Below are 68,825 nucleotides of genomic sequence, written 5' to 3'. Positions count from 1 at the left end.
TGGCTTCCTTTTCTGGCCAATGGGAACAATATCCCCAGCCTGTATCACAGGGCTCTGTCAGGGCCACTTGAGGTCCTGTATGCAGACGTGGAAAGCATGAATCACAGGTAAGAGATGAGTATGGAGATGAGTTCTTAGTCATGGGAGGTGAGCAGCTACTTCAGCATGAACTTGTTCTTGAGACATCACGCTGTCTGCTCTCAGCCTCGTCTGAGTCTCTAGTTACTGAGGAGGCCAGAAACTAAAACTAAGGCCCATGTTCTCCTTGCTGGGTTGCATTTCACAGGGTGGGAGAGGAGGGGGCAGTAATGGAAAGTTTCCTTTTTGGCTTCTGCTGCTGGACTCAGCTCAAATTGGCTTAACTAATAGGGAAATTTTCAAGTTGGATACTGAAATATCCAAATATACAGTATAGGTGGTCATTATACTATTTCTCCATATTTTTATTGTCATTTTTGTAATGTTGTTTAAAAATTGTGGTAAAATACACAACATAAAATTTAACACCTTAACCATTTTTAAGTGTACAGTTCAGTATTAAGTATATTCACATTGTTGTGCAATCTCTGTTCCATATTTTTGATCATCTGAAATATTAAAAACAAAAAGAAAACTCTAACAAGAAGTCCAGAGATAGGGCAGACTTCAGGGTTGATTTAATTCGGTGGGTCTGGATTTCTTTACCCTGCAGTTCTCCCTGCCAAGCCTCCTCCAAGCTGCTTTGGAGGCAAGATGGCACACAACCACCTTCGTAGGAAGGCAGAGAATCTCACAGAAGAGAAAGAACAGTTTTCCCAGAAATCCTGGCGAATCTTTTCTCACATTTCACAGGCGTGAATTGGATAACATGCTAGTTCCTTAACTGGCAAAGAAATTTTAAGCCTCATCAGATTATTGCCTTAGAAAGGTCACTTTGGTATCAGTATGGACAACAGTTAGAGGGCACAAGACTGGAGACAGAGAGATCAGGTGGGGACCTGTTGCAATCATTTAGGTAAGAAATAACAGTAACCTGGAACAAGGTAGTGACTGGTGGTCCTGGAGATGGAGAGCCTGGAGAAGACTCCAGAGATGTTTATGTGGTAGATTAACCTGATTGAGATCTTAACTCATTTTCTTCTGTTGAAAGGATAAAAATACTTTTCCCTCCACCCTCCCTCAAGACAGCAGTTAAAAGCTTTGTGTCCTGGAGGGCTGGATTTTCCTTGCCTCCCAGGAAATTAATAAGCCTTTGCTTTAAACAACCAAGAAATAATAAACCAAACAACCAACCAACCAACCAACCAACCAGCCAACCAGCCTACCACCACCACCAACAGCATAACTGACAAACAAACCTAGCTCACAGGGGCTGGGGAGCTCCGTTGAGGTATTGAGGGGTGAGGAATGGAAGTATACCTCCAAAATCCCCTTTTGTTCTTCTTGGACCTGGACATTCAGCTCCTGCCCTGAACTGAATTGGGAGCCTTTGCCTCCTGCTCTGTGTATCCTGGCTTCCCTTTCATTCCTTGCACACTTGCTAGCAGCTGATAAGGTCTTCACACCCTTATTCTTCAATTTTCTGCCTGGTGACACTAAGTAGTAGCGGGGACAGTCCATACCAGGACACCCTGGAGTGTGCCCCCTCTTGGCTGCAGGCAGGCCCTAATTCACTGTCCCTTTGGAGTTGAGGTGTCTTTCTTTTTTCAGTTCTTATATTCTAAGCATTAGTACAAATAAACATTTTTACACAGGAAAAAAATGTAAATTTCATGAGGTCAGAGACTATTTCATGTACAACATATCCCCAGGGCTTAAGACAGGAGACTAGTAGTTTGATTCCTGAAGCCTGTGTTGATGGAGGGATTGCTCCAAGATGTAGGGCCAAGAAGCAGGGAACTTCAGCTCCCATATAGCATTCCTAGACGGGGCAGGACCTCTGATGGGGTGGCACATGCATATCGGGGACTGATCCTTGAGGCTACAGTCTTGGGGGGCCAAGTTGGTCATGAGGAAGATGGGTGTGATGAGCAGAGAGCAGCTTACTCTGCAGTGAGCTCAGGCCATGACCATTCCAGCAATGACCACAGTGGACTGGAGGCCCCTTTCCAGGGCACAGGGACTCTTCCCTGAGTCTAGGGAGTGGGAAGGACCCTCAATAATGACTGACACTGGACATCTCATCAGCTTTGCTGAGTGGAAGCTTGGAGTTAGTTTTAATTTAGCAATATCTATTACTATAATTATTCACATAAATTATAATACAGTTGAGAATAAATATAATGTACACCCATGCTCCACGACCCTGCTTTGTAATGGCTGAATCCTCTGCCTGGAATGCTCACTCTCCAGATCTCCACATGCCTTGCTTCCTCATCATCTTCAGGTGTTTGCTTAAATATCACAATCTCATTGAGTGTTTCCTGATTTCCCTTAAAAAAATTCAAACTCTTCTCCTTCCACAATTATTATTATCCTTCCTTGTTTTATTTTTCTTCATGGAACTGACCACCAAATATTGTACCATGTTTTACTTTTTTATTTGTTTACTGTCTATCTATCTACCTAGAATGTAAATTTCATGAGGTCAGAGAATGTTTAGTATATATCACATACCTGCAGGACTTACACAGTGACCTCCACACAGAAGACCAGCAATAAATATTTGTTGAACTAAGTGAATTAATTAATAAATTGTGGAGCAACTCATAACTACCATATCTTAGTATGGTAGGGGCTCAGACAGGATTGCTGAGAATCCTTACTCAAAATACTTTCTATGCCACTTAATGTCAACCCTAATAGCTGTAGCCAAATGATTCTTTTGAAGCTGGTTTTGAAAACAAGTGGAACTTATGACCAGGAGAGCTGGAGGGCTGTAGGAAAGCAAGACTCCACTTTTAAAGGGATCACATATAAACTCACTCAATCCAAGTCCCAGTACAGAGGCAGCAGATTGAAAAGCACCTGGCTCTCTGCTGGCCTGTCAAGAATACACCAGCTTCTCCTGCAGCCTGCACTTGGCTCCAGCTCCAACATCTCCACCTCAACTGTCAAGGCAGTGGCCCCTGGCATGCACCAGGAGAAGCCCCAGCCTTTGCAGGGCTCTGGCCCCAGCCCCCTGCCCTCTGCCCCCTGCCAAGGTTGCAGCTTCCAGCACACCCCAGAGAAAGCCCTGGCCCATACCTGCTTCAGTTCCAGCCCTCCCACCAAAGTCACCAGTCACACACAGTCTGCAAAGGGATGCTCCTACACAAAGACATGCCTTCAAGACTGGTAGAGGTAACTGTTTCACCTAACTCATAGAGATAAAAACACAGAAAGTTAAACAAAATGAGAAGACAGAGATATATGTTCTAAATGGAAAGACAAGATAAAACCCCAGGAAAAAATCCTAATAAATAGAGGTAAGTAGTTTACCTGATAAAGAGTTCAAAGCAATGGTCATAAAAATGCTCACTGAACTCAGGAAAAGAACAGAGGAACACAGTGAGAACTTCAACAAAGAATTAGAAAATACAAAAAAGAACCAAATCAGAGGTGAAAAATACAGTAACTGAAATGAAAAATACACTAGGGGGAATCAACAGCAGATTAGGTGATACAGAAGAATGCATAAGGACCCTGGAAGACAGAATGGTGGAAATTACCTGATCAGAACAGCATAAATAAATAAACAAATGTGTTTTTTTTTTAATGAGGATAGCTTAAAGGACATCAAGAAAATTAACACTTACATTATAGCAGTACCAAAAGGAGAGGAGAGACAGAGAAGGGGGCAGGAAATGTATTTGATGAAATAATGGCTGTAAATTTCCTTAACTTGGAAACAGATACTTATTTCCAGTAATCATAGAGAGTCTCACACAAGATGAACCCAAAGAGATACACACCAAGACATATCATAATTAAAATACCAAAAGTTAAAGATAAAGAGAGAATTTTAAAGGCAGAAAGAGAAAAACAAAGAGTCACATTCAAGGGAACCCTCATAAGGGTATCAACTGATTTTTCAGTGAAAAGTTTGCAGGTCAGAAGGGAGTGGCATGATATATTTAAAGTGTTGAAAGGAAAAAACCTACAACCAAGGGTACTCTACCCAGTAAGGTTATCATTCAGAATTGAAGGAGAGGTAGTTTCCCAGACAAGCAAAAACTAAAGAGTTCATCTACCAAACTGGCCTTAAAAGAAATGTTAAATTGTCTTCTTTAAGTGAAAAAGAAAAGGCAATAACAAGAAATAAGAAAATACATGAAGAAAAAAAATCTCACTGGTAAAGGGAAATATATATAAAGGCAGTGGATTAACCACTTAAAAACCTAGGATGAAGATTAAAACACAAAAGTCATAAAATCAACTATTTCTACAATATGTAGTTAAGGGATACACAAAAAAATGTAAAATATGACCTCAAAACATAAAACGTAGAGGGCGGAATAAAAAATATAGATCTTTTAGAATGTATTCAAACTTAAACAACTATCAACTAAAACAAACAGATACATGTAGAAGTCAATATACATGAAACTCATGGTAACCAGAAACCAAAAACTTTCAATAAATGCCAAAGAACCCCCAACAACAACAAAGAGGAGCCCAAACATAACACTAAAAAAAAAAAAAATCATCAAATCACAAGAGAAGAGACTAAAAGAAGAAGAAAAAAAACAGAGAACTACAAAAACAACCAGAAAACAAGTAACAAAATAGCAATAAGTACATACCTATCAATAATCACTCTAAATGTAAATGGACTAAATACCCCAATCAAAAGACAGAGTGGCTGAATGGGTAAAAAAAAAAAGCAAGACCCATCTATATGCTGCCTATAAGAGACTCACTTCAGAGCTAAAGACACACACAGACTGAAAGAGAAGGGATGGAAAAAAGATGTTCCATGCAAATAGAAATGAAAAAAACAAAAACCAAAACCCGGGGTAGCAATATTCATATCAGACAAAGTAAACTTTAAAACAAAGACTATAAGAAAATACAAAGAGGTGCATTACATACTGAATAAGGTGTCAATAGAAGAAGAGGAGATAACATTTGTAAACATATATACACATAGGGGCACCTAAATATATTAAGCAAATATTAACAGGTATAAAGGGAGACATTGACAGTAATACAATAATAATAGAGAACTTTAATGCCCTATTTACATCAATGGATGTATCATGCAGACAGAAAATCAATAAAGAAACATTGGCCTTGGGACTTCCCTGGTGGCACAGTGGTTAAGAATCTGCCTGCCAATGCAGGGGACGTGGGTTGGATCCCTGGTCCGGGAAGATCCCACATGCCATGGAGCAACTAAGCCTGGGAGCCACAACTAGTGAGCCTGTGTGCCACAACTACTGAAGCCCGCAAGCCTAGAGCCTGTGCTCTGCAACAAGAGAAGCCACTCAATGAGAAGCCTGCACACCGCAACGAAGAGTAGTCTCCAGTCGCCACAAGAAGAGAAAGCCCGCACGCAGCAACAAAGACCCAACACAGCCATAAATAAATAAGTAAGTAAATAAATAATAAATAAATAAAATAAAAAAGAAACATTGGCCTTAAACAATAAATTAAACCAGATGGACTTAATAGACATTGATAGAACATTCCATCCACAAACAGCAGAATACACATTCTTTTCAAGTGCACATGAAACATTCTCCAGGATAGATCACGTGCTAGGCCACAAAACAAGTCTCAATATATTTAAGAAGATTGGAATCCTATCAGTCATATCTTCCAACCACAATGGTATGAAACTAGAAATCAGTTACAGGAAGAAAACTGGAAAAAATAGAGACAGATGGAAACTAAACCACATGCTACTAAAAAGCCAATGGATCACTGAAGAAATTAAAGATGAAATTTTAAAAATTCTGTGAGATGAATGAAAATAGAAACACAACTTTCCGAAATCTATGGGACACAGCAAAAGCTGTTCTAAGAGGGAAGTTCATAGCAATTCAGGCCTACCTCAAGAAACAAGAAAAATCTCAAATAAAGAACCCAACTTTATACCTAAAGGAATTAGAAAAAGAACAAACAAAGACCAAAGTTAGTAGAATGAAAGAAATAATAGAGATCAGAGCAGAAATAAATGAAAGAGACTGAAAAAACAAAACAATAGAAAAATTCAGCAAATCTAAGAGCTCTCTTTTGAAAAGATAAACAAAATTGATAAACCTTTAGCCAGACTCATTGAGAAAAATAGAGAGCCCAAGTAAAATCAGAAATGAAGAAAAAGAAGTTATAATCAATAACACAGAAATACAAACAATCATAAGACAATATTATGAACAACTATATGCCAACAAATTGGACAACCTAGAAGAAATGGATAAATTTCTGGAAACATATAGTCTTCCAAGAAGAAGGAATGCTTTCAAATGCATTCTATGAAGCCAGCATTACACTGATATCAAAACCAAAGACACTACCAAAAAAAAAATTATGGGCCAATATCCCTGATGAACACAGTCACAAAAATCCTCAACAAAGTATTAGCAAACCAAATTCAATGATACATTAAAAGAATCATACATCATGATCAAGTGAGATTTATTCCAGGGACAATAGGATGATTCAATATCCACAAATCAATCAATGGGGAAAAGATAGTCTCTCCAGTAAGTGGTGTTGGGAAAACTGAACAGCTACATGTAAAAGAATGAAACTAGACCATTTTCTCACACCATATACAAAAATAAGCTCAAATTGGATTAAAGACATAAATATAAGACCTGAAACCATAAAACTCCCATGAAAACATAGGCAGTACATTCTTTGACATTGGTCTTAACAATATTTTTTTGGATCTGATTTCTCAGGCCAGGGCAACAAAAGCAAAAATAAACAAATGAGACCACATCAAACTGAAAACCTTTTGCACAGTGAAGGAAATCATCAACAAAATGAAAAGACAGCATATTGAATGGGAGAATATATTTGCAAATGATACGTCTAAAAAGAGGTTAACAGTAAATATCCAAAATATATAAAGAATTCATACAACTCAATATATAAAAAAAAATCTGATTTAAAAATGGGCAAAGGACCTGAATTGGCAGTTTTCCAAAGAAAACATGCAAATTGTCAACAGACACATGAAAAGATACTTAACATCACTAATCATCAGGGAAATGCAAATCAAATCCACAATGAAACATCACCTAACACCTTTCAGAATGGCTATTATCAAAAAGAGAACAAATAACAAGTGTTGGTGAGGATGTGGTAAAAAGGGAACCCTAATGCACTTTTGGTGGGAATGTAAATTGGTATAGCTGGTGTGGAAAATAATATGGAGGGTCCTCAAAAAATTAAATATAGAACTACCGTATGATTCAGCAATTCCACTCCTGGGTATTTATCTGAAGAAAATGAAAACACTAATTCAAAAAGATATATGCACTGCAATGTTCATTGCAGCATTATTTACAATAGCCAAGGTATGGAAGCAACCTAAGCGTTCACTGATAGATGAATGGATAAAGAAGATGTGGTATATTATACACAATGGAATATTAGCCATAAAAAGAATGAAATCTTGCCATATGCAACAGCATGCATGGACTTGCAGGGTATTATGCTAAGTGAAATAAGTTAGAGAAAGTCAAATACTGAACATTTTCACTTATATGTGGGACCTAAAAAACAAACAAAAAAGTATAATAAAAAAGAAAAAAACAGAAACAGACTCACAGATACAGAGAACAAACTTGTGGCTGCCAGAAGGGAGGAGTGTGCAGGGATGGGCAAAATAGGTGAAGGGGATTAAGAGGTACAAACTACCACTTAAAAAATAAAAGTCACAGGGATAAATGTCCAACACAAGTAGTATGGTCAATAATATTGTAATAACTTTGTATGGTGTATAATCTATAAAAATATTGAGTCACTATGTTGTACACCTGAAGTTAATATAATATTGTAGTATTATTTTTAAAAAAGAAAATAAATAAATGCTTGTATTACAAACAAAAAGAAAAAAGAAAAAGTGTTGATATCTCCAACTATAATTGTGGATTTCTTTCATTTCTACCAATTTTTCCTTTATGTATTTTGAAGTTCTGTTATTAACTGCATAAATATTTAGGTTTCTTATGTCCTCTTGATGAATTGATGCATTTATCATTACAAAATATACCTCTTTATTCTTGATAATATCCCTTGTTTTGAAGTCTATTTTGTCTGTTATTAATATAGCCACTCTAGCTTTCTTTTGATTAGTGTTTGTTTGGTATATCTTCTTCCATCCTTTAACTTTTAAAAACATTTTTTTTCTTTTCCTGCTTTTTCTTTTTCTACTTTTGTTTTCTTCCAGTTTTATTGAGATATAATTGACATACAGCACTGTGTAAGTTTAAAGTGTATAGCATAATGATTTGACTTACGTATGTCATGAAATGATTATCACAATAAGTTTAGTGAACATCCATAATCTCATACAAAATTACAGAATACAAAAATACGCATACAAAATTAAAGAAATAGAAAAACATGATTTTCCTTGCGATGAGAATGCTTAGGATTTACCTTCTTAATAACTTTCACGTGTAACATACAGCAGTGTTAATTATATATATCATGTTGTACCTTACATACCTAGTACTTATTTTTATTATAACTGGAAATTTGCACCTTTTGACTGTCTTCGTCCAATTCCCTCTGCCCCCACCCCCCACTTCTGGTAACCACAAATCTGATCTTTTTTCTATGAGTTTGTTTTTGGAGTATAACTGACCTACAACATTATGTTAGTTCCTGTTATACAACATAGTGATGTGATATTTCTATACATTTCAAAATGATCACCATGGTAAGTCTAGTTTTGATCTGTCACCATACGATGATATTACAAAATTATTTACTATATTCTCCACAAAGTACATTTCATACCCATGACATTTATTTTGCAACTAGAAGTTTGTACTTCTTAATCTCCCTCATCTATTTCTTTCCTCTCCCCACCTCCCTCCCCTCTGGCAACCTCCTATTTGTTCTCTGTATCTATATCTCTGTTTCGTTGTTTGTTCACTTGTTTTATTTTTTAGATTTCACATATAAATGAAATCATGAAGTATTTGTCTTTCTCTGACTTTTTTCACTTAGCATAATACACTCTATATCCATCCTGTTGTCACAAATGGCAAGATTTCATTCCATTTTTTTAACTTTTAAAGTATCAATGTCTTTATATTTAAAGTGAGCTTCTTGTGGACAGCATATAGTTGGATCTTGCTTTTTATCCAATCTGACAATTTCTGCTTTATGGTGTATTTATGGCCCCTTCTTCCATCTTCAAAGTCAGGGAGAGAGAGAGAAAAGCAAGAGTCAAGTCTATTATTCCTCATAAGATTGTTCCATTTCAGTAGGATCTCTTCTCTGGACCAAGGTGAGTTCAAGGGATAGTTATTAGGCATAAAGCATAGACACTGTGGGACCCAGAAGAATTTTTGAAGAACTGTAGTGATATTCTTCTGCTTTCCTAAAGTCTTGTAGTGGGGAGAGCCCAAGTAAGTTATAAAATACCAACTGGAGAGGGGAAAGAGAGAGCGATTGGACTGTTCTGATATAGCTCAGATGTGGCTGGTTTAAGAAAGAAAAAATTGGGGTTGGGGGTGGGAGTAGATGTAAGGAGGCAGCACAGTTCAAAGGAGAGCCCATAGGTTTGAGTCAAAATATCCTGAACATAAGACCAGGCTCTATACTACTTGGTCATAAGACTGAGAAATACAATTAATGTCTTGGTTTATAAATATGTGAAATGGAGGCAATATCTACCCTTTGTGATGGTTTGTGTAAGTGTTTTCTAGCCAAAAAAACAAAAAGCCTCCAAATAATGGTTCTATTTTAGGGAGAACACATTAAATGTCAACTCTGAACCTTCCTGACTGGGGATGGGGGAGAAAGGGTTGCTGGGGGTGGTACGAGGGATTTTGGCCTTTATGCTATATAATCCAAACTTTTGATGTTTAACAAGATGTCAGTATATAAATGTAGTGGGGATCAGGCTACTCTTGATATCAGGGTACAAACTCCTTCCAGAATCTGATAAAAGCCATGAACTCTTTCCAGAAAATGGCCCCCACAAAAATCTAGGGAGGTTTTTTTAAATTGACGTAGAGTTGATTTAGAACATATTAGTTCAGGTGTACAACATAGGCATTCAATATTTTTTATAGATACTCCATTTAAAGTTATTACAAAATAATGGCTATATTTCCCTGTGCTGTAAAATATATCTCTGCTGCTTATTTATTTTATACATAGTAGATTGTATCTCTTACTCTCATATTGGTATCCCCTACTGGTAAGGGAAAGAGTCAATAGACCCTTTGAACTCTGTTCATGGATCCCAATTTTAAGAATACTGACTTATACCAGTAAATATAAGGAGAATAAAAATCTAGTTTACCTGTATAAAAATAATTCACCTATGGTTAGACAAATAACTTATATTTCCATACCATGTGGTACAGTACCTATTTTGTCTATAATTATGTCAGATTGACTTTGCTATAAGTTTGATTTCGTATAAAACTAAACTGTTGGTACAGGCTCCACCTTTATCATTTGTTGTTCATGTGGCACAGTGTTGCCTATTCACAACTTAAAAAGAAAAAATTAGAGTGGCTTTTCTCTTAAAAGCTAATATTCTGCCTCCGTGGTTTCACCTGTTGAAATAATTATTTCCCAGATTGGCAACTGTGTGCTTTTATAGAATAAATTGGTAGGTAAGAGGTCGTGAAGCAGAGTGGAAGGTGTTCAGGCTTCAAAAGACAGACCTGGGCTGGAATCTCAGCTCCTTCACCACTTACTAGAGTTCAACCTTCAAGCTCTGGCCTTCAATAACTTCATTGATTAAATGAGAATAACAAATACCTACTTAAGGGGTTTCTAGGAGGATTAAGGACAATACAAACAAAGCGCCCAGGCTGTATCAGATCTTAAATAAATAGGGCTATTGTTACGGTGAGTCCTTAGTGTTACACAACAGCAGCTTTATTGCTTAGGGCTCCCAATGCCATATAATGAAACTGGCATGAGATTCTTGAGTTCAGGGGCCTATTGCCTACCCTGTTGAGGAAGCAGCAAATGTCAAAGGCTGAAAATTGTTGACATCCCCAAGGTGTCAGGGAGCTAGACTCAAGGTTATGGTGTGTCCTGCCTTTGGCAGTCCAGTGAAGCACGTCTTCATAATGGCATTTTGTTGACTTTTCCCAAGGCCAGTGAGGTATCTAAGGTGGCTTAAAAATCCGGAAATAACACACGCAGGGGAAAAACCAGTGCAATAATGACATCTTTTCCTTCCTTACTGTTAGCTTCCTTGTTTCTTCTTTCTCTGGTTCAGTGAATGCCAACACAAGGATTAATAAATCTTGCCACTTTTTTGCCTTCTTCCAAGAATATATTTTCATGTCTGAGTAACCGTCATCACCTCCCCTGACTCCTTTGGGAAGAATGGGTGCATTCTGTGAGTCACGTCCACCGATCAGGAGGCCAAAGTTTCCCAGGATTCAGTGGAAGGCTGTGTCGTGTGGTGGAAAAAGTAGTAGTTGAGAACTCAGGACGCTTGGGTTTGGTGTCCATCACCATTTCTGTCTGAATCTGTATAAAAGGGGCCTATAGCGCTGCTTTAGTTCCCTCATTTGTAAAGTGCATCAAGTCTGGCCTTGGCTGTGAGCGAGCTTTGTTCCCCCTCAGGATTAGCGGCAAACCCTCAGATCCCCCAGCCGAAGCGTGCGCTTGCACCAACTGGCCTGGGCCTGCAACGGGCGGGGCTCTGCAGCGCCGCGTAGGGAACCGGGTTCCCGCCTCCCTAACCCAGCGTTTCCGTTGCCAGGGGAACTGGGGCGGCGCGCTTTCCGGCGCAGTCGCGCGCAGCGCAGCTGTCATGGCGGAGACCGTCTGGAGCACTGACACCGGAGAGGCCGTGTATCGCTCTTGGGACCCCGTGCGCAACCTCCGCCTCCGGTAGTCGCATCACCCCAGAGCCCCGTGCTTTTATGCTGTCAGATAATTAGAGCCTGAACTTCACTTTTTGTTTTCTGGGACCCCCACTTGCGTTTGCAGTCCTGACCGCTGTCACCTCGTCTCCCCGCGTCTCCCTCACTACCCGGCACCCTCTTCACTCACAACTTCCAGACCCACCGTTTCAGGACCCTGCCCCTCCCAAGTTTCTCGAGGCCCTGTGTCTCCAGTACACTCTCCCATCGTCTTCTTCTTAGGGCCCCGTGCCCCACTCACATCCCCTCTGTCGCCTACACCCCGCCACATTCTTGGTAGCCGTACCCTCTTCTGAGTTTTGTTTCCCCATCTTTGCTCTGCGTTCATCTCCTGGTTGAGTGTTTTGTAACGAGTATTTTGGGCTTCTCTTTTCCTGGCAGAGTCCACCTGCAAAGAATCACATCAAGCAACTACCTCCATTACCAGCCTGCTGCCCAGCCCGGGAAGGACCTCATAGACTTGGCCACTTTCAGGCCTCACCCATCCGCCAGTGGGTGAATGGTGGTGATGTGGCCGCTTGGGGATCTGGGGAAGGACCTAGGGCGGAGGTTACCTCTTAAGACAGAGTAGACCCAGGTCTATAGTCTGAGAAAAGGTATAGAGAGGTTGGGTTTATTGTCCAAGGTCACAGGGCTGGTAAATGTTGAAGCCAGGATTTGATCCCAGGCAATTTTAACTACTACATTATGTTGTGTAAAATTGAATAAGGCTTGATTCCTGCCATCAAGATGCTGATCCGAATTGTGGTCAAATGTAGGGAAATAGCAAATACCATACTTTAGATATGTTATAAATTTGCCTGTCAACCTAAATACCATTTGTGGCATTTTTTTTCTGAGAGAAAATATCGCTCCAAGCTTGAAACATACAACTAAACACATTTTAAAACAGCTTAAAAATTGGGGTCTGCTTGGAAAATGTACATATTAACACCATCTGTGATCTAGCAGTTTTCCTTATCTGGGAAGCCAGAAAAGTGAGGAAGAGAGGACAGTGTGTTTGTGTTAGGTCACTGGTCTCTCTGCTTTTGTTGTTTCTGTTCAAAAATATTCCTGGGCAAGAGTGTGAGCTGGCAGGTTGTGAAGCATGTGTCTTTGAAAAAGACACACTCAGCTAGAAGTGTGTATATTAGATTTGGTTCTTTAAAAAGAAAAATCAGTTATATGTCTTTCCTTTTCTCTCCTGATACTTGGTCTCTTAAGGTTATAGTGTTTGTGATTCTAGATATATGGCTTCAGGAATAGTGAAGATAAAAATGCCACAGTTCCTGTCTAGCAAATGTAGGCAATTGGGATTGAGGAAGAGCTATTCAGCCTATATCTAATAACTTTCAGCTCTTGACACTGAATTAGATCAAATAATTCCTGGAAAGCATGACTTCCTTTTATTCAAATCAGAGTAGTGATGAAGACTTCTTGGGTCCTAATCTTGGCTTCTGCACATATCCACAGCCTCTATAGAGTAAGTCTAGAGTGAGTGCTTCATAGATCAGTGAACTCCAACTGGTTTTGTGGCAAATATAAGAGCAGGGACTTTGGTTATAACCAACCACAGAGCAAGAAGTGGTGCTAGTTTGGCTCAAACATTTGACTCACTCTGTTGTCTTTGGAGGTGGACACCGCCCAGAGGTAGATGAAGAGGAGGAGGTCGTGATTGGATGGCAAGAGAAGCTCTTCAGCCAGGTGAGCCAGTGTCCCTTGTCTGCTCAGTCTGCCTCCCCCCGGTCCACCTCCACCTGACTAGTCACAGAGAAGGATTCTTGATGCATATTGCTGAACTGATTTCCAGAAAGCTTATAACAGTTTATACTTTCCACGGTTGTGCTTATGGGGTCAATGGAATATAGTGCCTGCCACTACCCAGTTTTATAATCCTGGGTAAGACACTTTTCATCTCTGGGCCACATACCAAAACAGCAGAATTACTGTTTTGATATGTCAATTCTGTAATAGCAGAATTGAATTAGACTATCACTGTGGTTCCTTTCAGCTCTAACATTCGTTGGCTCTCCTGTCCTCCATTAGTTTAGATAAACGGCAGTTGGCTATGAGAACATGTCAAATTGCATCAGCTCTATAGAACTAATTTGACCAAACTGTTATAGGAACAAAATTTGACATATTCTCAGTAGAACTCTGTTTCCTTGTGACCTCAGTTTGAAGTAGATCTGTACCAAAATGAAGCAGCCTGTCAGAGCCCTTTGGATCATCAGTACCGCCAAGAGATTCTGAAGCTGGAGCATTTGGATGGCAGGAAGAACCGACGCATCTTTACCTACACTGACTCTGATAGATACACCAATTTGGAGGAGGTAGCATTCTTTCCCAAGCACCGTAGCTCCCTTCACCTTTGTCTCCCTTAGCTTTCTGGCCTCTCTGTGTGTTAACTCAGAAACCTGTTAAGGGGACACAGAGCTTCTGGCAGCCAAGCTGGGGTAGGTGGGCACAGTCTGCAGGGGGTGTGGCTGCTGTTCCCTGCTCCCTCTGCTGGAGGGCCTGGGGGAGCCGGCAGTGTCTCTAATGATAGGCTTGCAGACCACAAACTGGGAGAAGCAGCCACTGGGTTTGACTTCCTCCGTGCATCATGAGATCAGACAGGTGGATGGAGTCTAGAACCATCTAGATAAAATTCATCATGGATTCAGCCAAAACTGAATATATGGGTTTGAAGAAGAATTCAGTACTGCGTAGGGAATGGCTTATATCCTCAATTTGCCTCTGACAGCACACCCTCATGGACTTGTTTTACATTTTCTTCTGCATATTCTGTCTTCTTAGTGAGATTTTAAACTCCTTGAGGGAGGGGAGTGCCTATATTTTCTGATTTTTGTCTATGACCTTGTAGATCTCTGCAAGGAGCCAGGTGTTAAGTGAATGTTTTTGAAAGGTTGATGCTTATATCAGGAAAGCTGTGGGTTGGTAGCATATAAAATTTGGGTTGTCTGTTTTGGTAAAGAAAAGGAAATTACAGGTAGTGTTCAGTTACCCGTGGGAGGGTTTTCCACAGAATACTTATGTCACACTTCACACCTGCCAGCCACCTAGTGATGTCAACATCTGCCAGGCAGACTCACCAAACTTTTTGTTGGTATGTGTTTAGAGATGGCAGGCTCATTTTAAGATTAGCATAAATAAATTCATTTCTCAAGGATAATGTGCTGCTACAACCTTCGGGCAAACCAAGGCTTGGTTGGGCTCTTCTTTGGGCTGTTTGTGCCACTGTGCCCTCCGTCAGCGTGATTGTGAGGTTCAGGTTCTGTGTGAGGTTTCAGAAGGAAGACTTCCCTCCGGGTCCTTGGTCCCACATGGCCCTGAGCAGGCTTACACTGGGCTGCTCTGTTTTCCCAGCACTGTCAGAAAATGACCACCGCAGCCAGCGAAATGCCATCATTCTTGGTCGAGCGAATGGCAAATGTCAGGCGGCGACGGCAGGACAGGCGAGGGATGTGAGTGCAAGTGTGTACAGGGCCGTGGCGGCCTCTGTGGTCCGTCCATGCCTGTGTTCTCGGTATGCCCACCACCTCGAGCATCCCGTCCTGCAGCGGGCCTCCACCTTCGCGTGCTCCCCTGAGCTCCTCCTTCAGGCTCTTCGGGGGGTGCCAGGGAAGTGACCCTTCCTGTGGTGTCTCCCAGGGAGGGTGGCATCCTTAAGTCACGCATCGTCACCTGGGAACCCTCAGAAGAGTTCATCAGGAACAACCATGTCATCAACACCGCTCTTCAGACAATGTACATCATGGCGGACCTGGGGCCCTATGGAAAGTGAGTGAAGCTTCTTACTGCCCAGCTCAGACCTTCATTCTCTTCTCCTGTCACTAACCATCACTCTCCTGTTATAGTCATCCCAGGTATATGGGAGGGAGGGATTTTTTCCTTCTTCTTTTTCTTTGGAAGAGAGTATTTTACCGTGACAGTTCTCACTCCAGCCTCTGTCCTCTCCCCTGATGTGTCCTGAATACCTCTTCCTCCTTCCCTGGAGGTGGGGCAGCAATCTTGAACCCTGGTGTTAATTCCCTGGTTTCTAGGCTTGGCTATAAGAAGTATGAACATGTCCTCTGTACTCTGAAGGTGGACGGTAATGGTGTGATCACAGTAAAACCTGACTTCACTGGCTCCAGAGGACCCTACAGGTGAGAAGAGGAAGAAAGGGATGGCGGAGACTGGCATTCCTTTCCTTGGCTTCACTTCTTGCCCCAAGTTGAGGAGATTCTCTGAAAGCCCTTCATCTGTTCTAACTTTTAAATTCCCAGCCAGTGGTTCATATTCTGTTCCAGGTCATAGACCCTTAGGACACTGGGCATCCTGTTCTCAGAAAATATGCACCTACACTGATTTGAAAGTGATACCTCTATCAGTGTAGTTAAGTGAAAATAATGCTCTGTGCTGCTGCATGTAGGGACTAATCAAAACTGGGAGAGATGAACTAGCCAGGTCTTCTCCTCTGGGTTGATGTTCCTCCTCTTACGTCTTAGAATAACGGAACTGTAAATCGGCTCATCCCTGGGCTGGGGCTGGAGGGCCCATCTCCTATTTTCTGAGTTAGTCCCTTTGTGGCTTTGACCTTACAGAATCGAGACGGACGGGGAGAAGCAGGAGCTGTGGAAGTATACGATTGACAACGTGTCCTCCCTTGCACAGCCTGAGGAGGAGGAGCGGGAACAGCGTGTGTTCAAGGACGTAAGTGCTGGTTCATTCCGAGAACCAGAGAGCTGGGAGCTGAGGCCGCAGTCGAGGTTGGGTCAGCAGGTGCAAGGCCTTGCTCTTAGTGGCCTCCCCTGACTTGGGAAGCACTGCTGACATATCAGATATAAGGTTTCGATCCTATTATAAGATCATGATAATAATGGTCATTTATTTGAGCATTTACCATGCTCTGTGCTAGGCCCTGCACATACTTTATTTCATTTAGACTGTACCACAAGCCTTTGAGATGAATATTTTTATTATTACCACTTTATAAATGAGGAAATGGAGATCAAGAAGCTAAGCAGTCTGCCCAGGGTCACGTAAGTGCGAGAGCCAGGTTGGTCCCAGACCAGGGGACTCCAGAGCCTCTGTGCTTCACTGTCAGATGTCAGTGTCTGGGATGCTTAGGCCTCCAGCTTTCTGTGGCATTTCCCACTCCTGCTGCTTTTCTCCCTCCCGTGCAGATCTGAACCCTGGTCTGGCTGGGGTCGCACCTTGAGTTTCAGTGTGGTTTGTTTCCTCAGCTCTATGGCCGGCACAAGGAGTATCTCAACAGCCTCGTGGGCACTGACTTTGAGACGGTGAGTAGCTGGGTTTCTGTAGCCAGAGCGTTCTGACTGCAACTGAGTGACAGTTCTCTCCTCAAGGTCCCAAAGACATACTCTTCAGTGGACAAAAGTAACAAATAACATTTAGAGTATAGTCCTTGTTATGTTTTTGAAGCGTTGCATATTGATATAGAAGTGTTAATGCATAGGAAAAGGTCTCAAAGGGCACACACCCTATGGGTGGCTTTCTCTGGGGAGGGGGTGGGATTGGGAAATGGTAGATGGCTATTCGGTGGTGAGAGGGACATGTCAGGAATGTTTACTTTTTATTCTCTAAACTTAGGTGGTTTTGAATTTTTATCAGTGGGAGTGCATTCATGTATTACTTTGTAATTAATTTTAAATAAATATAAAGATGAAAAGTGTCTTCCTTACACTTCATGTAGATATTTCTCCTAATGCCCCATAGAGAGGGAGGGGTGTCATTTCTGTTTGTCAAATAGTTTGGCTCTTAAAACAAAACAAAAGAGTTTAAGTCTTTACGGACTTAACTTTGTCTTCTCTTATTCCAGGAGTTCCATTTCTAGATCTGGAAACAAGGAGAGAGTTACCTGGTGGTCTCCCTCTCTCTCTCTAAAAAATTAACTTTCACTATTTTTGTGCTGTGTTAGCAACAGATTTTCGGTGTTAAAAAGTTAGATAAGATAGATACACAAATAATTTAAAAAGGAAACTTCCTCGTTTCTTGACCTCCCTCTGGAGGGAGCAGGGCTCTCTAGCCTCTTGCTGCACGGCAGCAGGCAGCTGTGGAAGCTTCTCTTGGCCATTCTTGCAAATTCCCCACACTTTGTCGCCTTCCCCACCATTTAAATTAGGTGCTTTTCCCCTTACGTTACACACTTTTAGAAATGAAGGAAACAGATTTGTGCAGAAGTGGCAGGTGGGGAGGAAGCGGGATTAGTCACACACCTGGATCTGACGTCCAGCGTCAGGTCCTCTGGGGATTTACGGGCAGGCTGGAGGAGAGGGGTCGCTTCCCTCAAGACCTCCTGATCTGTCCCCCCTTCTCTCTACCTCAGACGGTACCAGGTGCCCTCCGGCTCTTTGTAAATGGAGAGGTAGGTAAGTGTCTTACCAGACAGAAGTCCCTTGATGCTTGGCAAGTGCCAGATTTAGCTGTGGAGTAATCCTCCCCGCCCTAGTAGAGGCCTTGGGTTGTCCGCAGCACTCGGGAGACTCAGGCATGTGTCTTTCCTGGAAACACAGAGAGTTCCTGGCCCGTGAGGGACTTGCTTCCACACGTGGGTGGGCCCTTCAGGACTGGGGCGGGTGTTAAGGGTGATAGGAGGATAAGCTGAAACAGTTTCCTGTTTTCTTAGTTTCAGCCCAAGGCTATGAGTTTGACAATCTTTACGTCCACTTCTTCGTGGAATTGCCGACTACTAGTAAGTAATATTCATTCATAAGTCTCTCTTTTTACCCATTCTGACAGTTTTCCAGAGGCATTCGGTCAGACTTCCTTCCCCACTCCTCCACTGAAATTGTTACTGTTCTTTTCAAGGTCATAGATCACTTCCAAGATGTGAAATCCTGTGGTGACGTCTCTGCCTTCACCCTACTTGGCCTCTCAGAAGCATTCACCACAGCTCACTTTCCTCACTGAAACTCTCCTCTTGGCTTCTGGCTCTGTGCTCCTCTCTTCTCTCTCATTGGTGGCTCAGCGGCCTTCTTGGCTGTTTCCTCATCTTCTGTTGATCTAAAACTATTAGAGTACCCAAGGCTGGGCCTGGCCTTCTGTGACTCTCTCTCCACAGTCTTTCTAGGTGGCCTCATACATCCTGTGGCTTCAGTACTGTTTGTATGTCTCAGACTCCCAGATTTCTCTCTCTAGCCTTAGCCTCTCCCCTGAACGCCACACTCATGTCCACTTACCTCTTTGTCGTTCCTGTTTAACGTGACCAAAAGCTTCTTGATTCCCCCTCTTGCCTCAAACCTGCCCTCACGGTCTTTCCCATCTTAGCAGAATGGCAACGTCATCTACTTAGTTTCTGATACCGGAAACCTAAGAGACATCCTTGATTCCTCACTTTCCCTAGCTCCCTACCGCCATTCATTCTATCAGCAGTTCTTGTCAGTTCTGTCTCCAAAAGATGTCTTGAATCCTCTATTCTCTCGAGGACCCTGGGCCAAGCCACCGTCATCTCTTGCTTAGGCCAAAGCATTAGGTTTCTAATTTATCCTCTCGCTTCCTTTCTTGCTCCCTCTTACGTTTCATTTGCCACGTACACCACAGCCTAACTGAGCCTTTAAAATGTAAACCAGTTGTGTCTCTTTTGAACTTAAAGCCCCAACAGCTTCCCTTCCCACTTAGAGCAAAATCCAAACTCCATTCCCTGAACGAGCTGGCCCCTGCCTTTCCGTCCCTTACAACATTGCAGTTGTAATTTCTGTTCTTGAACAGGCCAAGTTCATCCCCACCTCAGGGCCTTTTCAGGGCCATTTCCTTTGTCTGAAAGCTTTTGTGTCCTGTCTTTGCACGACTGGTTCTGCTTTAGTTTAGGTCTCAGCCTAAGTGTCACCTCTGAGTGGTGTTCCCTCACCACCCCGTCTAAATGAGCCTCCAAGCCACTCAGTGTCTTCACCCTGTTTTATTTTTACTTTAGCATTTATTACTACTTGATAGTGTTTTGTTGGTTGGTTTGTTGTCTATTCCCCCCTCCCACCCCCAACTGGAATGGTAGCCCCATGAGAGACAGGAAGCTTTTCTATCTGGTCACCAAGATGTCCCCAGTGATCGGTCATAGCACATAGCAGACACACAGTGAATGTGAAATGAATGATTGATTGCATGAATGAGTGAGTGAATGGAGAAAGGAACTTTGTCTTTTTCTCAACTGCTTGCCTTCCTCCCCGTTGACTTACTATATGTGGTCTTTGGTTTTCAGGCTGGTCAAGCCCAGCATTCCAGCAGCTCTCAGGAATAACACAGACCTGTGCCACCAAGTCCCTGGGAATGGTAGGGCAACGAGAAGGGGCACCTAGAAGGGAACAGGACTGCTCGGGGGAAGGCATCTGAAGATTATCAGGCTAACGTCCTGGGGAAGATTCCAGAGCTGGGTCCGGCCCTTCACTGTGGGCTCTGCAGGGATGCCTGGTCCAAGGGTTCTCTCTGCCTTTTTGAGAGTGGTAGCAGCTCGGGTTTGGGTGTCCCTTCACCTGTCAGCCTTTTATTTCCTACCTGGGGTGATAGTTTTTCTTTTTCCCTTGGGACGGTGACCTTGTCGTTGGCTACAGGGAAAACAGATTCCAAGTGGGCCCTTGTCCACCCCATGGCACTGAGTATAAAATAGCATTCCTCTTTTTTAGGATAATGTGGCTTACTTCTCCTACCCGTTCACGTTTGAGGCCTCCTTCCTCCACGAGGATGAATCTGCCGGTGAGTGGCCCAGCAGGTGCTCGGCCTTGGGGCTCCTCAGACAGGCCCTGTCCTGGTGAAGGCCCCCCGGACCTGGCCGCTTCTCCCCCTTGGTGCAGGTGCTCTCCCGGCATGGCCTGTGCTCTACTGCGAGGTCCTCTCGCTGGACTTCTGGCAGAGGTGCCGCGTGGAAGGCTACGGGGCTGTGGTGCTGCCTGCCACCCCAGGTGACCTCTCATCCCTGCCCTTCCTGTGGCCCATGTGCCCTAGCTCCTAGAAACAAGACTAACACTTCAGAAGATTGGACCACTTCCTGTGAGGAGTAGGGATGATGGGGAATTAGAAGCACTTAACTTGCAAGATTCCTTGCTCCTTTTGAGGAAATGTTCCCCCTCTGTTAGAGACGGCTGGGTGAAATGACAGCTAACTGGGAAGTTGAGCAGCTCTGGGCTCTGCTTCCGGCTCCTCTGATCTGACTCGTGGCCTTGAGGGAGCAGCCACGCGGCAAGACGGGCTCTCGGTGGGTGTGTATCGAGTGGATCAGCGTTCCTTTTGAAATAATAGCCGCTGTCTTCTATTGTGCGCCAGGCAGTGTGCTAAGTGCTTCTCATTTAATTCTCCCCACCACTCTGTGAGGCGTAGGTGTTGTTATTAGATGAGGAGAATGGGGCTCAGAGAGGTTGAGAAACTTGTCCTGGTGCCCGGGTAATAACTGGCAGAGCTGAGATCTGAATTTCCATGGGATTGATTTTCAAGTGGGTACCCTAAACCATGATGATGACCTTCACCAGAGGTCAGGCCATCACCAGACCAGGTGTTTTGGTGGTGGCGAGGCCCGTGTCATTGCCGGGCAGTCAGCAAGGGACCACGTGCCGCTTCCGGCCCCATTCTCCTCTTCCTGCGCAGGCTCACACACCCTGACGGTCTCTACGTGGAGGCCCCTGGAGCTGGGCCCGGTGGCTGAGCTGAGGAGGGTTTTCATCGGCGGCTCTCTGGAGCTGGAGGACCTCTCCTACGTGCGGGTACCAGCAACCTTCAAGGTGACTTTCGTCTTTGGGGAGACTTCATGCTGGGAACTTATGTCCCTATCTCTTCTGGAATACGTGGAATCTGGCTTAAGGCCTCTTAATTGTTCATTGCTTCATCATTGCTTAGTCCCTTCCTTCCTGTGGCTTAAGCGGGAAGTCTCGGCCACATCTTGCACCAGGTACAAACATCACTGCTATCCTAGGAGAGCTCTGGAAAATAGTACACTTAGAGGTCTCCCCTGGTCCCTGTCGGAATAACTGGCCCCTCCTTCCAGCCCATCGCTGAGTCCTCAGGAATCAGAGGATTGGCAGGCAGCTTATAAGACTGCTGATTCTCGAATGAGGTTGGAATGTTCCGTGATTTACAGTTGGGAGGTGATGGAATCTGGGTGTTGGGATGAAGTTTCCCCAAAGAACTGTTCTCCCCAAGAATGGGAATAAGAATGGGAGTGAGGCCACTGTGGCGCCTGGGGTCTAGGAACCAACAGAAGCCTGACGTTAACCGGATGCCGCAGGGGGAGCGTCTGAGCCGCTTTGGACTCCGCACGGAGACCACAGGCAGTGTCACCTTCCGCCTGCATTGTCTGCAGCAGTCCCGGTGAGTGGGCCTGGCCCCCCGCCTCGCGGCTCCTGACCCTGAGGGCTGCAAGAGCAGCCATGGCCATGTGGCGGGCTCCCCCGCAGGGCCTTCCTGGAGTCCAGTTCTCTCCGGAAGAGGCTGAGGAGCGTGTTGGACCGTCTGGAGGGATTCAGCCAGCAAAGTTCCATTCACGGTGTGCTAGGTAGGCTCCCCCCACCCAGGCCCAGCCACACCCCCCTCCAGCATCCGCGTGGGCCCCATTTGCCCCACACCATGGCAGCTGACTCCTGTGTCTGCTTCCCTCACAGAAGCCTTCCGTCGAGCCCGGCGCCGCATGCAGGAGGCCCGAGAAAGCCTTCCCCAGGACCTCGGGAGCCCCTCGGGGGCCACGGTCTCCTAGCTCGCTGCAGTCCTGGCCCGCCGTGCACGAGGACAAGACGAGTGATATCCAAGGCCTGGGCCCTCTTCGTCTTTCTGATTAGAGACCCCGCTGACCTGCTGAGAACCGGAAGAGCTGAGAATCCCGGGTTGGCCCCCCTGCCTGATCTTCAGCTGCTGGGTGGCAACAAAGCCAAAGACCCTGTGGCCCCCATATGGTCCCTGTCTTCATATGTCAGCCACTGCAAGTGACCATCGCAACAAGACAGGCTTTTTGGTTTGAGACCAGTTTTGGGGGGAAGCCCAAAGTTAGTTCTGTCCTCGACACAGCCTCCTTTCCAGCCTGTCTCACGGTCTCAGTGGCAGAGAGCAGCAGTACCTCCTGCTCCACACCTGCTTTACACATGGAGGCCTGAGAAAGAAGGCAGACAAGAGAGATCTTACATTCCTGGCCCAGGAACCCAGCCTCCTCTTCCCAGGGTGGCTTCCCCTTCCTGCTGGGGGCTTGTTTCTGTAGTAAATGAAGGCTGAAGGCAGTGCCCAGTCCTTTCTGCTAGCTAGCTGTCATCTTTTATTGTGTTTTTTGTACATAAAAACTTTTTATACTGACTGACGTTCTGTCGGCTGGTTTTCTGCTCGGGTCGCTTGCATGGCCAAGGGACCTCCTTGGTCATGGTATTCTCCTTAATGTTGGGGCCCCTAACGCTGCTGCCCTTCCCTGCCTTTTCCTACTCCACAGTGTCTCGATGCTCTAAACTCAGCCCCCAGGAGAGGCTTTAAGGTTAGTGCCAGCTGTGTCTTAGCAGCACTCCTCTTAAACATCTGGAGCAAAGAATGGGACTGAGGTCCAGCCCCCACCCCTGCCCCCCCCACCGAGCCCAATGCAGAAACCAGCTTCTGCCCTCATGGGTGCTTTATTGGTGGAAGCAGAGTGTGCTGTGCAGCCTGAAGGCTCCAGAGAAAGACCATGGGGCGGCTGGAGGCTGGGACTCTGGCCTTGCAGTCATAGGCAGGGGTCAGGGACAGGGTGGAAAATAGATGAAAGTGGCTGGAGACGAAGATGACTCTTCTTGCCTGGGCCTCAGGACCCCCTTGCTTGGCTCACGAGCCCTTGCACCTGGAGCTGACATGTGACCTAATACATAAGAGGCTCGCATGGCAGGAGGGTTCATTGCTGCTGGGAGCCCTGGCCGTCACTCCCAGCCAGAGAACCAGCTCTGAGCTATAACCAGCAAAAGCATCAGCAGGAAGCAGTTGCTCCAGGGGAGGAGGTAGCCTTGTGGTCTTCCCCAGGTTTCCTTGTCTCCAAGGTCTCCAAGGTCAGAGGCTTGGGATGGACTCCTGTGGAAGCAGCACAAGTGGGCAAGTGCGGAACTTGCTGGATGTCCAGAGATTGAGCTGTTCTTAGGGTGTTGATGACCAAGCTGAGGCTAGTTGGATACTTCCTAATTGCCCCTCAAAGTCCTGGGCCCTGGGATTAACTATCAACCCAGAGGCTAGCATACTGGGAAGCCACTGTGAGAGCATGATCTGTTGCTAGAGACAAGTTCTGTTGTTTCTGCTTAGGGGCTTGAGAGGACTCAGCGGTCCTGTCCAGGGAAGGAAGTGAGGGCCTGACCCAGCCCAGGGCTGTTGGAGGAGGTCCCCCTTACCTGCAGAAGCCTCATCTGCCTCTCCAGGCTGACAGGTTCAGGCTGGGGATGCAGGTGCAGGGCACAAAGCCCTGGGGGTAGATGTTGGCCCTGAAGATGTCCCTCGGAACGGTGGTGATACCAGTGTTGTCACACACAATTCGAGACAAGGAGATGCGGCTCAGGGCCCTGCGCTGTGTCTTGGTGAAAACACCCTGTTTCTGCCACCAGAAACTACCAAGACAGTGGAGAGATGTGGGTGAAGTTTGGCAGGGATGAACAGGAATGAGCACCTGCTGTGTGTGAGGTACTTTACATACATTATTTCATTCAATTCTCCAGAATCCATGCAAAATAGGTATGATTCCCATTTTATAAAGGAAGAAACAAGTTCAGCAGTCTAGTAAATTGCCCGGTATTAATTGCACAGTAATTTAAGTAGCCAGGACTGGATTTGAACCCAGGTAAATGCCAAATCCAAATAAGAAGTCAAGTCTTAAACCACAAGCTTATTGGAGGGAAACCAGATTTAGCTTTGGTGCCCATGTTTTCTGGGATCCTTAAGCCTGGAACAGTGAGGCTGAGAAGTCTCTCTCCTGAGTTAAAGGTGCCTCCAACTCGGGCAAGTGCTCTCTCTGCCTCTTACCAAGCTCTCCAGGGAGGAGCTCCTGGTCTCGGATCCTGTGTACTTGGAAGAGATGAAGCTAAAAAGAGTACTTTCTCTCATTTCTGAGTCTTGAAATTCTAGTGCTTTTCTGCCCTGCCTCTGGGGCTGGTCCCTTTTAGGGTAGGGGCACTTACCTGTCTCCATTTCGGGCTCTTCTGAACTGGTTCTCAAAAAGGCAAGCCAGAAGAGGCCCCACTCGGGCCCCTGGCAAAAGAGGCTCTGCGATGGCCCCAGTCCGGATGTCAATGTTGTCAGGTGTTCCATAGAGATTCAGGAACTTCCTTGCCAAACCCTGGTTTTTCAGAACCCGGCTAAGCTGTGCCAGATTCCGGGGCTGGGAGAGCCTGCAGAAGCGCCTCCAAGCATTGTACCCTGTAGGGAAAGGGGACAGGAGCAGTTTAGTCTTACCCCTGCAGATTCCCATTAACTTCTGCTCGCCGCGATTTCTCCTGATGGAGCTCTGTGGTCAGGCAATATTGGGCAGAACAAAATCCCTGCTGGCAGAAGAGGCCTTGAACCTTCCAAAGACCAAACCACTGCCCTCTTAATTTTCAGTGCGAGCGGACAGCCATGCTTTGTGCACACACTGAAGAGTGTCCTAATGTAAGAAGCTGTCGTAACCCAACACTCACAATCACAATGATATTATCGTGGCATTAATCAGGCACAAGTAAGACATTACCTAGAACAGAAAAGACTCTCAGATTTGTAGAATGCCCGAATGAATAAATGAGTGAATGAACCAAGAAATGAAAATCATGGATAAAATTTATCTACTCAGAAGAGGACCACATGCTGTATGATTCCATTTATATGAAAGGTCCAGAATAGGCAAATATGTAGAGATAGAAGATTAGTAATTGTCAGGGGCTGGAGTGGGGATGGGGAGTGACTATTATTACTAGGTTTCTTTTGTGAGTGATGAAAATGTTCTGATATTAGATATGATGCACAACTCTAAATATACTAAAATCATTGAATTATATACTTTACATTGGTAAATTGTGTGATATGTTAATTATATCTCAATATAATTTAAAATTAAAATTTTAACTAAAATTAAAAAATTTTTTTCACCTACTCAGAAACTAACAAAGACCACACTGATTTCTCAGCCATCAGGATCCCACACCAGGACAAGTCACGTGATATGATGGGGACCATTAAGATAGGAGGAAGATAGCTTTGCCATGACTCAAAGAAACACCAGCCCAACGTTGTCCATTGAACTACAACTCCCAAACACCATCCCCCAAGCTGAACAAAGGAAAACCATATAATGTTTCACCATTACTGAGCACTGCTGTGTGGATATCTCTCAGGATCCTCACATTTTTGTGAGGTACTTTGTAATCCCCATGTTATCAATGGATATTCGCTGAGCTTGAGCAACTGTGACTTTTCCAAGGTCACCCCACCGTTAAGTGGAGTTCAAACCAGGCCTTCCAATTCCAAATTTGGGAAGGGATTGGAGGAGACTGCAAGAGCTATGATCAGTACACTATTTCTGGGACAGTTTAGAGGGTACAGAAACTCACTGTGTGGCAACTTGGGCAGCTAGCAATATCAGATCTCCAGCAGGGGGCACCCACGACACTAGCTGTCAGGAGCACCCAAGCGTAGGGAAGGAAAGAAACTCAGGTTCTTGAGTGCCTGCTGTGTGCCAGCCAGGGGCTGTGTTAGGTGCAGTAGAAATTGCCCACCCTTTATTATTCACGGCCAAAAATTAGCAGAGGCAGATGGGGCTTCGGGTTGTATTTAGACAGGGAAGTAGGAGATGGGGAGAGGGAGAGATGAGCGAGGCTGTGGCCAAAGCCTTCCCCTAACATCGTGGATTGAACAGGGGGACGAAAGGAGAAATTTTGAAACTGATTCGAATTTTACTACTTCCTAGTTATGTGGGCTTGGGCCAATTACTAGATGTCTCTGAGTTTATTTCCTCATTTATAAAAATGTCTGTCACAGCTGCTTTTCAAGGTCATTGGGAGGACTAAAAGAGTTAATATCCATTAAAGATCCTAGCAAAGTGCCTAATTTTTCTTATTTCCTGGGATAAAGTCTTTCTGTGGCCTCACCAAACAACCAAGGCAGTCTTACCTTTACTCCACCTGTTCCCTGCCTCTCAGGCTCTTTGCCCAGTTAGAGCCAAGAGCCAGTTTCTATATCCCTGGAACTGCCTCCCTGGATCTTGCCAGGGTGGTGGGGCATGGAGCAGCTCTTCCCTGCCTTTTAAAGCCACTGTTTTTCTCTACTTGGAAAGTCCTGATCTCCTTTGTGTCCTGTGTCCTTCAGCTCCTGCGTCCAAGTCCTGGTCCTGTTGTGACCCTAAAGCTAGAGACCCTATGGAGGATGGAGAAGATGTGGCAGAACAGCAACAACGAGGTCCCAGGGATGCTTTGCTGCATCAGCCTCAGCACATCCTATAGACAGTCCCAGTCAGAAAGGAGGCGCCAAGGGTCTTCTCTGAACCCTCCCCCCGACCAACCATCACCAGCAACCCTGCTCTGGGGAAGCCTGGGAAGGGGCGGGCAGCCCCCTCACCTGGGAGGCCATGGTCCCGGCTGCGTTGCATGTTGAGAGCTGCCAGGTCCAGCCCGATCCTTCTCACTTGCTGAAACAGCCGTTCCCGGAGCTCATCCACTAACATGGAATCTTGACGGTTCAGCTTGGCAGGGGTGGCCATGAGGCCTCGGAGGATGGGGTCGATGCCACCTGGTGGCGGGGAATATGAGCAGCACAGATTGGACCAGCCTCCTGGAAGCCCCTAGGGTCATCACATGATGCCAAGCTAGCTCAGAGCTGGACAAGCCAGTCACTTACATTCTATAATGTTTGTGTCCGGAAACAGTGGCCTGGGTGGACATGAAGGGAGCTGGAGCCGGCAAGAAAAGCAATCACCCCCACTTCTCCGAGAAGGAGTGGAAGGCAAGCTCCTTTCAGGACCACAACCACCAGTCTCCTCCCCTTTTAGAAATCCTCTAATCGTGGAGGGGATGGGAGGCCCGTGACTGAGGGTCTTGGTGGCACCTGCCTTGTTTTCACTTGCTTGGGGAGATGATTAGCAGTAGCCTGAGCAGTAGCCTGGCCTCCGGCACTAAGCTGGGCCCCACCCCCTCGCCCTGTCTGCCTCTGGAAAACCTGGTCACCTTCGTGCACGATTCGCCAGCTGGCAAAGAAGGTGGAGCTGAGTGGGACCCGCGAGTTGGGTGCTGAGGCCTGGTACCGGCTGTCCAGGCGGAACATGATGGGCTGGATCATGGTGTGGCCGAAGCGGAAGGCCAGGGTGAAGACGTTGGCCACACGGGGGTCTACATTGGAAGAGTACCCCTGGTAGGGCCCCAGGGTTTTCCTAGCCCTGGCCTTGCCCAGAACCAAGGGCAGAAAGTCCCGGTAGGTGATGATCTGGAAGAAAAGATGGAGGAGGAACGTTACCTTAGTCGCCACCCACCCCACTCCCTTGCCTTTGGACAGACCTTTTGCTTTTCGAAGGGCTGCTCAGACATATTGATTCTTTATTGGCAGTATGTCAAATGTGGTGATGTTAATTTCCCATTGTCTGATGGAGATACTGAGGCCCAGAGAGGCTGGGTGACATGAACGGGGTCACAGAGAGAGTTAGTGGCAGTGTTGGGGATACAGGTCGGATCTCAGGACCACTCCCAATCACCCAGACCTAGCTGACTTGAGGCACATCCCCCAGGATGGCTTCTCACGCCAGATTGCCTTCTAAGGGATGCTGGGACCCAGGGCCCCCCACCTGGACCATGGCCCCCACGATCTTCCGAGCCTCCTGGTACAGCTTGTCACTGGTCCACTGAGGATTCAGGTGTCTCAGCTCAGTTGCCAGCCGGTTGTGCTCTCGCACAAAGAGGGTGTGCATGGCTGCCAGTTTCGGGGTTTCGGTTGACCGGCTGTCACCTTGAAAACCCCAAGTTCAGAGTCACCATAGTCCTTCCCAGAGCAATGTCTTTCTGCTAAGGCAGACAGAGCTCTGGGGACTAGAAAGAGGTGGTGGGATTTTGTGACCTGGGCCAAATTCCTGGCCCTCATGGACCTCCATCTCCTCAGCTGTGCTGTGAGGCTCCACTGACAAACACAATGGGCCAGGAGTGGGAGGACAGTGGAGTCTCGGGTCCCTAAGTTACTGGAATGAGCTTGCGTGAGGTGGCCCAGGGCAGCTGCTGGTCTTAGGCAGGAACCCTTTTGCCTAATGATTCTGCTCTGCAGGATTACCAGATCCACAGCTGGTGGAGGGTCCTGGGTGACTCTAGGAACCTGTCCTGTGGGTTGCATCCTTCTGCACATTCTCTTCCAGGGGCTGGACCTCTCCCCAGCTTTGGGCTTGGTGTCATGCTACCCTCCCCAGGGAGCCCCATGGAAGGAGAAAGAAGGAAGGTTGGGCAGAGCCTGTTCCTGTAGCCAGACCTTCTCCTAGAGGCCGGGAAGGAAAGTACATTCCTGAAGGTGGCCTTACACACAGTCATTTGCTGGCTTTGAACTAAGCCCTTGTATGTGGTCTTATTCAATCTACTCTTAAGTAAACCTCTGGTGAAGGTGCATGCCGCTCTTGCCAGGAGCAAAGAAACATACAATCCTTAGAAAAGGGGCTGGAGCTGACTCCCTGCAAAGGAGGTGGTGGAGCAGAGTGGAGAGAGCCCAGACCTGGCCACTACACTGACTTAAGTCCTCACCGTGGACTCTGCCATCTGACACTCTGCTCTGGAGCGCATTAGTTATCTTCCCTGAGTGTCTCATCTGCAAAACGAGGGCGCTAATAATGCTCTCCTTTCAGGGCTGCTGTAAGGATTAGAGATGGCACATTTAAATATATTAAATAACCAGAAGCAATGACCATCGTTATGATAACCAGCATGGGGGGGCAGGGGCAAAGACCCCCAGGAGAGTTCAGATTATGCATCCAGAAGAAGGTACCAGGTGACAGTGTCTAGCAAGAGCAGGGGGGAAACTGAAGATTCTAAGGGAATTTAGCCCAGAGAAGAAAAAAATATTTGGTGGAAGTGAAAGCTACTTTCAGGTAATTAAAGAGGCTATTACTGTGTGAAAGATAGAGCTTTTTCTCTGAGGTTCTAGAAGCATGATGAAGAGCCACAGATGGGCATTGGATCAAAATGGGGGGGGGGGAGGGGCTTTCTGCAGTCAGCGCCGCTCCAGATGAACAGCAGAGGGGGTGAGTCCCTTTTCACCGAAGAGAGTCAAGTGGTGATCTCCGGCCACACGCCGGGTTCACAAAGGGACTCCTTCCAACTTACTGATTCTGGGAAGACTGTGCACAGATCTGTGTGTCTAATATTGAGGTCTGAAGCCATGCACCCCCATCGAGTCCCACCAGGCTTTCCCAACCCAGAACCCAGGGACTGGGTGTTTCCTCCTTCCGACCCCCGAGTCTGACCTGCCAGGAAGCAGGGGATGTTCGCGGTGCGGTTGGTGAGCAGGCAGGGGTCTTCGTGCAGATTGTCGAAGGGCAGCAGTGCCCGGCCTTTGTCATGGAAGCAGGTGTTGACGGCCAGCAGCCCCAGCTGGTTGGTCTGGTTGCGGAGCCGCAGCGCGAGGGCGTCCTCGCTGCCGTACACCATGCTGGCATCCACGAAGGAGGTGAGCGCGTTGATCTGGTTGCGGACTTTGTTCTTGTTTTGGGGGCACGAGGGTGCCGAACGGAAGAAGGGGATGCAGTCACACTGGTTCATGATGCGGGGGTCATTGGGCGGGATCTGAGGTGGAAGAGGAGCCAGTGACACTGGGGCCCCTCCCGAGCAAGCTCACTCCTCCTGGTCATCCCCCACCTGCTTCAAAACCTTGCTCAAAACTCCCTTTTTCCAGGAAGCCCTCCTTGACTCATCCAGACTCACGCTGCTCACCAGGTCATCTGAGCATCCTTAGCACGTTGTGTCATAGAGTCATGAAAAGTTAGAAATGGACGAGGCCTTAGATCCTCATTTTACAGGTGGGGAAACTGAGGCTCAGAGAGGGGAAGTGACAACTCGTTAGCGGGAGAGGAGGGATTAGAACCTAGTTCTCCTGACATGAGGCTTGTGCTCCTTTCATTCCATTCAATTCAACAGACATTTCCTAAGCCCCTTTCTGTGCCGGGTGCCTCGGAGACTGTGAAGGTCGAGGAAACCCAGGACAAGTTGCAGGAAGCTGGCAATTCAGTGAAAACAGACCTGCACATAGAGTAATGTACCTCTAAATTGAGGTGGCATTTGCTATGCTTGGTTTAAAAGTCAAGAGCTAGGGAGACCTTCAAGATGGCGGAGGAGTAAGACGCGGAGATCACTTTCCCGCAAATACATCAGAAATACATCTACATGTGGAACAGCTCCTACGGAACACCTACTGAACGCTGGCAGAAGACCTCAGACCTCCCGAAAGGCAAGAAGCTCCCCCACGTACTTGGGTAGGGCAAAAGAAATAAGAAATAACAGAGACAAAAGAATAGGCACAGGACCTGCACCAGTGGGAGGGAGCTGTGAAGGAGGAAAGGTTTCCACACACTAGGAAGCCCCTTCGCGGGCCGAGACTGTGGGTGGTGGAGGGGGGGAGCTTCGGAGCCATGGAGGAGAGCCCAGCCACAGGGGTGCGGAGGGCAAAGCGGAGAGATTCCCGCACAGAGGATCGGCGCCGAGCAGCACTCAACAGCCCGAGAGGCTTGTCTGCTCACCCGTCGGGGCGGGCGGGGCTGGGAGCTGAGGCTCGGGCTTCGGAGGTTGGATCCCAGGGAGAGGACTGGGGTTGGCGGCGTGAACACAGCCTGAAGGGGCTAGTGTGCCACAGCTAGCCGGGAGGGAGTCCGGGAAAAAGTCTGGAGCTGCCAAAGAGGCAAGAGACTTTTTCTTGCCTCTTTGTTTCCTGGTGCGCGAGGAGAGGGGATTCAGAGCGCCGCCTAAAGGAGCTCCAGAGATGGGCGCGAGCTGCGACTATCAGCGCGGACCCCAGAGACGGGCATGAAACGCTAAGGCTGCTGCTGCCGCCACCAAGAAGCCTATGTGCAAGCACAGGTCACTATCCACACCGCCCCTCCCGGGAGCCTGTGCAGCCCGCCACTGCCAGGGTCTCGTGATCCAGGGACAACTTCCCCGGGAGAACACACGCGCCTTAGGCTGCTGCAATGTCACGCCGGCCTCTGCCGTCGCAGGCTCGCCCCGCATCTGTACCCCTCCCTCCACCCCACCCTCCGCCTGAGTGAGCCAGAGCCCCCGAATCAGCTGCTCCTTTAACCCCATCCTGTCTGAGTGAAGAACAGATGCCAGAGTGCGACCTACACGTAGAGGTGGGGCCAAATCCAAAGCTGAACCCTGGGAGCTGTGCGAACAAAGAAAAGAAAGGGAAATCTCTCCCAGCAGCCTCAGGAGCAGCGGATTAAATCTCCACAGTCAACTTGATGTACCTGCATCTGTGGAATACCTGAATAGACAACGAATCATCCCAAAACTGAGGCGGTGGACTTTGGGAGCAACTGTAGACTTGCGGTTTGCTTTTGGCATCTAATTTATTTCTGGTTTTATGTTTATCTTACTTTAGTATTTAGAGTTTATTATCATTGGTAGATCTGTTTATTGATTTAGTTGCTCTCTTCCATTTTTTTTATATATAGATATATATATATATTTCCTTTTTCTCTGTTTGTGAGTGTGTATGTGTATGCTTCTTTGTGTGAGTTTGTCTGTATAGCCTTGCTTTTACCATTTGTCTTAGGGTTCTGTCTGTTTTTTGTTGTTGTTGTTGTTGTTTTTACCATAGTTTTAAGTGCTTGTTATCATTGGTGGATTTGTTTTTTGGTTTGTTGCTCTCTTCTTTCTTTCTTTTTTTTTATTACTTAAGATTTTTTTTAATTTTTAATAAATTTTTATTTTAATAACTTTATTTTACTTTATTTTCTTTCTCTCTCTCTTTCTTTCTCTCTTTGTTTCTTTCTTTCTCTCTTTGTTTCTTTCTTTCTTTCTTTTTTTCCTCCCTTTTCTTCTGAGCCATGTGGCTGACATGGTCTTGGTGCTCTGGCTGGGTGTCAGGCCTGTGCCTCTGAGGTGGGAGAGCTGAGTTCAGGACATTGGTCCACCAGAGACCTCCCAGCTCCACATAATATCAAACGGTTAAAGCTCTCCCAGAGATCTCCATCTCAATGCTAAGACCCAGCTCCACTCAACGACAGGCAAGCTACAGTGCTGGACACCCTATGCCAAACAACTAGCAAGACAGGAACACAAACCCACCCATTAGCAGAGAGGCTGTCTAAAATCTTAATAAGGTCACAGACACTCCAAAACACACCACTGGATGTGGTCCTGCACACCAGAAAGACAAGATCCAGCCTCATCCACCAGAACACAGGCACTAGTCCCCTCCACCAGGAAGCCTACACAACCCACTGAATCAACCTTACCCAATGTGGGCAGACACCAAAAACAATGGGGACTATGAACCTGCAGCCTGCGAAAAGGAGGCCCCAAACACTGTAAGTTAAGCAAAATGAGAAGACAGAGAAACAGAAACACACAGCAGATGAAGGAGCAAGACAAAAACCCACCAGACCAAACAATGAAGAGGAAATAGGCAGTCTACCTGAAAAAGAATTCAGAGTAATGATAGTAAAGATGATGCAAAATCTTGGAAATAGAATGGAGAAAATACAAGAAACGTTTAAGAAGGACATAGAAGAACTAAAGAGCAAACAAACAATGATGAACAACATGAAAAATGAAATTAAAAATTCTCTAGAAGGAATCAATAGCAGAATAACTGAGGCGGAAGAACGGATAAGTGACCTAGAAGATAAGATAGTGGGAATAACTACCGCAGAGCAGAATAAAGAAAAAAGAATGAAAAGAATTGAGGACAATCTCAGAGAGCTCTGGGACAACATTAAACGCACCAACATTCAAATTATAGGGGTCCCAGAAGAAGAAGAGGGGAAAAAAGGGACTGAGAAAGTATTTGAAGAGATTACAGTTGAAAACTTCCCTAATATGGGTAAGGAAATAGTCAAAATGGCCATCATCAAAAAATCTACAAACAATAAATGCTGGAGAGGGTGTGGAGAAAAGGGAACCCTCTTGCACTGTTGGTGGGAATGTAACTTGATACAGCCACTATGGAGAACAGTATGGAGGTTCCTTAAAAAACTAAAAACAGAACTACCATATAACCCAACAATCCCACTATGGGGTATATACCCTGAGAAAACCATAATTCAAAAGGAGTCATGTACCACAATATTCATTGCAGCTCTATTTACAATAGCCGGGACAAGGAAGCAACCTAAGTGTCCATCAACAGATGAATGGATAAAGAAGATGTGACACATATATACAATGGAATATTACTCAGCCATAAAAAGAAACGAAACTGAGTTATTTGTAGTGAGGTGGATGGACCTAGAGTCTGTCATACAGAGTGAAGTAAGTCAGAAAGAGAAAAACAAATATCGTATGCTAACACATATATATGGAATCTAAAAAAAAAAAAAAAAAAAAAAGGTTCTGAGGAACCTAGGGTCAGGACAGGAATAAAGACGCAGATGTAGAGAATGGACTTGAGGACACAGGGAGGGGGAAGGATAAGCTGGGATGAAGTGAGAGAGTGGCGTGGACATATATACACTACCAAATGTAAAATAGATAGCTAGTGGGAAGCAGCTGCATAGCACAGGGAGATCAGGTCAATGCTTTGTGACCACCTAGAGGGGTGGGATAGGGAGGTTGGGAGGGGAGGAGATATGGGGATATATGTATACGTATAGCTGATTCACTTTGTTATACAGCAGAAGCTAACACAACATTGTAAAGCAATTATATGCCAATAAAGATGTTAAAAATTAAATAAATAAATAAAAGTCAAGAGCTAAAGGTATAATAGGAAGATAGGGGACAGTTCCCCAGAGGAGCTTGAGGAAGGAGCCAGCCAGGGGCCCTCACATGTCACGTCGCGAGAACGTTGCCCTACCCAGTAGGGGCGAGTGAATGTGTGTGTGTGTGTGTCTGTGTGTGTGTGTGTGTGTGTGTGTGTGCACAGAGGGTCCCCTCTGTCCCCAGCTGAGGCTGTGCTCCCTGGAGCCCGTCTTTTCTTCCCTAGTGTCCCGCACCATCCTTGTCTCTCAGCTGAAGGAGAGCACCGTGCTCACAACCCGATCCCAGGAAATGGTGAGAACTGCAGGGCCCTCAGACCACCCCAGGAGGGAGAGAAGGGCAAGAGCTAAGAGACCCTAAAGACTTCCCCTGTTGGAAAGGGACCCAGGGGTCAAGGCTAGTCTCAACTTCTTCCCCTTCCGTGAGGCCAGCACCAGGACCTCCTGGCAGGTTGCCCCCCACCCCCCACCCCCAAACACACACAGAACCAGGCGTCTGTGCCGGACTGTGCATCTTGTCTCTGTCTGATACTCCAGCGTCACAGGCAGCTCCTTAAGGCAGGTGCACTAGGTGCCAGATGCCCAGCCCCAGCTCTCGGCCAGAGGTGGAGGCCACATCAGGAGCCTGGGAGTCAGGGGTAAGTACCTTGATGGGGAAGCAGGGGGGCAGCTGGGCACAGGTCCTCTCACAGTCGACGCCCACAGTGAAGGCCACTCTGGCTGGGGACTCAGGGACGAAGTCCAAGTCGTGGTCAATGAACTGGCCCCACTGCATGAACATGAGGGACCGGCCCTGGTCGGAGGTTAGCCTCTTGCTGGGGAAGCGCACGATCTGGTTGGAGACGGCTCGGACCTGGTGGGGAGATAGATCAGCGTGGGGCGCTGACTCTGCAGGGTGTCAGAGCCAACCCAGGACTCAGGGGGTGGCAGGTTGCCCCTGCTGGAGTTAGTACAGTCTCTCCTCCTCCCCTGCCCTCCCCTCCCCTCTCCTGCTTTGTCCCACTTCCTATGTGGCTGTCATTCCTACACGGATGCTCTCCAGCCCAGCTCCTGAGGATTCCAGGAGTAATTCCAGGAAGGGGACGGGCCAGGTTGGCTGGCTCAGACCCCACCAGCTTCTCCAGAGAGATAAATAGATCAAACTGATAGATCAATTTATAGACTAATGGATAATTAGATGGTAGAACTGATTGATAGATGCAAGGATTGGTTGCTAGGCGACGGATAATAAATAGAGAATTGGATAGATGGAAAGACCAACGGAAGAAAAATTGATAAAGAGATGTTGATAGATGGGTAGATGACAGATTGTTATTTTGGCACATGAATAGAAGATTGATAAATTGTTAAATATGAAATAGTTTAGGTCAATAGATAGAACTACATTAAGATGTATTGCTCCTTATATTTAGCAAGGTACTCTGACATGAATTCTTTCAGAAAAAACAATATTGTAATGGCTAGCATTAATATATCACATCCTACATGGATGTTTATATCCAGGACTTTATTTAATAGACACAACAGTAATATTAAGTGGGTTTTACTGCCGTTTTACAGCTGAGGAAACTGATTCAGCTGGAGTCCTTGCCCAGAGTCATCAGCCAGCCTGTGGGAGAGCCTGGTTCGAGCCCTGTCCGACTCCGGGCTGAGCTTTTATTCCCCATGTTTAGAAGAGATGGAACGTCCTCCAGCCCCTCAGCCCTGACTCACAAGGGGGAGGAGGAAGCCGTTGCGCCTCTTGCCGGGGGTCCAGCCGAAGGGGAGAGACAGCCCGTCCTCATACTCGGCTGGCAGCCAGCGCGCCAGGGCCTGGTTGGAGGCCCCCAGCCAGGGTCTCTTCCTGCAGCGATGGGCGGGCTGGGGTCAGCAGGGTTGGGAAAGAGAGGAGGGAACTGGGCCCCACCAGGTCAGGTGCCGCCCCAGCACCCACTTGTTGTTGCATCTCCCAGTGATGGTGCGGTACTTGTCACAGCACTTCTCGGCTTCATCCTGGGCTGCACAGCCACTGGCCTGGGACAGCAGCCTCATTTGGGATTTCGTTAGCACATCTGGGGGTGGGACAGTGGGCAGGGTTCTAGCTTCTTCTAGAGCTGGTCTGTTCTGTACCTCCCATCCCTTTCCCCTCTCCCCTCCCAACACCCCAAGGCGTGCGCCCTGCAACCCCCTCCTGGCTTCCTTCCACTCCACAGTACCAGTGACATTGAAGGATCTGGACCCCTGGAGTTGTAACTTCTCTTCCAGCAGTCCCAAGGCCACATGCATATAATCGGCAGCCTGAATGACTCTCCTGGTGGCTGCTACCGGTTGTTTGAAGTAGGACAGGAGGTCCATGGGGCTGGCCAAGCCACTGTGAAGGCGCTGCTTGATGCTGCCCAGAAGAGGAGAAGTGAGGGCTGGAGAGAGGAAGCAGACACACCCAGCAGAGCCCCAACCTGGGCAGTGGACAGTCAGCACAGTGTGAACAGACAGAAGGATGGATAGAAGGGAGGCTCTCTACCGACATGGCACTGCCCCAGGGTGCCCAGGGGCAGGTGTTGGGTGAGATGACCTTGGCTGGAGTCCATCCATCCCCCATGGTCAACCCTTCCAGGCCCACGCAGTCCCCAGACCCAGGCTCAGGCCCACCTCCTCTCAGTCTGATTGTAGGCGGCATCCACTAGCAACTTGGCCTCTGTTATGCAGCTCTGGACGACCGAGGTCTCCACCACCCTAGGGGAGGCTGTTCAGGGGGAAGGAGGCTTAGGGTCCAGGGCAGCCACAGGTCCCTCAGACCCAAGTGCTTCCCCCTCCATTGCCCTCCTCCTTGGCTGTCCAAGGGGCTATTACCTGGGGTGGTGCCCTCAGAGAGCCTTGCCAGGATGAGGGTGGCTAGGAGCCCCACCAGGGCCAGGAGCAACTTCATCTCTGCAGTGAGACCCCAGCCACAGGGAGGTAAGCGATCACACGGGTGGGTGTCCCCTAATGCCTTCTCACCGAGAGAGGATGCTGAGCTGACCTCTCACCTCCTCCTGCTCTTCTGCGGAAGTAGCTGGGAAGGGACTTTTATAGCCTGTCCTGGGGGAGGGAGGGGAGCTCTGGGCCTCAGAAGCCCAGCCTCTTGAGGTGGAGCTCTGGAACTTCCCTCTCATTTTGGGGGGAGTTGTGACACTGAAACACCCCACTTTACCCCTCACCAACATGGAGACGTTCTTTCATCTGCTCACTCCATCCCCAGCCTCTTTGCTATCGAGTTCACTGATATATTTCTCCCAGGGCCCAGAGCAGTGCCTAGAACACAGATGTCGCTCAGTGAATACTTGCTGGGTGTGCCTCAGAAGAGCGCTGCGCCTGGTCCTGCCCCTAACTATTTGTATGGTCCTGGGCAAGTCACTTCCCCTCTCTGAGCCTCAGTTTCCACATTCCTAAAATGGGACTTGGGCTAAATCATAGGGAAGGCCCCTCTCCTCCTCCAACAGGGCAGAAGCTGGGTCTGCCTTACTGTCGTATCTCCCCAGCCCCCAGCACAAGGCCTAGTATTCAGTAGGTGCTCAGTAAGTTGATTGAGGGGATGAATGATGTGGGATCAATGATTCGGTCCCTCCCCCTTGCTCCAGCTCTCTCCAAGATGCAGGGGAAGGTGAGGTGATGGTGGAAGCAGGGCCTAGCAGTGAAAATTAAGGTGCTGCCTCATGGGCCATTTGGGCGACACAGTGCGATGTCACCGGGAAGCACCCCGCAGAGTGATGGCAGCAGGCTTCTGTGCAAGCTGAGGACCTGCCTCAGGCTTAGCGCTTCTCTGCGTGCTTCTTCAGTGCACGTCAGTAGCAGGTTTGCACCCCGTGCTGGGTGTAAATTCTGACCTTCTATGTGCTTGGTCAGCAGTGGCTTCCCTAGAGGAGGTGGTGGGCTCCGCCCCACCTGGGTTTGGACCCCACTCTGCCACGGCCTGCACCACCTTGGCTGGGCCTCCATTTCTGCATCTGAAGGGTAGAACGCCCCCAGCCGGCGCTCCCCCCAGGACCCAGGCCTTCACACACCCTGGCCTTTCCTCCCGGTTTCCGCCACTGGATGAGCCCAAGCTCATCCTTTGCTCCGACCCCATCCTGGTCTGCCTGGAGAGCGCTCACCCCGCCCTCCTCAGCGCTCAGCGCTCAGCCCCAGAGTCACCTCCGCTGCACCCTGCAGCCTGCCTGTGCTCGCGCCTTCTTCAGGTGCACGTGTCCATCCCTTCCTCGGAGCAGTCCCTGTGCCTCCTGCCCTCCGAGCCCCGCCCCGCCCAACGCAGCCGCCACGCCCTCCGCAGCCTCTTCCCACAGCAGCAGCACCGGCCCGCCCGTTGCTCTTGAAACAGCCCGTTTGAAACAGCCCGTTCAGCAACCCCTTTCACAAGCCCCAGTTGAGGAGGGCCTGGGCCTGCTGATCTTATCTCCTTGTCTTCAGCGGGGGCCCCTCTCCTGCATAACAGTCAGGATGGACCGTCACCGTGCAGTTGCAGCAAGCCCACCGAGTTCCTTGCTGCTGATCTCCCGGGTGACCGGGGGAGACCACACCGCTCCCTGGACCTCAGCTTCCAGGCCTGTGAGAGTGGGACAGTGACCCTCAGGAAGGAGAGAGATTGTAAAAGATGTCGAGTGCTCCCCAAATGTGCTCACCTCCCCTGCCCTCGGGAGCCCAGATGCGCCCAGGAGATTGGAAGCTGGGGCAGGGCGTATGGAACCGAGGTCGCTCTCCTTCCAGGGTCCCCCCCGGAGAGGACTCAGACTGAGCTCTGCTCTCCCCCCGAGAGGACTCTCATTCTTCAGCAGTAGTGAGGTGTGCACGGGTTTTGCCGCAGCTGCGGGCCACCACGGTCCCTGGGACAAGCTTGAGACAGAACCCGGGCTCTAGGCCCATCCCTGCCATGTTGGCCCATCTCTGGGGGGTTTTGGCGTGCTGACGGCTCCAGGTGGTGATGAGAGGAAAGCAGATAGGAAGGAGCCGCCAAGAAACCCTGCACAAGCGGTCTATGGAGGGCGGGTTCCCGGGGCTGCAGGGCTGGACAGGCAGGCAGTGTTCGGGCAAGGGACCCTGCCCCTCCTCTGCAACCACCTCGACCCTCTTGTCTGCTCCCAGGCTTCTGCTGATGCCGTACGAAGGCTCCCTCTGGGAGCCACAGCACTTAGCACCCAGGAGCTTGTTGAGAGCAGTATAGAGAGGTGGTAGAGAACTGGCCTGGGTCCAAATCCCAGCGCCGCCATTCACCTGGCTCAGCTGCTCTGCCTCAGAGCCTGCCTCCTCACTGTCTAACAGAAGGCCTTTCTCTGTTTACTTTGCAGAGCTGTTATGGAATAAAGGTGACACGCTACCAGGGCCAGGCATGCAGCAGGTGCTGGATGGTGTTTGTCTGACAAGCCTTGTCGTCCCGTCCTATTGCTGCTTCCTTTGCTGAGCCTACTCCAGCAGTTACCATGAGGTGGAAAGGTGGGGGGCAGTGAGTGCAAGAGCTTTGCAGGCCATCCAGGCCCCGGTGCCTGGGAAGAAGGAGGGCAGGAAGAAAGGAAGGGAGGCCTCCAAAGTCAGGGTTGTTCAGATCCTGGTCTCCGACCACCCTCCCGTCGGAGTGGGCGTGCCAGCTGCTCAACTCAGGCCACTGGAAACTGAGTGGAGAGACAGTGATGGAGGGAGAAGCCCTCCTGGGGGTCTCCAGTTTGGGGATCCGCCCCCTCTCCCGCTTTGACCTTCCCTGGGGGGCAGGCCTGGACATGCGTGGCCCTCGCCAGGTCTCACAGTGGTCAGCTGTGTCACGTGCTTTTTTTCTGTGGTCAGGGTCAACCACACAGAGACAACAGGAGAGGAGTGTGGGCAAGGGCCACAGGCCCCTCAGATACCCCCATGGGCTTTTCATGATGCCCACTGGGACCTCACAGGAGAGATTTTCCTCGGGGCTAAGTGTTGCCCAGTGGCGACCTGGAGTGTCTGATATGGGAGCAGATTCGTTTTTGATACCTTCTCCTCTCCACCACAAAATTATTTTCAGTAACACTCATTAAATGAAAAAAAGTAATAATAATGGCTAGAAAGGAAATGTGTGGAAATTCTCACTTATTAAATGTGGACATAATCATCCCAGTAATGAAATAAAAATAAAATACTACAACATAAAAAGGAAAAGAGTAGTGGATTAATACTTTTTAATTACATGAATGTGTTTAAATAAAGGGAAAAAACTACCTACATATTGGTGGTTTTAATACTTAATGTATCATTACAGTTTCTGTTTTCTTGATGTGTTTTTTTAGTTTTAAAATAAACAATTGAAAAAATTTTAAAGAACAAATCTCAATGTTAACGATATTCAAATTCAGTAAAATATTCACATACTAATTTAAATTTGCACTTTAAAAATATTATACTGCCCAATTTGCACTCTGTTTCACTGTTTTAAATCTTAAACACAAATTCTCATTCCAAATGGTCACAAAGAGTGACAGAATGGAAGAAAGTCAAGTTCTGTCTCTTCATTCTTTGCAGTCCCAGTAGTTAACACTGTTTATGTTAAGCCAACCGTTTAAAAGCAAGAATACGTGATGCTACAGGGGATGAGGGGCACAAAGCATAGCGAGAGCCAGCTTGGATGGTTCTGAACCCTTAGAACTTACTCTCGAAGCAAATGCAGGTAACTGAGGGAGCCACCGTATAACTGGGAATTCTCCAAATTGACTTCCACGTGGAACACAGTACATATTAAAGGATAAGCAATAAAAATGCATTCATTTGAAGCTTACACATAGAACTGTTAAAGCAACGGTAATTGCAGCAATTGTTTAGAATCTAGACCAATGAAAGATGTCTTTGGGGAGGAGCGTTTCATCACTGACGTTGTTCAGAATTGCTGACGCGTGACGAGAATAGGAAGCAGTGCAACACTTCATCTGTGCTATTGGTACTTTTAAATCCCCTACAGACAAGGCCCCCCTATATCCTGCTCGTCCTCTGCCCTGGCCTTGGCACTGGCATTTTGCCCCTTCCTCTTGTCCTCACTAAATGGCAAGTCAGGAAGCTTTCAAGTCCTTCCACACACATCCCAAGTTTGGGTCCCTGGGGAGGGGGTCGAGGGGGAGCACCGGGCTCTGAGTGCCTGGGAGTGGGGAAGGGGCTGCTCAGGTGCTGAACCGGGGAGGAGCCCGGGCCCTTCCGGGATCCTGGTGTGCACAGTCATGGTCTGCAGGGCCTATGCACGATGTCCCTTCAGCAGCAGCCCAGGGACCACCCCCCGCAAACCTTCCACGCTCCCAGGCCCCATAGGACCTCTCCAGCCTCCACTCACCCCTCCCCACTGCCCAGCACACTCCAGCCTGGACTTCCCAGAAGCTTTCTGAATGCACCATGTTCTCCCTCGCCTCTGGGCCCTCCTACACTTTCCCTTTGCCTGACTCACCTCTACTCATCTTCACAACCCAGCTGAGACACCACTTCGTCCAGGAAGCCTTCCCTCATCCCTTTCCCGTTCACCCCTCAACATGGTCTGTGTTCTGTCTGCAGAGCAACCTATGCTGATGCTTCTGTCAGCACAAAATGGGCTGTACTGAAGGCATGCTGTCACCATGTCCCCCTCCCGGACTGACCACGGGGACCCCAGGCCCGATCTTGTTTGCAGCTGTGGACCCAACACACAGGGCCTGGCCAGTGCTCAGAAATGTTTGTGGAACATGAGTGAACCGTGTCATGTCCTGATTTAGCTCCATGAATCCACACGCCTTTTTTCACCCTGCAAAGGAGGACACGTCCCTTCCCCCACCAGATGCGATTTCCTCTTCCTTTTCCAGATGACAGTTTGGAGCTCCCAGGGTCCTGACCCTGATAGGCCAGGTAGGTGGAGTGGGGCAGGGGGTTGAGGGCCACCATGGTGGTGACTTGGAGCCTTCGGGTGGGCACTAGGTGGGCCCCATGACTATTCCCGGTGCAAGGCCAAGAGGGCAGGAGCTGGAGCTGCAGGCGGTTGAAGTGGATGCTGCCCGAAGGATGTGAGAATGGGCAGCCCACTGAGCATGGAAGCCAGGGTGGGATGCCCCCCTGGGTTGGGTGTCTGAGAAGCTCAGCTCCCTGCGAGGCCTGCGTGAGCTCCTGCCTCTATATGTGGAGTCAAGAACCCGCTGCTGGGGATGAACCAGGCTCCTTACAGGCTGGGGGCCTGGTTGGACCTCAGCGGTTAGGGAGTTGTGCGGGAGAGCTGTTCCTCTGAAAGAGAAATGGGCAAAATAAGGGTCCAAGATGGAGCCACACAGGAGGAAAAGATTTGTAGTGAAACCCGTCAAAAAGATCACTTGGGGTGACAGGAGATGAGGCCACTAGGAATAAGGGGGCCATAAGAAGGGTTGGGAACACCTGGGGACTGGGGCCCTGACCAGCCAGCTCCTCAACTGTGTTCCGCCAGCTCCCTCCCTGATGACCATGGGAGTATGAGGCCCTGGGGGACTTGGCACACTGGTCCCAGCAGGCCGTCCCCTCTGGGACTCATCTTGGCTCTCCAAGCAGCGTCTCCTAAGGAGCCAGACTGGGCGAGCCAGCCCCTCTCTCCAGAGCCCTGTCTCCTCTCTCTGTTCCTCTGCCCTCTAACCCCGCTGCCTTCAACTCCTGAGACAGGCCTCCCGCCACCTGCGATGGGTCTCAACCACAAAGGCCCCTCTCCTTTGTGCCTGGTGACTCCTGCTGACCCTCCAGGCCCCATCCACACGGAGCCTTTCCTGTCCCGGCCCCACTGGCCATGACTCGGGTGGCCAGGTCTTCCCGTTCCTTACTCTTGCAGCTGCGGTCCTAGAGCTTAGCATCGTTGTGATTATACATGTATTTCTGTGCTTGAATTTTATTAAGCCCCAGCTCCCTGCAGGTCTGTGAGAGCCACACAGAGAAGACACGTGCCTGCTCTGCTGCTCACCGTAGCCTCAGCATCTAACCCACCGCCTGGCGGGGCTTTAATACATATGTGTGGAATGGATGCACCTATGGCCTCGCCTGTCACAGCTCTCGGGTCAGGGGGTGGATTTGTGCCTGTACGTCTATTAGGACCTGTGCCTCTGGTCGGGTGTGTTGCTGTCCCTGGGCCAGGCAAGCCCTGGGTCAGTGGATACTGTTGCAGGCCTGGCCCTACCAGGCTGACGCCCAGACCCTGGACCACGAGGGAGCCTTCCAACCCTGGCATCTTTCGGCTGCCAATACCCAAGAAACTTCCTTCCTGCCCTCCTCTGGCCATCTTGAAACCTCAAGATTCTGCAACCGCTTTCACAAGAACCGTCTGCCAGCCACGGTGGAGCTGCTGGCCACAGGCCTGATTGGATCTCTTTATCTGCTCAGCTCCAACGGCCCCCGTGGAAACAGGTGCAGTGGTGCGGGGCTCAGGGCCTGCTCCTGTTCCCAGGGCTTCCTGGAAATGGGGCCCTTGGCTCTGTTCTCCTAACAAGAACACTGAGGTCTGCAGGGAGACTAAGGGGCTTGGCTCAAACGACAGTGGCTGCACCCCGTGCCAGAGGCCGGAGGCAGGCCAAGGGTGTGTGCACGTGTGGTCCTGTGCGTATGGGTGTGCGCCAGAGCTGAGGGCTCCCAGAGGGAGGCAGCTCAGAGTGTTCTGTTTTTTGCGAAGCCAGGAAAAACACCGTGGGGCCTTGGCCAGCTGGCCTGGGAGCCCAGTGCCACCCCGGCTGCTTGACCTCTCTGATCAGCTGGTAAAATCAGCGAAGGGCAGGGCTGTTCAGGAGGCAGGAGTGGTCCCTGGTGAGCACTTGAGATGTGCAGGTCCAGGCTGGGGGTGGGGGCAGCTGAGCGCCATCCCTTCCCCTCCCGCCTGCCTTGGCCTTACCTGAGAGCTGTACCTCGCCTCCTCCATCAGACTGGGGACTCCCAGGGGCAGGGACGGGGCTAGGGGAGGAGGACCGTGGGCTTGCACACCAGGCAGACCGTGTTTTGCCTGAGCGACGTCATGAGTGAGAGGACTCAGTGGGACATATGAGCCGCCGGGCGCTGCTGCTTGTAGGGTAACAGGCCGGGAGGTGCGGGTTCCAGCAGGGGCGGGGGTGGGGCACTGCGGCTGGCTCGGGGTGATCCATCGCCCTTGCTGTTCGCCAGCCTGTGCTCTGTGCTTTACTACACTCATCTGAGTTCTCACAACACCCCTACAAGGCAGCTGCTGCCGCCTGGGACCTCAGTTTTATTGTTGGGGTACAGAGGAAAGAAGGTGTCACCATCTTGGAGCCAGGAAGGGAGCTCAACCTGGGTCTGACTCTACAAGCTGCTTCCTTCTCCCCCAGGCTCCCAAGGGCATGGGTGTGACCTGGTGAGAGAAGCCTCCTCACACAGGCTGGAAGGTGCCTCAGGCCTGAGAAGGTTGCCCCACGGGTGGGACTGGAAGAGAGCCTGACAGGCCGTCCTGGCTGCTCCGATTGTCCCCCCCTCAGCTCCCAACCTCTAGGGTGGCCGCTGCAGCATGGTGATGGGAGCCAGTCCGGAGCAAGGGGGTGGGCGGGGTCCCAGAGCCTGAGAGGGACGGCTGCACAGTTTCTCCACCAGGAAGAGCCCACACGCATCCATTTTTGCCTCCTGGCATCTCAATGCATCCAGAAGGAATGAAGGCCTGAAAGCTGTAGGAATTTAGACACCCTGTTGAATGCAATAGTCTCTTGCCTGGGGCACTTACAATTTAGAAGGTTCAAAAATGCAAACAATGACTTGAAAGATTGTGCAGGTTTTATCCCCGTCCCGCCAGCCTCAGCCTCCTCAGCTTCTCCCTGGTAAGGTGATGACTCTGCGGGTCTGTGGTCCCAGCCCCTTGGCAGCACTGGAGGTGGCCGGAGCCAGCATCCAGTGTCAAGGACAGAAAGTCCACTAGCCAGAGCCCTTTGTGCTAAGTGAGGGCTCCTCTCTCTCGCCCCTCTTCCCGTCCTACGCCCCCAGTACAGTCTTCTGAGACGGTCACGGGAAGGAATAAGGCTCTGCCCTGCTCCTCCCCCTCGTCCCTGGAAGGCACATCGTCCCAGGAATGCACCATGACTGGATGCCAGAGTGGGCTATCCTGGGTCTGCCACTTGCGCTGGGCTCTGGGGCAAGGGCAGGTCTTGGCTCTCTTTGTGCCTATCTAGGCAGTGGTAATGGTTCTGAATGGAATCAGGCCTCACATCCAGAATGCGTACAGGGTTATCCCAGAAGAGATGGAGTCAGGTGCTCCCCCGATACTTCTCCCAGTTGCTAAAGGCTTACTGGGTTGGTGGATACTGTCTTCAAGGACTAATGTGGGGTTTACAATATTATTTGTTTGTTTATGCTTTCAACAAAACTTTATGGAGAGCCTTTACGATCCAGGGCCTGCTCTGGGTACTAGGGCTATGGTGGTGAACAAAAACAGGCATCTAACAGAGGCGAGGCATGAAACAAACATGCCCCTGTAGGTCTGAGGGAGGAAAAACCTCTACGTAAATCCATATAAATGTAAAAGCGTACTCCTACCCGCCACTGTTAGGAGACTTGCCCAAGGTAACAGCTGATTAGTGCAGGAACTTGAACTTGAATCCAAGTCGAGTTCTTAACCCACTCCACCAGGTTTGACCACTGTAACCATTCTCTGCCTAGCAGCCAACATGACCTTTTTATTTTTTATTTATTTATTTATTTATTTGTTTGTTTGTTTGTTTGTTTTGTTTTTGTTGTTTTATACTGCAGGTTCTTATTAGGCATCAATTTTATACACATCAGTGTATACATGTCAATCCCAATCGCCCAATTCAGCACACCACCATCCCCACCCCACCGCAATTTTCCCCCCTTGGTGTCCATATGTCCATTCTCTACATCTGTGTCTCAACTTCTGCCCTGCAAACTGGCTCATCTGTACCATTTTTCTAGGTTCCACATACATGCATTAATATACGATATTTGTTTTTCTCTTTCTGACTTACTTCACTCTGTATGACAGTCTCTAGATCCATCCACGTCTCAACAAATGACTCAATTTCGTTCCTTTTTATGGCTGAGTAATATTCCATTGTATATATGTGCCACATCTTCTTTATCCATTCATCTGTCGATGGACATTTAGGTTGCTTCCATGACCTGGCTATTGTAAATAGTGCTGCAATGAACATTCGGGTGCACGTGTCTTTTTGAATTACGGTTTTCTCTGGGTATATGCCCAGTAGTGGGATTGCTGGGTCATATGGTAATTCTATTTTTAGTTTTTTAAGGAACCTCCATATTGTTCTCCGTAGTGGCTGTATCAATTTACATTCCCACCAACAGTGCAAGAGGGTTCCCTTTTCTCCACACCCTCTCCAGCACTTGTTGTTTGTTGATTTTCTGATGATGCCCATTCTAACAGGAGTGAGGTGATACCTCATTGTAGTTTTGATTTGCATTTCTCTAATAATTAGTGATGTTGAGCATCTTTTCATGGGCTTCGTGGCCGCCTGTATGTCTTCTTTGGAGAAATGTCTATTTAGGTCTTCTGCCCATTTTTGGATTGGGGTGTTTGTTTCTTTAATATTGAGCTGAATGAGCTGTTTATATATTTTGGAGATTAATCCTTTGTCCGTTGATTCGTTTGCAAATATTTTCTCCCATTCTGAGGGTTGTCTTTTCGTCTTGTTTATGGTTTCCTTTGCTGTGCAAAAGCTTTGAAGTTTCATTAGGTCCCATTTGTTTATTTTTGTTTTTATTTCCATTACTCTAGGAGGTGGATCAAAAAAGATCTTGCTGTGATTTATGTCAAAGAGTGTTCTTCCTATGTTTTCCTCTAAGAGTTTTATAGTGTCCAGTCTTATATTTAGGTCTCTAATCCATTTTGAGTTTATTTTTGTGTATGGTGCTAGGGAGTATTCTAATTTCATTCTTTTACATGTAGCTATCCAGTTTTCCCAGCACCACTTATTGAAAAGACTGTCTTTTCTCCATTGTATATCTTTGCCTCCTTTGTCATAGATTAGTTGACCATAGGTGCGTGGGTTAATCTCTGGGCTTTCTATCTTGTTCCATTGATCTATGTTTCTGTTTTTGTGCCAGTACCATATTGTCTTGATTACTGTAGCTTTGTAGTAGAGTCTGAAGTCAGGGAGTCTGATTCCTCCAGCTCCATTTTTTTGCCTCAAGACTGCTTTGGCTATTCGGGGTCTTTTGTGTCTCCATACAAATTTTAAGATGATTTGTTCTAGCTCCGTAAAAAATGCCATTGGTGATTTGATAGGGATTACATTGAATCTGTAGATTGCTTTGGGTAGTATAGTCATTTTCACAATGTTGATTCTTCCAATCCAAGAACATGGTATATCTCTCCATCTGTTGGTATCATCTTTAATTTCTTTCATCAGTGTCTTATAGTTTTCTGCATACAGGTCTTTTGTCTCCCTAGGTAGGTTTATTCCTAGGTATTTTATTCTTTTTATTGCAATGGTAAATGGGAGTGTTTCCATAATTTCTCTTTCAGATTTTTCATCATTAGTGTATAGGAATGCAAGAGATTTCTGTGCATTAATTTTGTATCCTGCAACTTTACCATATTCATTAATTAGCTCTAGCAGTTTTCTGGTGGCAGTTTTAGGATTCTCTATGTATAGTATCATGTCATCCGCAAACAGTGACAGTTTTACTTCTTCTTTTCCAATTTGTATTCCTTTTATTTCTTTTTCTTCTCTGATTGCCGTGGCTAGGACTTCCAGAACTATGTTGAATAATAGTGGTGAGAGTGGACATCCTTGTCTCGTTCCTGATCTTAGAGGAAATGCTTTCAGTTTTTCACCATTGAGAATGATGTTTGCTGTGGGTTTGTCATATATGGCCTTTATTATGTTGAGGTAGGTTCCCTCTATGCCCACTTTCTGGAGAGTTTTTATCAGAAATGGGTGTTGAATTTTGTCGAAAGCTTTTTCTGCATCTATTGAGATGATCATATGGTTTTTATTCTTCAATTTGTTAATATGGTGTATCACATTGATTGATTTGCATATATTGAAGAATCCTTGCATCCCTGGGATAAATCCCACTTGATCGTGGTGTATGATCCTTTTAATGTGTTGCTGGATTCTGTTTGCTAGTATTTTGTTGAGGATTTTTGCATCTATATTCATCAGTGATATTGGTCTGTAATTTTCTTTTTTTGTAGTGTCTTTGTCTGGTTTTGGTATCAGGGTGATGGTGGCCTCATAGAATGAGTTTGGGAGTGTTCCTTCCTCTGCAATTTTTTGGAAGAGTTTGAGAAGGATAGGTGTTAACTCTTCTCTAAATGTTTGATAGAATTCACCTGTGAAGCCATCTGGTCCTGGACTTTTGTTTGTTGGAAGATTTTTAATCACAGTTTCAATTTCAATGTTTGTGATTGGTCTGTTTATATTTTCTGTTTCTTCCTGGTTCAGTCTTGGAAGGTTATACCTTTCTAAGAATTTGTCCATTTCTTCCAGGTTGTCCATTTTATTGGCATAAAGTTGCTTGTAGTAGTCTCTTAGGATGCTTTGTATTTCTGCAGTGTCTGTTGTAACTTCTCCTTTTTCATTTCTGATTTTACTGATTTGAGTCCTCTCCCTCTTTTTCTTGATGAGTCTGGCTAACGGCTTATCAATTTTGTTTATCTTCTCAAAGAACCAACTTTTAGTTTTATTGATCTTTGCTATTGTTTTCTTTGTTTCTATTTCATTTATTTCTGCTCTGATCTTTATGATTTCTTTCCTTCTGCTAACTTTGGGTTTTGTTTATTCTTCTTTCTCTAGTTTCTTTAGGTGTAAGGTTAGATTGTTTATTTGAGATTTTTCTTGTTTCTTTAGGTAGGCTTGTATAGCTATAAACTTCCCTCTTAGAACTGCTTTCGCTGCATCCCATAGGTTTTGGGTCATTGTGTTTTCATTGTCATTTGTCTCTAGGCATTTTTTTATTTCCTCTTTGATTTCTTCAGTGATCTCTTGGTTATTTAGTAACGTATTGTTTAGCCTCCATGTGTTTGTCTTTTTTACGTTTTTTTCCCTGTAATTCATTTCTAATCTCATAGCGTTGTGGTCAGAAAAGATGCTTGATATGATTTCAATTTTCTTAAATTTACTGAGGCTTGATTTGTGACCCAAGATGTGATCTATCCTGGAGAATGTTCCATGCGCACTTGAGAAGAATGTGTAATCTGCTGTTTTTGGATGGAATGTCCTATATATATCAATTAAATCTATCTGGTCTATTGTGTCATTTAAAGCTTCTGTTTCCTTATTTATTTTCATTTTGGATGATCTGTCCATTGGTGTAAGTGAGGTGTTAAAGTCCCCCACTATTATTGTGTTACTGTCGATTTCCTCTTTTATAGCTGTTAGCAGTTGCCTTATGTATTGAGGTGCTCCTACAACATGACCTTTTTAAATTATAAATTATATCATGCCACTACTCCCTTCTACACCCAAACCCTCCAAAGACTTTCACTGCAGTTAGAATAAAATTCAAACGCTTTCATGATCTGGTTCCTATCAACATCTGTGGTAATTTAAAGGTATGCCCACAAATTCTTTGACTCTCCCCATCTAAAAGATGGAGTCTAATTCCCCTCCCTTGAATGCTCACTTCTGTCTAATAGAATGTGGTAGAAGTGAGGCTATGGGACATCTGAAGCTAGATGTAGAAAGAATTCAGCTCCCACCTCCCTCTCTCTCTTAGGACACTTGTCCTTGGAAACTACCATGTTGTGAGGAACCCCAGGCTACATGGAGAAACTAGTCAATAGTCTCACGTAGGCATCCAGTTGACACCAACATCAACAGCCAGACATGTGAGTGAATGAAAGTCAAACGATTCCATCCCTGGCCTTTGAGTCTTCCAGCTGAGGCTCCAGACATCTGGAAGCAGGGACGAGCTGTCTCCCGCATGCCCTGTCAGAATTCCTGGCCCACAGAACCTGTGACAGAGAATACATGATCGCTGTGCTTTAAGCTGTTAGGTTTGCGGTTGATTTGTTACGCAGTAGTAGATAACTAACATAACACCTCAGACCCCACCTCCTACCAAGATCATTTTTGTTCATAACACTCCAGTTACACTGTCCTGTTTTCTTTTTCCTCTGGGCAAAAAGTTCATTCTAACCTCCAGGACCTTTGCACTTGCTGTTTCTTCTTTCTGGAATGCTTGCCCATCACCTGGATCTTTGTGTGACTGTCTCCTTGTCATGGTCCAGGTCTTTGCTGAAATATCCCCTCCTCAGAGATCGCTTCCCCAGCCACATTTTACAATGCTGCCCATCCTATCTGTCACACTACCCCATGCATTTCCTTCACAGCTTTTATTCTATGAAATTATTTATTTATTTGTCCATTTGTTGCTTGTGTATCTCCTCACGCTTCTTCCTTCCTCTTTCCAGTCCCTCCCGTCTGGTATTGAGGTGGGGAGGATGAGAGGGGGAAACAACATGTCCTTTCCCCATGAGAGTTCCCAGTGCAGAGCAGCAGGTCTCCCGGCCATCGTGGCTTCTCTGTCTGTTCACACTGCGGGGTTAGCCCAAGGCCCATGGCCCCGTGTCCAGGTTCTTGGGAGAGCTATACAGGGACTCTTGGGGCACATTCTCTGTCATGGAAGACAGGCTCCAGCTTACCCTCCTCCTTCCCCCAAGCCTTCACCTCAGCGGCCACCCCACAGCCTTGCTACTTTATTGACACCTGTGCAGAATCTAAGGGAGCCCGTGATCCCCTCTTTCAACTGCTCACACTCCTCCCTCATAAGGCCTCTGCTCTTCCCTCTCTAATTCTAATTCTCCCACTTTCTCGGGATCCTGTCTGTCTGTCTGTCTGTCTGTCTGTCTGTCTGTCTCTCTCTCTCTCTCACACACACACACACACACACACACACACACACACGCACCAGGTTTATGAAGAGTAGGGAGCGACCCACCTGGCAGGGAGGAGTATTTTAGCACTGACATTATTTAGTGAGCATGGCAATTATAAAAGCACCTTTAGTCAGTTTTCCTGTTGTTTTAAACTCAACAGAGAAAAAGAAAACCCTTATGGCCTGCACAGGCACCCTCTGCCCTGTCCTTGGTATGTCCCTGTGTCAATGCAGTGTAGGAGACACGGCCATAGGTGGAGATCCAGGCAGGCATCATTGTCCTTGGGTACCCCAGCTGCCTCTTCTCCTGCTTTTAGCTCTCTCTCTATTCCAGCTCCCTCAGAAATTGCTGATGGCTCCTCCTGGGTCAGCCACTGCCACAGCCACCTGTGTCCTCTCAGAATGCCCTGCTTCCTCAGGCTCCTGTCCTTTCTTTCTTTGTTTCAGACAAAACAAATTCAGGAACTTTTCCAAGAACTTAGGGGTAAAAAAAACCAAAGTAGGACAGGAGTAAATTGTAGACACAATAAATACTTAATGAATGAATGAAAACATGAATGTCTAGACATAACTAATGACAAGTTTCTTGGATAGTGCCAATTAAGAGGTGTGTTACTTGTTCCTTTCATGCCAGACATGTTTGGGGGGAGTCTGTCCACCCACACGCTCCTTCTCTGGGGACAACCCTCACCCACAATCCCTGCTGAAGGAGTGAGCTTGGATGGCCACACTTATGTCACACGACCTGCACATCCCTCAGCCACATGGGATATGTGGTCCAACCTCAGCCAATCAGATTATTCTCATAGAACTTTAGAATTTGAATCCAGAGACACTGAGCTAGCTGACTGTGGAAGGAGCATGAAAAGGTCAGGTTTTGGGGCAGAGGTTCCCATGTGAGCCATGTACAAGGCGACTGCATAGGCAGGGACTGATGAATGGAGTGGGGGAGAAGGAGGGACCAGCTGCTGTGTCAGACCTCACACACAGTTGCTTATTCCCGTAATACCTGACTTCACTTTATTTCAAGGAGAGCTTTATATCCTTAAAATAAACACCCTCTTTTTATTTAAACTTGTTGGGTTTGCAGCCCCTTGCAACTCTAACCATAGCCTATTTCTTCTCTTCAACTCTGCTTAACCCCAAAGCCCCAGTTTGATAGTGGAGGAGAGAAATGATGGGTGTGTGGCATGGAGGTCCAGGCAAAGAGCAAGCAAGGCACACCAGTGAATTGGGGGGAAAAGGCCCAGATGGATGTAAGGAAGACTAAACTGGCAGAAATCAATGTAGGGAGGGAAAGAGGGAAAGAGGAAGGGGAATGGGGGTATATATAGAGATAGATAGTCAACAAACCATTATAGAGCACTTTCTATGGATAAGTAATGCATTAAGTCCCAAATGAATGCTGGAATATATGAATAAATGAATGAGGAAATGAGTGGATATTCCCATTCCTGTTTGCAAGAAGTGTTGAGTCTGAAAATGGGGGTGGGTGGGGGGATAGCAGTAAGTAGTCAGAGTCTTGCAGACATGGCCCTGAATTTTTTTTTTTAACATCTTTATTGGAGTATAATTGCTTAACAATGGTGTGTTAGTTTCTGCTTTATAACAAAGTGAATCAGCTCTACATATATATATATCCCCATATCTCTTCCCTCCTATGTCTCCCTCCCTCCCACCCTCCCGATCCCACCCCTCTAGGTGGTCACAAAGCACCGAGCTAATCTCCCTGTGCTATACAGCTGCTTCCCACTAGCTATCTATTTTACATTTGGTAGTGTATATAGGTCCATGCCACTCTCTCACTTTGTCTCAGCTTACCCTTCCCCCTCCCTGTGTCCTCAAGTCCATTCTCTAGTAGGTCTGTGTCTTTATTCCCGTCTTGCCCCTAGGTTCTTCATGACCATTTTTTTTTTTTTTTAGATTCCATATATATGTGTTAGCATACGGTATTTGTTTTTCTCTTTCTGACTTACTTCACTCTGTATGACAGACTCTAGGTCCAACCACCTCATTACAAATAACTCAATTTCATTTCTTTTTATGACTGAGTAATATTCCATTGTATATATGTGCCACATCTTCTTTATCCATTCATCTGTCGATGGACACTTAGGTTGCTTCCATGTTCTGGTTATTGTAAATAGAGCTGCAATGAACATTGTGGTACATGATTCTTTTTGAATTATGGTTTTCTCAGGGTATATGCCCAGTAGTGGGATTGCTGGGTCGTATGGTAGTTCTATTTTTAGTTTTTTAAGGAACCTCCATACTGTTCTCTACAGTGGCTGTATCAATTTACATTCCCACCAACAGTGCAAGAGGGTTCTCTTTTCTCCACACCCTCTCCAGCATTTATTTTTTGTAGATTTTTTGATGATGGCCATTCTGACTGGTGTGAGATGATATCTCATTGTAGTTTTGATTTGCATTTCTCTAATGATTAATGATGTTGAGCATTCTTTCATGTGTTTGTTGGCAATCTGTATATCTTCTTTGGAGAAATGTCTATTTAGGTCTTCTGCCTATTTTTGGATTGGGTTGTTTGTTTGTTTTTTTTGATATTGACCTGCATGAGTTGGTTGTATGTTTTGGAGATTAATCTTTTGTCAGTTGCTTCATTTGCAAATATTTTCTCCCATTCTGAGGGTTGTCTTTTTGTCTTGTTTATTGTTTCCTTTGCTGTGCAAAAGCTTTTAAGTTTCATTAGGTCCCATTTGTTTATTTTTGTTTTTATTTCCATTTCTCTAGGAGGTGGGTCAAAAAGGATCTTGCTGTGATTTATGTCATAGAGTGTTCTGCCTATGTTTTCCTCTAAGAGTTTGATGGTGTCTGGCCTTACATTTAGGTCTTTTATCCATTTTGAGTTTATTTTTGTGTATGGTGTTAGGGAGTGTTCTAATTTCATTCTTTTACATGTAGCTGGCCAGTTTTCCCAGCACCACTTATTGAAGAGGCTGTCTTCTCCACTGTATATTCTTGCCTCCTTTATCAAAGATAAAGTGACCATAGTGCGTGGGTTTATCATCTCTGGGCTTTCTATCCTGTTCCATTGATCTATATTTCTGTTTTTGTGCCAGTACCGTACTGTCTTGATTATTGTAGCTTTGTAGTATAGACTGAAGTCAGGGAGCCTGATTCCTCCAACTCCGTTTTTCTTTTTCAAGATTGCTTTGGCTATTCGGGGTCTTTTGTGTTTCCATACAAATTGTGAAATTTTTTGTTCTAGTTTTGTGAAAAATGCCATTGGTAGTTTGATAGGGATTGCATTGAATCTGTAGATTGCTTTGGGTAGTATAGTCATTTACACAATGTTGGTTCTTCCAATCCAAGAACATGGTATATCTCTCCATCTATTTGTATCATCTTTAATTTCTTTCATCAGTGTCTTATAATTTTCTGCATATAGGTCTTTTGTCTCCTTTGGTAGGTTTATTCTTTTTGTTGCAATGGTAAATGGGAGTGTTTTCTTAATTTCACTTTCAGATTTTTCATCATTAGTGTATAAGAATGCAAGAGATTTCTGTGCATTAATTTTGTATCCTGCTACTTTACCAAATTCATTGATTAGCTCTAGTAGTTTTCTGGTAGCATTTTTAGGATTCTCTATGTATAGTATCATGTCATCTGTGAACAGTGACAGCTTTACTTCTTCTTTTCCAATTTGGATTCCTTTTATTTCTTTTTTTTTTTTTTTCACTATATAAAACGTTTTTAATGTGTAAAATGTTTACAGACTTAAAGTGGTATTGAAAGACCAACATAATTTCAGAAAATATTAGATTTGCAAAATAACCAAATATGACCTATTCTATTAAAAATTGATTAAAAATTAAACAGATGGATTAGACATTAGATGAAGAGAATTAATGAACTACAATATATGCATATGCATGTGATAATACACATATATAAAACAGAAAATATATGTAACAAAAATAATAAGTTGTTAAGTATATAAACATAATGTCTATGTGTATATATTTGTGTATTTATATATTTCAGAAAAATGACTGATATATTTCAGAAAATATTTCAGAAAAATTATCCAAAAAGGGTAATAAGGGATAGAGACCAGAATGAGAAGGGATAAGTAAATTTAATCTGAGATACAGAAAGAGAAGCCAGAAATAATAAGGTGGCCTTTTGTTTCTTTTTCTTCTCTGATTGCTGTGGCTAAAACTTCCAAAACTATGTTGAATAATAGTGGTGAGAGTGGGCAACCTTGTCTTGTTCCTGATCTAAGTGGAAATGGTTTCAGTTTTTCACCATTGAGGATGATGTTGGCTGTGGGTTTGTCATATACGGCCTTTATTATGTTGAGGAAAGTTCCCTCTATGCCTACTTTCTGGAGGGTTTTTATCATAAATGGGTGTTGAATTTTCTCAAAAGCTTTCTCTGCATCTATTGAGTTGATCATATGGTTTTTCTCCTTCGATTTGTTAATATGGTGTATCACGTTGATTGATTTGCATATACTGAAGAATCCTTGCATTCCTGGGATAAACCCTACTGGATCATAGTGTATGATCCCTTTAATGTGCTGTTGGATTCCGTTTGCTAGTATTTTGTTGAGGATTTTTGCATCTATGTTCATCAGTGTTATTGGCCTGTAGTTTTCCTTCTTTGTGACAACTTTGTCTGGTTTTGATATCAGAGTGATGGTGGCCTTGTAGAATGAGTTTGGGAGTGTTCCTCCCTCTGCTATATTTTGGAAGAGTTTGAGAAGGATAGGTGTTAGCTCTTCTCTAAATGTTTGATAGAATTCACCTGTGAAGCCATCTGGTCCTGGGCTTTTGTTGGAAGATTTTTAATCACAGTTTCAATTTCAGTGCTTGTGATTGGTCTGTTCATTTTTCTATTTCTTCCTGGTTCAGTCTTGGAATGTTGTGCATTTCTAAGAATTTGTCCATTTCTTCCAGGTTGTCCATTTTATTTGCATATAGTTGCTTGTAGTAATCTCTCATAATCGTTTGTATTTCTGAAGTGTCAGTTGTTACTTCTCCTTTTTCATTTCTAATTCTATTGGTTTGAGTTTTCTCCCTTTATTTCTTGATGAGTCTGGCTAATGGTTTATCAATTTTGTTTATCTTCTCAAAGAACCAGCTTTTAGTTTTATTGATCTTTGCTATCGTTTCCTTCATTTCTTTTTCATTTATTTCTGATCTGATCTTTATGATTTCTTTTCTTCTGCTAACTTTGGGGTTTTTTGTTCTTCTTTCTCTAATTGCTTTAGGTGTAAGGTTAGGTTGTTTATTTGAGATGTTTCTTGTTTCTTAAGGTAGGATTGTATTGCTGTAAACTTCCCTCTTAGAACTGCTTTTGCTGCATCCCATAGGTTTTGGGTCATTGTGTTTTCATTGTCATTTGTTTCTAGATATTTTTTGATTTCCTCTTTGATTTCTTCAGTGATCTCTTGGTTATTAAGTAGTGTGTTGTTTAGCCTCCATGTGTTTGTATTTCTTACAGATTTTTTCCTGTAATTGATATCTAGTCTCATAGTGTTGTGGTCGTAAAAGATACTTGATACGATTTCAATTTTCTTAAATAACCAAGGCTTGATTTGTGACCCAAGATATGATCTATCCTGGAGAATGTTCCATGAGCACTTGAGAAGAATGTGTATTCTGTTGTTTTTGGATGAAATGTCCTATAAATATCAATTAAGTCCATCTTGTTGAATGTGTCATTTAAAGCTTGTGTTTCCTTATTTATTTTCATTTTGGATGATCTGTCCATTGGTGAAAGTGGGGTGGTAAAGTCCCCTACTATGATTGTGTTACTGTTGATTTCCCCTTTTATGGCTGTTAGTATTTGCCTTATGTATTGAGGTGCTTCTTTGTTAGGTGCATAAATATTTACAATTTTTATATCTTCTTCTTGGATTGATCCCTTGATCATTATGTAGTGTCCTTCTTTGTCTTGTAAGTCTTTGTTTTAAAGTCTATTTTGTCTGACATGAGAATTGCTACTCCAGCTTTCTTTTGATTTCCATTTGCATGGAATATCTTTTTCCATCCCCTCACTTTCAGTCTGTGTGTGTCCCTAGGTCTGAAGTGGATCTCTTGTAGACAGCATATATATGGGTCTTGTTTTTGTATCCATTCAGCCAGTCTGTGTCTTTTGGTTGGAGCATTTAATCCATTTACATTTAAGGTAATTATCTATATGTATGTTCCTGTTACCATTTTCTTAATTGTTTTGGGTTTATTATTGTAGGTCTTTTCCTTCTCTTGTGTTTCCTGCCTAGAGAAGTTCCTTTAGCATTTGTTGTAAAGCTGGTTTGGTGGTGCTGAATTCTCTTAGCTTTTGCTTGTCTGTAAAGGTTTTACTTTCTCCATCAAGTATGAATGAGATCCTTGCTGGGTAGAGTAATCTTGGTTGTAGATTTTTCTCCTTCATCACTTTAATTATGTCCTGCCACTCCCTTCTGGCTTGCAGAGTTTCTGCTGAAAGATCAGCTGTTAACCTTATGGGGATTCCCTTATGTGTTATTTGTTGTTTTTCCCTTGCTGCTTTTAATACTTGATCTGTGTATTTAATTTTTGATAGTTTGATTAATATGTGTCTTGGTGTGTTTCTCCTTGGATTTATCCTGTATGGGGCTCTCTGTGCTTCCTGGACTTGATTAACTATTTCCTTTCCCATATTAGGGAAGTTTTCAGCTATAATCTCTTCAAATATTTTCTCAGTCCCTTTCTTTTTCTCTTCTTCTTCTGGGACCCCTATAATACGAATGTTGGTGCATTTAATGTTGTCCCAGAGGTCTCTGAGACTGTCCTCAATTCTTTTCATTCTTTTCTCTTTATTCTGCTCTGCAGTAGTTATTTCCACTATTTTATCTTCCAGGTCACTTATCCGTTCTTCTGCTTCAGTTATTCTGCTATTGATCCCTTCTGGAAAATTTTTAATTTCATTTATTGTGTTGTTCATCACTGTTTGTTTGCTCTTTAGTTCTTCTAGGTCCTTGTTAAACGTTTCTTGTATTTTCTCCATTCTATTTCCAAGATTTTGCATCATCTTTACTATCATTATTCTGAATTCTTTTTCAGGTAGACTGCCTATTTCCTCTTCATTTGTTAAGTGGGTTTTTGCCTTGCTCCTTCATCCACTGTGTGTTTCTCTGTCTTCTCATTTTGCTTAGCTTACTGTGTTTGGGGTCTCCTTTTCGCAGGCTGCAGGTTCGTAGCTTCCATTGTTTTTGGTGTCTGTCCCCAGTGGCTAAGGTTGGTTCAGTGGGTTGTGTAGGCTTCCTGGTGGAGGGGACTGGTGCCTGTGTTCTGGTGGATGAGGCTGGATCTTGTCTTTCTGGTGGGCAGGTCCATGTCTGGAGGTGTGTTTTGGGGTGTCTGTGGCTTTAGTATGATTTTAGGCAGCCTCTGTGCTAATGGATGGTGTTGTGTTCCTGTCTTGCTAGTTGTTTGGAATAGGGTGTCCTGCACTGTAGCTTGCTGGTCGTTGAGTGGAGCTGGATCTTGGCGTTGAGATGGAGATCTCTGGGAGATTTTCACCATTTGACGTTATGTGGAGCTGGGAGGTCTCTTGTGGACCAGTGTCCTGAACTTGGCTGTTCCACCTCAGTGGCACAGCCCTGACGCCTGGCTGGAGCACCAAGAGCCTGTCCTCCACATGGCTCTGTCTGAGCATCTATTTCAACAGCAACAATGGGACTCTGGACGGTGTGGGCCACTTTTTTCGCCAATTGACTGAGGAGAAGTGTGAGGATGCCCAGCGTCTCTTGAAAATGCAAAACCAGTGCTGCGGGTGCACCCTCTACCAGGATCCACAGAAGCCTTCTCAAGATGAGTGGAGTAAAACCCAGGACGCTGTGGAAGTCGCCATTATTAGGGAGAAGAACCTGAACCAGGCACTATTGGATCTGCGTGCCCTGGGTTCTGCCCGCGCAGACTGCCACCTCTGTCGGATTGGGTTGTTTGTTTTTTTGATATTGAGCTGCATGAGTTGCTTGTAAATTTTGAAGATTAACCCTTTGTCAGTTGTTTCATTTGCAAATATTTTCTCCCATTCTGAAGGTTGTCTTTTCATCTTGTTTATGGTTTCCTTTGCTGTGGAAAAGCTTTTAAGTTTCATTAGGTCCCATTTGTTTATTTCTGGTTTTATTTCCATTTCTCTAGGAGGTGGGTCAAAAAGGATCTTGCTGTGATTTATGTCATAGGGTGTTCTGCCTATGTTTTCCTCTAAGAGTTTGATAGTGTCTGCATGCCCCTGAATTTATGTCACTTTCTAGGCTCAGTTTCACCCTCGGGCATGTTGCATGGCCCCTCTGGAGTTCAGCCCCCACCCTCTCCATGCCTCCCTCACTGCACTTAGGAATATCTGCCGTACTTCCAAAACACTACTCAACTGATGGAAGAATAAATGTTAGGAATAATGACAACAACAATAATCCTTATGTAGGTTCTATGGTTTACAAAATATTCAAATTTTGTTCTATGGTTTACAAAATATTTAAAATTTGAATCTTATAACAAAAGTGAGATTATCGAGGCAGATATTGTTTTATGCTAGTTTGGTGAGGAAGAATCCATGAATGCAAGAGAGGCCAGGTGGCTCATTCAAGGTTACTAGTTTGGTAAGTAATGGGACAAAGGCTCCCAGTTTAGGGCCAAGTCTCCAAGTTCTGCACTTTCTCTATCACTCTGGACAAAGAACAAAAGGGTTATTGGGAAAAGAGATCAAAAGGCAGAAAACAGAACTGCTCTTCTCGGGAAATGCTGTCATCCTAAGGGGAAACTGTCCACCAGAGGCAGAAAGGAGGGTGTGGCTTTCCAACATATTTCCAAGAGAACATACCTTACTGTCATAGGAGTGTTCAAATCAACCTTCACACACACAAAAAATAAGGATATTTTCCTTTTTCCTAAAAAACTGAGTTGCTTAATTTCAAAATTATTAAGTTCTAAGATGAACTTCACAACATTTCCAAAGCTATGAAGAGGTAAACAGTGGCTGTCGCTCCACCTTATAAATGGAAAACAAAGCCAAAGAGAAGTGATAAGTGACTCCCTTTTATAAACCAGCTGGTACCTCCTTAATCTTTTCACTGCTGCCTGCATCTCCTTGTTTCTCAGGGTGTAGATCATGGGGTTGAACATGGGGGTCATGACAGTTTGGCTAATGGACACAGCCTTGTCAATGGAGAAGGAGGTAAAGGACTGGGTGTAGAGGTAAATGCTTGGAACAAAGACCATAGACACCACGACGATGTGAGTGGTGCAGGTAGAAGTTGCCTTCCTCCTCACTTGCCCTGAATGAGACCTGAGGATCACCAGGATGACTGAGTACGCGGTCAGGAGAAGGAGGAACCAGATGAGGACCAGCACCCCACTATTGGAAATGATAAGGAACTCCAGGAGGGAAGTGTCCGTGCTGGCAATTCTCAGCATTTGTGGAACATCACAGTAGAAATTATCTAGGACGGGGCCACAGAAAGGCAGGGGGAGCATCAGAGCCAGTTGGGAAATGGAATGGATGAAGCCTCCCACCCAGCTAGTCACCACCAGCCCCACACAGACCTGAGTGTTCATGATAGTGACATAGTGGAGGGGCCGGGAGATGGCAACAAGGCAATCATAGGCCATAAGTGAGAGGAAGAAGACCATGGACCCTCCCACAAAGTGGAAGGAGAAGATCTGGGCCATGCAGCCCTGATAGGAGATGGCCTTCTTCTCAGCGAGGAGGTCCACCAGCATCTTTGGGGGCAGTGACTGTGGAGAAACAGAGCTCTAACACAGCCAGATTTCAGAGCAGAAAATACATGGGTGTTTGGAGTGGGAATCAAAGGTCACTGTGACCATGATGAAGAGGTTTCCCATGACAGTGGAGGTGGAGACAAACAGGAACACCAGAAACAAGAAGAGCTGGAGCTCCTGAGTCTGTGAGAGCCCCAGGAAGACAAATTCTGATACTCACATGAGGTTCCCTGATTCCATGGTGTCTTCTCCATACACCTAAAAAACACAAACCACAGACAGAGATGCACGAAGTCACTACTTGCCCGTTTAGTGCTTTCAGTGTCCAGGTCTAGGTGACGGAAATTTATGTGCAGATCATAATACCAGTTCTGATTAAATGACCTTGTCTCTGGAGAGTTCACTAGTTGGTGCTGGAATACACATTCTTGAGATAGCTTAAAGCCATCCAGAGACACATGCAACCTGCCTTTCAAAGATTCAGTGTAATATAGTGGTGGGAAGACTCTTGGAGTCCAACGGACCTGCAGTCAAATTTCGAAGCCTCTGTTTCCTTGAGATTTGGCCTTGATCTAGTTACTTAATCTCTCTGAATCTCAGTTTCCACATCTATAAGAAAAATGTTTTCTTTATAGAAATTATCTAGGGGATTAAATAAAATAATACATAAGGTTCCTAGAACAGTGCCTGGAATAATAAATGGTAATCACTCTCCTCTGTGTAGTCTTCTGCTCTAAAGAACTCCTCCCCTTTCCAGTCTCTAATACGTTTTTGTACCAATCATTTTTCATGCAACAGTTAGCACATCATAATGTTAATGAACTTTTCATGTGTCTATATTTTTCCTCCACAATTCATAACGTGCTACAGACATAAGTCTTGATTCATAATTATTTGTGCCCTGCAGTACCCATCCTTGCTCATAGTCAGTACTTAATAAATAGCTGGTGTTAACTGCTGAGTGGGTGAAAAGCTATTGTGTGTGCAGGTCCATGCAGGGGAGCCTCTGGACACAGCTGGACACCTGGGGCATTCCATTTCTTTCCATCCTTCACAGTAGGTGGTCCCTTACTAGGTGAGGCTCCCCAGATCAGAGGTGGAGACAAGAGGCAGAGGGGTAACTATCATTAGTGAAGAAATAGATGATGAATATATTGTTTGAAGGAGACTTAGAGCTCTTCTGAAAGGACAGCAATTTCAGAAGATGTTATTGAATCCAAGAGTAGAAGAGAAAAAAATATTGACAGGGAAGAAATGGAAATAGATGAAGAATTAAAGGGGGGAAGGAAATTATAAGGAAGAAAAATGGGGGAATAGAATGAGTGAAGGAAGAAGAGATGGAAAGCTGGTGGGCAGGGGAGGGAATGGGAACAAAGGTGAAGAAAGACATAGAGGTTGAGAGATAGAGGTGACAGGTGAGGGTTAAATGCCCTCCCTACTCACCCCGCCTCGGCTCATCTCCCACCCTGACCTCATGCAATCCATTATCTATCAGAGACCACTCCCTTATTTTTTTAAATTAATTTTTATTGGAGTACAGTTGCCTTACAATGTTGTGTTAGTTTCCACTGTACAGCAAAGTGAATCAGCCATATGTATACACATATCTCCTCTTTCCTGGATTTCCCTCCCATCTAGGTCACCACAGAGCACCAAGTAGAGTTTCCTGTGCTACACAGTAGGTTCCCACCAGTTATCTATCTTATACACAGCAGTGTATATATTTCAATCCCAATCTCCCAGTTCATCCCACCACCCCCTTGGCATCCATACATTTATTCTCTATGTCTGAGAGATCACTCCCTTCTTATTTTTCACTTCAATTTTTTTTCACTCCAGTCCACTTTCTACACAGCTGTCCATGAGACCTTTCTAAATGCTGAAATGATCACATCCCCTCTCACTTCTATCGTTGTAGTGATGCTCACCAGAGCCCCTTAGGAGCCACAGCCAATATTTTGTGGATCAAGTCAGGGTGGATACACATACACGTGCATGCAACACAGCATGTCATACAGGGCTGTAAAACGTAAGCTCCATCTGCCTTTTTAATCTGTATCTCCGCCTCTGATGAACCACTAGCTCTTTAATGGATTAAAGTCTTAAACACGCTCCATATTTATTTATTTCCATGTTGGTTCCCTGGAATTCTGTTCATACCTTCTCAACCCTAGAAAAGGCCCACTCAAACATCACCCTGTCTGTCATTCCTGTCACCATTTCTCCCATACAGAACAAATTCCCCATTTTTCAGTGTTCTTAAACATTGAAAACATACTCTGCTATAGGTTTATCATCATTCATTTTTTTTCAGCTTCTCTCCTCAACTTACTACATCGTAATTTCAATATCTTGGCAACCCCAGAATTTGGAACAGCCGCTCTGATACAGCACATGCTCAGTAAATATTGTCAAGTTAATGTATTAAGGAGGTAATTGATTATGTGGAGATTTTTAAAGTGAATTTACTTATCCTCTGTTCCCTATCTCATAAGGCCAGATCTATAAGTGGTTGTTAAAATTACTGGGTTTTACATGCAACTTAAAGCAGCTGCTTAAAAGCACATCCCTTCAATTACTTCCCGAGGCTCTCCTCCAACTTTAAACTTAGTACCATCAAGTCTATGTCACTTGTTTATTCTCTCCAGCCTCCAGCAGGTGTTTTCAAGAACCTAGCTACCATTGACCTATTCGGAAGTGTGGAAACCCTCAGGCGCTCACCTTTCTTCAGCCCCGAATGGGGGAAGAGAGTTCAGGTCTTACATCTTTCTGAGAGGTCCTCTCTATGCAGCTTCACAGCTCCCTGATCTCTGCCCATACCTCACACACGCAACTCATCGGCATGACCCTGGGGACGAAGGGATATCCTTAGGGAGAAATTATTGGACTGGGCACAGGAAGCAGAGCTGGAATGAGTCTTGCTGGGGACAAGGGAACAGTGGGAGTTGTTAAAAAGTTTCTAAGTCTTTCAGAAACACTTGCTATTTGACCATACTCCCTAAGGCAACCTACAGATTCAATGCAATCCCTATCAAAATACCAAAGGCATTTTTCACAGTACTAGAACAAATAATTTAAAAATTTGTATGGAACCACAAAAGACCCCAAATAGCCAAAACAATCTTGAGGATGAAGATCAGGGTTGGAGGAATTATGCACTCTGACTCCAGACTATACTATAAAGCTATAGTAATCAATACAGAATGGTACGGGCACAAAAACAGACACACAGATCAATGGAACAGGATAGACAGCCAGAAATAAACCCATGCACTTATAGTCAATTAATCTCCAACAAAGGAGGCAATACAATGGAGGAAAGACAGGCTCTTCAATAATTGGTGCTGGGAAAACTGGACAGCTACATATAAAAGAAAGAAATTAGAATATTCTCTAACACTATATAGAAAAATAAACACAAAATGGATTAAAAACATAAATGTACAACTGTATACTATAACATAGGCAGAACACTCTTTCACATAAATTGCCACAATATTTTTTGAGATATGTCTCCTAAAGTAAAGAAAATAAAAGCAAAAATAAACAAATGGGACCTAATTAAACTTAACAGCTTTTGTAGAGCAAAGGAAACCCTCGATAAAAGGAAAAGACAATCTACTGAATGGGAGAAAATATTTGCAAATGATAGGACCAATAATGGGTTAATAGCCAACATATATAAACAGCTCGTACAACTCAACATCAATAAAACAAAAAAACCAATTAAAAATTGGCAGAACTTAATAGACATTTTTCCAAAGAGGAAATGCAGATGGCCAACACGTACTTGAAAAGATTCTCAGCAACGCTAATCATCATGGAAATGCAAATCAAAACCACAATGAGACATTACCTCACACCTGTCAGAATGGTTATCATCAAAAAGAACACAAATAACAAATGTTGGCCAGAATGTGGAGAAAAGGGAGCCCTTGTACACTATTGGGACTGTAAATTGGTGCAGCCACGTGGAAAACAGCATGCAGATTTCTCAAAAAACTAAGAATAGAACTACCATATGACCAAGCAATTCCACCCTTAGGTGTATATCCGGAAAAAACAAAAGCACTAATTTGAAAAAAATACATGCACCCCAATGTTCCTAGCAGCATTATTTACAATTGCCAAAGTATGAAAGCAACCTAAGTGCCCATCAACAGATGAATGGATAAAGATGCAGTATATAGATATGACAGAATACTAATCAGCCATAAAAAAGAATGAAATATTACCATTTGCAGTAACATGGATGGACTTCGAGGACATTACGCTGAGTGAAATAAGTCAGACAGAGAAAGACAAATGCTATATGATATCACTTGTATGTGCAATCTAAAAAAGTATAACAAATTAGTGAATAAAGCAAAAAAAGAAGCAGATTCACAGACATAGAGAACAAACTAGTGGTTATCAGTGGGAAGGGGGGTGAGGGGTGATATAGAGATAGGGAGTGGGAGGTACAAACTATTGGGTGAAGATAGGATACAGGGATGTATTGTACGACACGAGGAATATAGCCAATATTTTGTAAATATAACTCTAAAGGGAGTGTAACCATTAAAACTTGTATAAAAAATAAAATTAAAAAAATTACAAACTCCCTTCCCCCCCAAAAAAGAATACCTGGAACATATTGGAAGCTTAATGAATATTAACTGAGTTAACGCATGAACAAATAATTTAACACATGGACACTATAACCAAACTACCTTCTGTAATGCATCTGCTTAAGTGCAAATAAAATAATTCTATATGAAAACTCCAAAACCAAAAAACAAAACAACACAACAACAAAAAATAACACTTACTATTTGAAACGTCTGCCTTGAGGGCAAAAAGCAAGCAAACAAACAAAAATTTTTTTAAAAACCACAAAAAACAACAAAACAAAAATCCACCAATGACAATGAAAATTGTAGAGATTCATGACATGTAAGATTAGGAGATCAAGATTAGAAAGGCCAGAATCTCTCAAAATTTCTGGGATTTTTGGAAGGACCCATTTCATAGACAAGTGGTTCACACACTTAAACATGCATTAGAATCACCTGGAGGGAATGTTAAAACTCAGAAACTCCCACGCAGAATTTTTGATTTAGTAGGTTTGGGTGGAGCCTGAGAATTCACATTTCTAACAAGTTTTCAGGTGATGCTGATGCTGCTTATCTGGGGCCACAGTTTGAGAACCACTGACTTTGAGTTTCACTGCTCTTGTCAGCAGAATGAACAGATCTTTCTCACAGCATCATCAAGGCAACTGGTTTAATAGTTTACTTTTTTAAAAAGAATTAATTGACCTTGACTTGGACAACATTATAGGTGGGAAAATATTTGTATACTACATTGGAAACAAAACCTATAAATCTGTCTTTTATTTTGTCAACCGGATCCCAAGGTTGATTCCCCATCCATATCCAATTATATTGCACCATCTATAACATTCTAGTACCCTTTATATATGAATTAATACTCAGTAAGATCCTTCCTTTCATACAAAGACTAGTACAGGAAGTGCATATGTTTTCTTATTATGATGAACCAGTCAGAATTGGAATTTCTAATCTTGGTGTGCAGTAGCTTTCCTTTCTACATGAGATTTCCAGGATGATCTGAGTTCTTTTGTTACAAATATTTATACTTAGCAAGAACATAGAAAAACACTATCTGAAGCTCTGGTTTTGTCCAAATACAAGAGATATAGATTTCAAAAACATGAATTCTTCCCAATATTTAGAGCTTTATTCCACTTAAAAACCAACCACTCGTTAAAATAGCCTGGGTTGATGCTGGGGAAGGGACTAGGTCTTATCAATCTCCTTGACTGTCAGATGTCACTAACGGTAACATGATTAACAATAACTAATTAAATTACCTGGACTAATTAATTATAATTCTGATTTGGTTTTCAATAAGAAAGCCATTATATCTTCTACTTTATATATATTCTCCTCTCAAGTCACATAAATGTTTGTAAACACATTTCAACCCCAAAGTTGATTCCTCAAAGCATGATTGTGGACGAGTTATCTGTTTTAGAAATTGATTACAATGTGGCTTATTGTTTTGGAGTTATTGTACTTGGGCCGTTGTGAACATTCAATAAATGTGTAAAAATTAATAAACAGAAACTTCAATTAAATAGAGTTGAGAGACCAGAAGGGGGAGCTCTCAAACCTTGTGACAATAGCAGAGCCCAACAGGAAAAAGAAAGATTCTACTTCTTTCCTGGCAAGGACTCAGCCAAAGAAAAGCCATGGGCTCTTTTTTTACTACAGCCTGCCACCTTCCTTTTTCTCTCTAAAGAAAGAAGTTCCCTTCCCACTGGGGACTTGCACGTGGCTCACTATGGGTGCAGACACTGAATTGCAATTCTCTGCTGATCCTGAATAAACCCATCTTTGCTGGGAAATATTTGGCAGTCTATTTGTTAGCATAACTGAAAGTTATCCTTTTTTAAGAATAGGAGAGCAGTAAAAGGCAGGTTGGGTACACCTCAATGCACAATGTTGCGGATACAAAAATAAGAAATCCATTCTCCTCTCAAGGAACTCACAGGTTGATGCGAAAAACAGACCCAAGAACACATAAAGTCACTTCAGAGAGGAGATACCTCTACTAGCGGAATGGCCAATGGTTAAAAGGCTGAGCAGCTAACCATGACTGGGAGAGAAGGAAGACTTCGGAGAGGACATGACATTTAAACAGAGGTAAAATTCAAATGTGTTAGGCAGACAAGGAGGGAAAGTGTGTTTCTGACAGGAAGAACAGTGGTCCAGGGATGAACTGACACAGCATACACTCCAAGAACCCTCAGGGCCTTGACAAGGTTGGAGCACAGGGGAAGTGAAGGGACATTAGGGTAGAGAGGAGGCAGGGATCACTGTGAATAGTGTTAAGAGACCAGGCTCATACACTTAAGTTTTACCTTGAGGGAGGTGAGAAGCCAGTGGAGGACGTTATGCAGAAGAATGACCTACAGATGAGGGCCTGTCTGGCAGCAGGGAGGAGGAGAGATGGGAGAGTTGAGAGGATGAACATAGCGGTGCAGCTCCTCTGTTTATTCATACCCATCCTGTTTCAGAAGAGACTTCATGAGGGCAGTTAAGGGCTTATAAGTGTTCTGTGTTCGTGACCCAGCCCATCTCAGCTTCAAAATCATTAAAGATGTGAGGAGGGTGAAGAGCTAGAGGAGAAAGCGAAAAGGAGATGGGAGCTAAGAAGAGAAGGAGGAGGATAAATAGGTAATTAAGAAAAATCAGAGTGTGAAAGCCGACGAGCCAACAAGGACCCATGGCTCAGTGATATCAAGACCCTAATTCAGTGAGTCTGTGGTGCCCTTGGCCTCTCCCTCATGAGCCGAGATGGCCTCCATGCTTCTTATGGTGTATGCCCTCACACATCTCATTCAAAGGCTGGTGGTGAGGAAACGGGTGAAGGGCAGTTTCTTTCTCCTTCTGCATCTCTTGCCCCTATTCCTGGAGGAGAAATCCTTCCCAGAATCTCTAGGCTAACACACTGTTTGTTGTGATCACATGAACCGGATCA

General features: G+C 45.5%; 2 protein-coding genes and 2 pseudogenes across 7 annotated transcripts; 1 reads left to right on the top strand and 3 right to left on the bottom strand.

Annotated features, from left to right (window-relative positions):
* Nucleotides 1-11,862: 11,862 nt before the first annotated feature.
* Nucleotides 11,863-23,235, top strand: MKS1 (MKS transition zone complex subunit 1). Of its 6 annotated transcripts, XM_036837901.1 has the most exons (18): nt 11,863-11,958; nt 12,372-12,481; nt 13,603-13,673; nt 14,147-14,302; nt 15,339-15,436; nt 15,624-15,752; nt 16,016-16,120; nt 16,559-16,667; nt 17,201-17,257; nt 18,304-18,346; nt 18,604-18,669; nt 20,170-20,240; nt 20,591-20,660; nt 20,759-20,866; nt 21,546-21,679; nt 22,183-22,265; nt 22,352-22,449; nt 22,556-23,235. In XM_036837901.1, the coding sequence occupies exons 1-18, from the start codon at nt 11,879-11,881 to the stop codon at nt 22,645-22,647; spliced, it is 1,680 nt and encodes a 559-aa protein (XP_036693796.1). In that variant the 5' UTR covers nt 11,863-11,878; the 3' UTR covers nt 22,648-23,235. The 6 variants fall into 6 exon arrangements, 4 of the variants coding, with proteins under 4 accessions (XP_036693796.1, XP_036693798.1, XP_036693797.1 ...); XM_036837903.1 differs by lacking the exon at nt 20,759-20,866; XR_005017930.1 differs by having other exon boundaries at nt 11,865-11,958; nt 21,546-21,846; nt 22,183-22,449; nt 22,556-22,604.
* Nucleotides 23,236-23,523: 288 nt separating this feature from the next.
* EPX (eosinophil peroxidase) lies at nt 23,524-37,696 on the bottom strand. Its single transcript, XM_036837304.1, has 13 exons — nt 37,612-37,696; nt 37,411-37,504; nt 36,978-37,153; nt 36,716-36,833; nt 36,496-36,625; nt 35,429-35,635; nt 30,334-30,652; nt 28,681-28,841; nt 28,070-28,325; nt 27,465-27,635; nt 25,058-25,295; nt 24,278-24,490; nt 23,524-23,966 (listed from the first exon to the last, which is right to left on the bottom strand). Exons 1-12 carry the CDS (start codon nt 37,685-37,687, stop codon nt 24,289-24,291), a joined length of 2,148 nt encoding a protein of 715 aa, XP_036693199.1. The 5' UTR covers nt 37,688-37,696; the 3' UTR covers nt 23,524-23,966; nt 24,278-24,288.
* Nucleotides 37,697-39,242: 1,546 nt separating this feature from the next.
* On the bottom strand, nt 39,243-61,517 carry LOC118887355 (annotated as a pseudogene).
* Nucleotides 61,518-68,389: 6,872 nt separating this feature from the next.
* The window catches only part of LOC118887353, a 6,360-nt pseudogene continuing 5,924 nt past the window's right edge, over nt 68,390-68,825 (bottom strand).

This window comes from Balaenoptera musculus, chromosome 20 (assembly GCF_009873245.2).
Source record: "Balaenoptera musculus isolate JJ_BM4_2016_0621 chromosome 20, mBalMus1.pri.v3, whole genome shotgun sequence".
NCBI lineage: Eukaryota > Metazoa > Chordata > Mammalia > Artiodactyla > Balaenopteridae > Balaenoptera > Balaenoptera musculus.
The sequence above is the reverse complement of the archived record's forward strand: the minus strand, read 5'-3'. Positions and strand labels throughout refer to the sequence as shown.

Excerpts from the sequence above, each read along its gene's own strand:
- EPX (XM_036837304.1), bottom strand. The coding sequence starts at position 37,687 with ATGAAGTTGCTCCTGGCCCTGGTGGGGCTCCTAGCCACCCTCATCCTG. Across the intron at positions 36,834-36,977 it reads CAGATCCTTCAATGTCACTG|ATGTGCTAACGAAATCCCAA; the intron begins GTACTGTGGAGT and ends TCCCACCCCCAG. Across the intron at positions 28,326-28,680 it reads TCGTGGGGGCCATGGTCCAG|ATCATCACCTACCGGGACTT; the intron begins GTGGGGGGCCCT and ends CTTTTCTTCCAG.
- MKS1 (XM_036837904.1), top strand. The coding sequence starts at position 11,879 with ATGGCGGAGACCGTCTGGAGCACTGACACCGGAGAGGCCGTGTATCGC. Across the intron at positions 14,303-15,338 it reads GATACACCAATTTGGAGGAG|CACTGTCAGAAAATGACCAC; the intron begins GTAGCATTCTTT and ends CTGTTTTCCCAG. Across the intron at positions 17,258-18,303 it reads TGGGCACTGACTTTGAGACG|ACGGTACCAGGTGCCCTCCG; the intron begins GTGAGTAGCTGG and ends TCTCTACCTCAG.